The sequence below is a fragment of the Rhea pennata genome, chromosome 16 (assembly GCF_028389875.1).
Source record: "Rhea pennata isolate bPtePen1 chromosome 16, bPtePen1.pri, whole genome shotgun sequence".
Classification (NCBI taxonomy): Eukaryota; Metazoa; Chordata; class Aves; order Rheiformes; family Rheidae; genus Rhea; species Rhea pennata.
Genome location: NC_084678.1, coordinates 11,779,738 through 11,840,793, shown reverse-complemented (window position 1 = coordinate 11,840,793; position 61,056 = coordinate 11,779,738). Strand labels below are relative to the sequence as shown.

General features: G+C 38.2%; 3 protein-coding genes across 4 annotated transcripts; 1 reads left to right on the top strand and 2 right to left on the bottom strand.

Annotated features, from left to right (window-relative positions):
* Nucleotides 1–3,244: 3,244 nt before the first annotated feature.
* RTF2 (replication termination factor 2) lies at nt 3,245–35,622 on the bottom strand. 2 transcript variants are annotated; one of them, XM_062589105.1, is made up of 9 exons: nt 35,499–35,622; nt 34,639–34,733; nt 34,442–34,535; nt 33,527–33,666; nt 31,415–31,493; nt 11,221–11,334; nt 9,624–9,678; nt 9,454–9,546; nt 3,245–6,800 (listed from the first exon to the last, which is right to left on the bottom strand). In XM_062589105.1, exons 1-9 carry the CDS (start codon nt 35,565–35,567, stop codon nt 6,613–6,615), a joined length of 927 nt encoding a protein of 308 aa, XP_062445089.1. In that variant the 5' UTR covers nt 35,568–35,622; the 3' UTR covers nt 3,245–6,612. The 2 variants fall into 2 exon arrangements, with proteins under 2 accessions (XP_062445089.1, XP_062445090.1); XM_062589106.1 differs by having other exon boundaries at nt 3,245–6,797.
* Nucleotides 19,070–23,145, top strand: LOC134147683 (beta-1,3-galactosyl-O-glycosyl-glycoprotein beta-1,6-N-acetylglucosaminyltransferase 7-like). The gene is made up of 4 exons (XM_062589104.1): nt 19,070–19,154; nt 20,545–21,576; nt 22,047–22,142; nt 22,655–23,145. Exons 2-4 carry the CDS (start codon nt 20,601–20,603, stop codon nt 22,879–22,881), a joined length of 1,299 nt encoding a protein of 432 aa, XP_062445088.1. The 5' UTR covers nt 19,070–19,154; nt 20,545–20,600; the 3' UTR covers nt 22,882–23,145.
* A 3,697-nt stretch (nt 35,623–39,319) lies between the features above and the next one.
* On the bottom strand, nt 39,320–58,841 carry CASS4 (Cas scaffold protein family member 4). The gene is made up of 7 exons (XM_062589291.1): nt 58,760–58,841; nt 49,668–50,096; nt 46,306–46,410; nt 45,077–45,226; nt 41,614–42,945; nt 40,711–40,770; nt 39,320–40,043 (listed from the first exon to the last, which is right to left on the bottom strand). The coding sequence occupies exons 1-7, from the start codon at nt 58,769–58,771 to the stop codon at nt 39,630–39,632; spliced, it is 2,502 nt and encodes an 833-aa protein (XP_062445275.1). The 5' UTR covers nt 58,772–58,841; the 3' UTR covers nt 39,320–39,629.
* Nucleotides 58,842–61,056: the final 2,215 nt, after the last annotated feature.

Below are 61,056 nucleotides of genomic sequence, written 5' to 3'. Positions count from 1 at the left end.
GGCCTCAATCAGCGCTAATAATCATTTCCATTCATAAGCATAAAAGACTCAAGTATTCCCACCCACCCCCCACTGCCATTTAAAAAGTATCTGACCTAATTATTACTATCCCTGTTGTGTAAATTCAGCACTTTGTCAGTCTGAATAAATGTACATTAGCCTTAACATGAGTTAAACAAGTTTAAACAACGAAGCGAGCTTTATAAAGCTCCCTTGCTTTTTAACTTATTTGACACCACACAAAAGAATCCATTTAGACTACAGAGTTCAGCACATTTTGGGACCCATTAAATATCCAGGCTGAGACTAGATATTCTCTTTTTCTTTTTTTTTTTTTTTAATTTGTCCTATAGAGTTTGCTAAAGTCAGCACAATTGAGCAATACGCTGCTTTGCATTTCTTTAGCTTTGTAGGCAAGTTGAAGAAAGCTACACCCATCCCGTTCAATGCAGCCTTTTCACGGCTAATGACAAAACCCACTTATCTCTGCAAACTGGTATTAAGCGATTCCACAGAATTACTTCTAATTAAAAAAAAAGGAAACTCATGGCATAAAAAAGTGACATTTATGCTTATTAGGAAAGCTTATACCATTAAACTGTTTCTATTTTAGGCTTAATCTAACAGCATATTCCTTTCCAGAGTCAAGCCAACCTTCAACAGACCACAGAAAAACATTCCTCCTGGTCTTCTGCTTACAAATTATCCTGTACTCCAATATGGTCATCTTGTGTCCATCAGACACTGTAAGTCCTCAAACAGTGGGGAAATATCCACTTGGGAGAGAAGGGACTGAAAGACTGAACCATCTGTGCAAAGTCACAGAAGGAAGAAGGAAACAAGTTCTTAACAGTAACATGGAAACAAAACATGGAAAAGCCTTGAGTGCCTTATGATCTCCGCTGTGGATAAGGCCACTCTCTTTAAAAACTGTCCCACCAGTAGTAAAATAGCAGTCCACCCACTGAAAAGCTGAGGCTCCCGAGTCCATCCTGACTCACACTGCTACCAGATCCAGGACTTGGCCTGCAGGAGAAGGAAGGGTCAGTTGGGCGAGCCGGCCTGACGTAACCCATGCAGATCAGCTCAAAAACAGCACAGAGCAAGCAGGACTGCAAAACCAGAGCATCGGTCACCCCGCTCATTCGATACTCTCTGCTGTCCTGGTAATCGTTCAGGAATGTACTGACAGATTTTCATAAGCAGCAGAAATGAAGGAGGCAAATGAGAGGGAACAAAGGGAAAAATTGGGTGAAAAAGAAGTAGCAAAGTCCGACAGATGCTTCAACATGGAGAGGGGTTGTTTTTCACTAACTTGTGCCCTTAATTTTTCAGAAAAGCCCCTTAGAGAGGTAACGCTGACAATCACACAAAGGTTGGACGGATGCTGAATCTGCTATAAAGAGCTGAATAGAAATGCTAGGGCAAAACTTTAAAGAGAATTTTATTTTATGCAATGTCATGGTGAAATTGGTTCTTCCCCGAAAAAAGTCTGTGGTCAATTTGTACATTGAATTCCATCCACTGACCTGTAAGAGATATTTTAATCCAGATGAAGTTAAATGCTTGACAAAACCACAGCTATGAAGTTGTTAGCAGTAACTGGGCAGTTGGATGGGTATTTTAAAACCTGGTTTACAGACAACATTCCCATCAACTACAGATGGATGAGGACTCACCCAACCCAACCCTAATTTCTAGCTGTCAGGAAGAAATTTATCAGTTCCATCTTACAGAAGGAAATCGGCGCTGTCTAGCAGTAATCAGTTCCATATTTGCGAAGCCTTCCAACAAAACACTTTTTGTCTACGATTTGTATTCATCTTAGGACATACTGATTTCAGACCCTCTGTGGATTGTAATGTATAAACAGCCCTCTTATTTTTAAATGCAACTAAGAAACTATTTGGCAGGGTCACCACAGTTCTGAATTTCGAGCAAAATATACCAACTGGCGTCTAGGCTGCAAAGCAAGCAAGACAAGACAGGACACTTGAAGACAATTGTATTTGTTCAATTTTGCTAAGAATAGGACATTAATGAGAAGTATTTTAATCTAACAAAGATCATTTTTTTAAAGGGAAAAACACTTTAAGCTTTTTTGATCAATTTGATAGGCATGTGATGATCTCATGGCATGAAAATGGGAGACTGAAGCAGAAAAGTTGGGAATTTCCAATAAAATCTCCCAACCTTTTCAGCAACAGGATGTATTTTCCCACTGTATGCTTCTTGAACCTTATTCCCAATAGAGAGAAGTTAATTCTATGATCACCACTGAAAAGGCTGTGGGAAATAAAACCTAAAATACCCTTACAGAATGAATTGTGTCCCTTGAAGTTTTTTATTCACTATCTACAGTTTTAGGAGCAGGATGTTGCTAAATTCTAACCTCTCTAAAACAGAAATTGGCTCCTCGTCTTCACCTCTGCCTTTCCCCTGGATGTTGGGAGTGCTTCATCTTCTCTAGAAGATTTAACTCTCATATGCTTGAAAATAAAATAAAATAAAATCAGCGCCACTACACCCCTACTTATCTCAGCAACATTACAAGCCATTGCCTAATTTCAACTAAGATCACAGAGATGTAAAATTCTTGAAGATATGACATTTTTAGGGAATTTGTGGAAAAAAAATGGCTAGAAACAAGACCTCCAACAGTAATGCTATTATAGAAGGACATATTGCCTCCTGAGCTCTGCAGCTACCTGCCAGCTGGCCGATCAGCACATACCTGCAGCTCAGCTACTAGTTAAAAGACTCAGGAAGGTGCTGACGGTACTGGGAACGTGGTGAGTCAGGAGATGTGTAAGGAATGGAGATACTGGGAGGGACTAGGCAGTAAAGGAGAGAGGTCACCCTTACTGCAATACGTGGGAAACAAGAGAGAAATCTACCCCAAACTCACCTTAGAGGGCTCCAGGACTCCTGGTGTCTGGTTTGTGAGGTTCATTCCTCTCCCAGAAGGGGAAAGCCACACAGCGTCAGTATCTCCAATCATCTTCGAGGCCACCGCACGGCACAGGCTACTGGAGATTGGTTTATCAGCTGCAGCAGTGCATCGTAGCTGCTCCACAAGGCTGGAGGCTACGCAGCCTTACCAGGTCACATGCTGTTATGTATCACCACAGGGCACAAGGAGAAAGCTGTTGCTTCTCACAGGATCTCCCGTGTGGTTGTAGGAAATACCGCATGTCTGTTTTGCTGTGATCAGGGAATAAAACTACAGTACTGACAACCAATATCAGGCTCACATCCACGGAGTTTTAATGTATGGACACCCTCAATTTTTCAGTTTTACAGGTACAAATACTGTAAGTACAGAGAGCTGTGCAAGGATGCAAACAGATAATCTGCAGGACTGTAAAATGAAGCATATGGCTTTACAGTCCCTTTTCACTGGTGCATATCTGGGCTAGGTTTCATGACCAGCATCTGATTATTGGGTTATGTGAAGGAAGCTGTTGAATTTCAGTCCAGTTCCCAGTAGGCAGGTTCCACATCAGAAAAAAATCCCACTATTATACAACTGGCATTAGCTGGATCCTTTTTAAACTCCTCAGAAGAGAGGCCAAGGCTTGAACTTAATGGAAACAGAACTAACTGTTCTGTGAACAGACACATGGACACAATGCTGTAGAGCCTTATGTGGCATCTCAGAAACATAGAAGGTTTCAGATTCTAAAACTTCTGTAGTCTTCAACTTTCACCAACATTCAAATTCACCTACATTAAAAGAAAATTAAATTGCCCTCCCTTACAAAAAGAAAACCACAACAAAGCAAACATTCTCAAGCAAACTATTTGCTTGAATCTATTAAAACTTGCCAAGTCAACGTTCCAGTCTCAACTGCCTAGCCCAGCCTGCCAACAACAGAAGTGTCAGTTTTTTGCTCTTCTATTTTACAATAACAAAAGCCAATTGTGGCAATGAATTGCATCACATGCCAACAATATATCACATTCCTTCACATCTGTTTTTTGTAAAGGGAAGGAGAAGACCTCATCTGTCACTGACAACACTTTTATAAACCATAAACATTTTAAGAAATCCATCTACAAAGTCAGGATGCGAAACTACCAAACAAAAGCTTTCCTAACGAAGTGCCATAACACAAACTATCAATTCCAGATAAAAACCTCTACGTGTATATGAAGAATCAGTTCACTAACAAAATCATAATAATCATGAACTTATTTTAATAGATGCTCTAAGAAGGTTAAAAAAAAAAAAAAGTCATGACAGTACCCCAATGACCAGGAAAAACTGTTATCAAGTGAGTAAACTGGATAACTGGATTTTACTTAACATTATCATGGAAAAGGAAGCAGCACTGTGTATTATATTTTCTCATATTCTTTAGCAAAGTAATAACCAAGTCAAGAGCATTAATTTCCCCTTAAGATTTATAACCGATCTAAATAAAAGAAAAATGGACACCTATAAAATACTAATAGGAATTTAACATGTGCTGTCAAAACAGAATTACATTGCAAATAAAGGGACTGCCACTGTGTATCTTTTAGTGCAGTAATTTCAACTATCTGTAACTAACAAATAATAAAGGATAATAGGAAAGAAAAAAAGAAGTAAGACATAGAGAACAAAACTGATTACTAGACATGCATATAAAACGTGGCTAAGTGCTTCCTGGAAACTCAAGTAAACCTCAAACTGTTTGATGTGATGTATAGATACATTCACATCTTTGGAAAACAAAAATGCTTACCACCATATAAATTCTACAAGCCAGTTTTTAATTATACCTATCAAAATAATAATAAAATCTGAGCAGTTTCATTTGATGCACTTGAACCATGAAGACCACCTACGCAGGTATAAACACAACATTTGAATTTCCAATTAACTATTGCCAATTATAAAGGGGGACACTTGAAAATAAATTATGAGGATAATTAATCATTTTCACACCAAAAAAGTAACAACATAACATCATGCTGTGGTTTTAAAAGCCTCCTTTTTTGCACTTCTATTCTGGTTAGTTTGAACCACAATTATAGAAGCAGATTTTAATTTAAAAAGAGGAAGAAAGGAAGGTCAGAAGTTTCCAGTTTCCCCTCCGATCATGTCATGTAAATATTACTGGATTCAATATCACTCAGCCACAAAATCACTGCAAGGGAACACTAACACTTTAAAAATATTTTTGTGTTTGAAAAATTCTAAAAATAAAAAGGCCTTTTCAAAAGCCTATGAAAATACATGATGACTAAAATTAGTAAGTTATTATGTTCTAAAGCTGGCAAAATGAACATCTGTTTATCTGTTCAGCTTAACATGAAGTGTTATGGTCATATGAGAGCTGCAAATTTTACTGAAATCAAAGTCACAGGGATAATATGCATTAATACAGAAGCAAAACTCGTACAATAGCAAAAACATATCATACTTTGCATCTTTGTATAACAAGAAATTAAGATAAATATTTGTTTGCTGTTAAGAATTTTATGCCAGGAAATAAAACAATGTGTACCACAGATGTTCTGAAAGCAGCACATTTCAGTTGCCTGCAGAAGGAGAGAAATGTTCAAAACAGCTAACTTCAGCCTTAAAGGGCTCCCTCCATCAGCTACCAATAGGTTTCTTAAACGTGTGATACTCATGCAAAATTTTTTCTCCTTAAAAAGCCACTTCAGATCAGCCTGCCATTCTATTCTGTTTCCAGACATAATTTTCCCTCTCCCTATGCAAATGTTCATATTCTTCATTTAAGCTAAAAACCCTGAGCTCAGGTCAGAATGGCAAATTCCTCCTCAGAGATGTACACAGAACCTCACTGTTTCAGCAGAAGAGGAAGAAAGGTCACACTTTTGTTCCACTCTGTTATGAGCCTCTAACAAAAGAAGAGAAACTTAGACCTGATACTTCAAGCTTTAAAACAAACACCGCTAACAACAAAATCCCTAAGTCTTTTTGGGAAAAATAACCATACAACCACAGGTCTATATTTATATACAATGACATACAAGTATATATCCTGTTATTAGAAGCAGACAATAATATATATAATGAAAATATTGTACAAATATTTTCAAGATGGCTATGCTTACATATATTCTATCAAAACGTACATTACTTGAAAGGTATAAATACCTACAGAACCTTTAAGAAATGTGTTGTTCTGTTGAGGCTAGTGAAACAAAGTATTATTGCTGCTCTTACTATCAAAAATTTTAGGCTTCTGGACTACGATAATGAAAACTTCAATTATAGTTTCAGCAAATATCAATAGCAGGGAACATTAAGCAGATCCTCCTACCCTTTCTTCCCACTACTGAGGACATTACCTAGGGTGACTAAGAATGATGGCATCCACCTAGGGAAAAAAAAATCTATTTTGTGTAAATAATCCCTCATTTTAAAATGAGCTCTGCTGATAGAACATGGATTTTGGTGATTATTTCTTCTTATTTAGTAGAATTTGCAACTAACACAAGTTCATTAGCTATTCACAGGTTTATAAACAACTTGCAAACTGAGTAATTCCAGATAACATCAGATTACAACAAAGGTTCTGTATCAGAGTTGCACAGCAAAAGCCTTAGGGAAGGAAAGCAGTAATGAATGTTACAATCAGGCACATCATTGTTTCAGAAACAGTATGCTGTGTGAGTAATCCAATTGGAACACTCTTCCTTCGAGCGTTTTGCTGAGCTGTGTGATGTAAAAATAGATTTGTACGCCTCAGATTTTTCCTCACTGTCTGCAATTGATCTCTTCGTAGTACTGGAAGAGCCTTTATTGACTTTTCCTGGTACAGATGAGCTTCCATTATCTGCTAGAGAAAAAGCAATAAAATGAAGCATGCATAACAACCTATACTTCACAAAGCATTTAAATTAAAATTTGATTTATCAAAGTATTTAAAAAACGTGTACAGAAATGAAGTATATAAATTTATTCAAGACTGACTCTCACAAACATATCTGATAACTGAACTGAAAAGAAAACACATTCCTAGTTTATAGAACTTTTTCTCAAAATGAATTTAGAAAAATTGGAGAGAGAGTAATTCTTTCCTGCTTGTGGAAATTCCTTGCACTGTAATTCAGTACTTACAACATTTATTCTTCTATGTGAGAAATGGCTCTAACTCTAGTTTTAAGAAAGAAATATGAAAGTATTCCATCACCATGAACTATTGTTTGAAAATTAGCTATCAAATGACAAAAGCTAAACTTGTGACATTCTATCCCCAGGGAATCTATCTACTCCCTTTATTCTTTGCAAATTCATTTATAAGCAGTAACAATGGTCTCCATCATTTTATATTTGGGACAGGAAAATGTCTATCCTACTCTTTCTGATGCCCTTTCTCTTGCTGTTTTCATTTACCACTATAAAAAACCCTGTTTCTTACCAACTATTTGATCTTCTCCAAAGTACAAGGACAGTATTTTTAAAAAGTGCATACCATGTCTCTTGAGCAAAGAAAGTAGAAACTCTATACATTTAGTATAATTTAGGCACAACTACATGGAAACAGCTAGTGAGAGGCCTATCTGAAAATGTATTTAACTGATTCGTGCACACAGTTATGAGAACTACACGTATAATTGTAAATCATCATGGATCATAACTTTTTTTTTCTTTGGAGAATGCTGCTCTTAACGCCACTAATAGCTGTCTGGAAAGAATTACCAAACACTGAATAAGAAAGAATGAATATGTATTCTGGAAGTCCAGAAATATTAGGGTGCCATGTTCACAAATTAATTCTTATGCTACAGGCATTCCATTGCCCATTTCCTCCCCACTCCATGGATTTTTCTCTATTTCCCGTCTCTCCTCCTGTTCTCCTGCCAGTTTAGCAATACAACTGCTGTCAGAAACATAAACCAACAACTTGACATTTCAAAAGGGATATTTTTCCTTCACGTAACACCCTTGGATAAGAAAAAATATGTCAAACATTATTAGAATTACTATGTTCCTATGCACTTAAAAACAATTAAAATAATCTGGAATTAAATATTTTTTAAAAGTCTATCCTAAATAAGAACTGACAGTAGGTAGCAAGTAAGACATTTCTAATGAAAATTCTCTTAGCTTCTTATATAGTTTATCTGAAGCTCATCATTTAACTATTCTTAGACTCTTCAAACAAATTATATAGTCTTCTTCTGTTCTTGTAGCACACACAATTCAATATTCCATCATGAAACTCTGACTGACCTCAAAAATGTGCCCATTCTTTCTGCCCTGGATGAAAGCATCAGTAGGAATTGGCAACACCTACACATTATGTAATACAAATTACCTAAAGAGATGACACCATCATTGGACTAAAAAGACAGCCAAGTTTAACCAGAGCTGTACGACTACTGTAGATATATCAGTACATCCTGCCGTTACATTCCACTGCTAACAGTGACATACAGCAGATTAGTAGCTAAAATGGTGGACTGCAAATAAAGTCATTAGCTTGGGACATTTTAATGTACTTCACTAAAATGGACTGCTAATAAATTTTTTTTTGTCCATCCTCACTTGTACTTAAGGGAAGCAACTACTAATTCTCCTTACACTATTTCCTTGTCAGTGAAACAAACATACCAAATCCTTGACCTGCAGCAGTTAGAATCTCTTTTCCCACCAACTTAATGCACAACAATATTGGAATGATAAACAAACAAGTCTGCCTTTTCTCACAGTGGAAGAAAATGTGAATGTGAATGAAGTGTGTTGAGAAGTGTCTAATATTTTATTGGTTCTCTCTGATACTGCAGCATTTGCAAGTCGTAAACATGAGCAAAGATGCCATTTTAGGTATTCCACAAAAAGAAATCCAAAAGGCCTTCCCTATTCTATGGAGCATTTATTCAAAGTATAGGACAAAGAATAGCAGATGGGACACAGGCAAAGGGGCAGAATAAGGAAAATATGACAAAAAGTAGTCCTTGTATACTTTCAGCATAGTCAACTTTGTAGATTTTGCAAATATTAAAACACAGATCCGTTTTAAGAGAAAGTTAAAGCTGAAAGAATATATTAAAAGCAAAAGGAATGGTAATATGGTTAAAGTGACACACAGTTTTTTAATTATTTGATTTCAGGAATTAAAGAAAGTTAAATGTAAGTCTTCAAAAGTTCCAACTCACAGTCTTTAATCAATTTCAGAACGAAGTTATGTAATTCAGTAGGGAAGAATCAAAAAGAAAATTTCTGCTATGTTCTCACACCTGTTTTTACGTGTACAAAGATCATGCACCAAACACAGCTATGCATTTGTAAAGTTCTAGCCTGAGAAGTTCTTCATGCAAATTGTAGTACTGTAACAAAATTTTGGTCAAAAAGAGAGGGAGTGATAGGGTAACTTCCAGAAAATTCTGGTTTAAAATAGCCAGAAAAAGATCTCTCCTACAATATTTTTCCAAGTAGAACCATTTGTTCACTTTGTTTCACAGTTAGATCAAAGCATAAACACTAACCTGAACTTTTGGTGAATATAATCTGCCTCTTTTCTCTAGAAGTAGAATTGATACAACCTTTTCCATTCTTAACCTTTGATGGACCTGGAAAATCTATGAAAGAAAAAATGAAATCATGAATCTGTTTAATGACTCAGAAGGGTACACATAATTGGTAGCTGTGACATTACCTTCATTAGTATCTTGCTGAGAAGCAGACTCTGCTGACTTGCACTTCTTTGATTTCTGAAACAATACAAGCAGAAACCTAATAATATACTGAAAAGATATACAATGCCAAAATTGGAGCTGTGCCATGGAAATGTATCAAATACATTTGCTACTTTGTTTTTTATGCAGTGGAACTATTCCTTCCATAATATTGCTCCATACTTTTGAAATTATTTCTGTATGGGAAGATAATAAACTTGGAACACATGAGGGCACCTTAAGGATAAGCACACAGGCCAAAATTAAGCTGTCTCAATGTGATATTTTGGTTTGTACACCTTTTTTATCATTAAGCTAATCTGAAATTCTGAGCCCACGTGGAATGACATTAAACTGTAAGACATTGAACAGTACACGGTTACCTGTAAACAATAAAGGCCTTTTAAAATAAAAATTTCAAAATAATCACGCATCTCATATCTACTTTATTTTATTTAGCTAATAGAGTATCCCCCTCCTGGGTATACTTCAGTAACCAGACCACTTGTTGCTTGGGAAAAAAAAGGTGCATAGAATAGTTGATATGGATTTTTTAAAAGCATTTGTGGACCAGATTTTCCAAGCCTGTTTATGTGTACACAAATGGGGGGGGGGGGGGGAATAACCACCCAGCAGCAGCAAGAATTCCACATAAAAAGCCATATTGAAAAAAGAGATGTATTAAAACAGCCACTGGCATTATTATCACAAAAATTTATTCAGTACACATACAGAATAGTGTACAAGTTTCAGAAAGCCTGCACAGATTCAATGCAAATAAATATCTTAAATATGCTATATGAACTAGGAGAACTCATGCTGCCAAGAGTATAGCTAATCCTTGTGGAAACAAATCTTTGTATCGCGTTACTGCAAAGCTTAGCCAGAAGGTGGTGCTGGAGGGTTACTATTCTAAAAGAAGACCGGGCTCTCCTGGTGTTCTTAAGTGCATATGGAAAACCTCTTGGTATAACAGACAGGTTTATTAAGAAAAATTACCTTTTAGTGTCTAAGATCTGAATTATCAGGCATTTGCAGACATACATATGTGTGCGTGTGTGTATTATCTATATTTAATTACATAGAACACACAACACACTTGAGCTTGAATGATTTTTTTATGCTGGATACAATGGTAGCTGTGTCATCTTTATGCTTTGTCTCATGGTCATAAAGAAAAGGAATTTCCATTTCCTGCTCCAACTATAGCAGGACTTATGCACTTATGTAGCTGAAAAAGGAAAATGACAAAGAGATATAAACAGCAGCATCAGCAGCATCAACGGAGCCAAAACAAGACACTTGTCCTCTGGTGCTGCAGCTGATAAATCTCAGATACGAACAAATCATGCCAATAGTTTAGAAAAAATAGCAATGCTGAAAAAGGCCCCATGTACAGAACTGTCAATTTTCTGCAAGTGAGTTTTACTTTTAAAACTAGCACCAAAGTACAGTGCAGGTTACCGAGTAAATCCTGAAGTCCATATAAAGTTAGCAGAAAAAGCTATGAGAATTAATAGAAGATTCATTACAGACAAGAACTATTTCCATTTTAAAAAAATAATATAAAAATATTACCTTTTCTAGTTTACTTTTAAGTCTTCTGTCCTCCATCCTTTTCTTCAGTATGTCCACATCTTCTTTATTACCATTAAGGATAATCACATCTTCCTCTTGAAAAGGAACACCACACTTCAAGGAAAAAAAAGGACAAACCCAGTAATTTTTCAAGATCCTTATATTAATGAATCTTTGTTAAAAGTAATCCTACATTTAAAATCTGCAAGGAATTCTCCATCCCTTCACTTTGCAATTTTCTTTGTCTTTTCCTACAGTTCTTTGCTTTTAATACAATCTAATACCACAGCTCACTTAAAATACCAGAGGAAAAATCTCAGTAGTTTTTATCACTGAGCACAATCATACCAAACAGCCGCATTCTTTCTGCTGGAAAGGATAAACACTTATCTCAGTAGTGAATTGTGAGCTTTTGGTAACCACATTTACAAGTAGCTCACATATCAATCTGCATACCAAATTCTAAAAGAAGTTCAGAAGTATTCTGTGCAAAAGGGCTATGGAAATTGCATATTTATTTCACACAGTTATTTGTGAATAACATTCTTAACTGATTTTTTTTTTTCTTTAGATTCTTCAGGTTCCATTTTGTATTTTCTGCTCAGGAGTTCTTCATTCTTCTAGCATAAGTAATACAGTGACTAGATGAAAGTAGTCTAAGCAAGATCCACTCAAGTCTCTGAATCCTATAGCTGAAAACTGAAACTAAACTAAGCTATTTTTTAATTAAATTTATGAATGCACTTGAATAAAATGTAAGCATTAGGCCACTCTGCTCTAGAATTTGTCTTTCAGCTTGGTAACAGTCATACAAGAAACAACACCTGAGAGCATCAATTCCTTTATACTGACTATGATAAAGTCTAAAGATTAAACAGTTAAACAGTCAAGCTTAAATTTTTTTTTAGAAGATGACTATGGGGACAAAAACAAGTCATAAAAATAGTATTCAGAGAGCCTTAATCAAGCCTCACTATCTCACTCTCCTTCATCTGGTTTGTTAAACACTATACACAATTTTAAAATTTCAAAGTACATTCATTAATGAATCTAAATTATATATGTACTCTCTTCATGTAATTTCATGTTTGTTTTTTGGTTGAATACACAGAGGCTTCACTGCACACATTTTCAATCTCTGTTGAATCCAGCAAATTGAATATGATGTTTTCTAATCTAAGATCTCAAATTCCCTTTTTCCAGTTTTTTAAGTAAATCCAAAAACTTTCTGTTAATTTGCAAAATGAGATTATCCTATCTGTGTTACTACTCTTCTGTTTTCTAAACAAAGGTTCAGAAAGGTTGTAGTTTGTTTATTTGTACATTTATTTGTAGCAGGAATTAAATAAATAAAAGGACACATGTATGATACTTTGATTACAGTCTGCTCAAGTAACAAACTGGTTACAGAATGAATCTGAATACAAGTGATCAGAGAAGTTGTGAGGGAAAAGTAATGGTTATAGAGATAAATACTAAATAAGTCAGGTAGAATAATAAATCTCACACACAAAACAGGTGAGTAGACCAAATTTATTCCATTACTACTCAATACGCTACTATTAGAAATATCAGCTTGGTATGATCTCAGACACGTGTGAGCAAGAAGTCTAGAAAATCAAGAAAATTAGTCTTCCTGCAGAGGTAGGACTGACTGACAGTCACCTTGATTCTAAAGAAGCCCTAAGCTTTCATTTCTTCAAGCTTTCATCCAAAACATTTGGATGTTTTCCAAATACAGATTCAAACATAGGTAGCCTTCTAAGGGCTACTGATTTAAAGTTAGTATTTGCAATAATTTTAAAAAGCTGTTCTGTTAGGCACATGAAAATAAGTGAACATTTCCTGCAAGTAAAGGTTTATGTAAAATGACTTTAACAAATATTACATATAAAACAAACAAACAATCTGCCTTAATTTATGCTTTTAGATCAAACCCACCCAGGGTTGCCATCTGGAAAACACAGGTGGAACAGTTCTGAAACGAAAAGTATTTACAAAAAAGGAGGAAATGAAGAGAGTGTCCTGTTTTCATTCACTGGAACAGATAATTTCTTGCCATGACAACAGCCAAATTATGTTACAGCAAGTGACCAAACCATTCCAAACATATTTTAATTACAGGAAGTTATACACACAGAACCCACTCCACTTTCCCATGTTTCACTAACGCCAGTAGGTACTATTTATTATTTGGATGAACATCAAACATTTTTTAATCGTCAGCACTGCTAAATGCAAAGTTTTCATTCTGATTAAAAAAAAATCAACTTTCCATTAATACAAAAAGAGGATTTTATCTCAACATTTTGGAATGCTGAGATAAAAAGCAAAAAGTAATTTAAGTTTCAAAAACTTAAAGGTTTTCAGAATATGTTCTTCTGGAGCAGATATTTGTCTTAAGATATCACAAGGTCTTCTTTCATGTACTTTGTTTATACTGTGCTGTAGTTCTTGTCTTCGCATCATTTTGACCAGAAGACATCTCTACATCTAATTAAATTTGAATACTATTTGCAATGGATAAAAGCACTAGAAGAGCAGCTGGCTAATCTTTATGCAAGATTCAAGCTGTAATTGTAGAAAAGTGGGATATTGACTGAAGCAGACAACACACAAGCTGTGTAATTTCAATCATAAAAAGTATGTTCAAAATGGCTTAATGTTATTTGCATCAAGGAGTTAAAGATCATGCATGTACAGGAGGATTAATCAAAAAATCTTCAAAATTTGATAATCATACACCTACGTATCCTACATACATACATCTACTTTACAAACAAACAAACAACCCTTAAAAACTTACTATCTTTACTGTTCTAATGACTAAGAGCTGTAAAAGACATATTAGCTTAGGCACAAATGACACCTTTTGCACTTAAACTAGGAAAAGTAATAGAAAAACTACTTTCTAGAACGACTTGAAATTTTTAAAATTTCAAGTCAACTTTAATGTAGGGAAGAACTTTTTGTCTTCCTTAGAGGATAAAATACAAGAGCTTTTTAATAATAATGAAATCTTGCTTTATTAAAGTTTTCCTTGATTCTAAAACTTTTAACTCTAAATTTCAGCAACATAAGACGAAGTTTGTACCTTATTTCTTAATACAAACTACTTTTGACAGACAAATGTTTGTACAGCATCTAAGATGATGCAGGCTCATCCATGACTTTTCCAGTTCTTATACAAATAAATAACAGGTAAATTATGCTTTCATATCTAATTTTTACATCCTTAGTGTTTAATGTCCACCCCTTACTGTTTAATGTCCTGCAAGAAACCTGAAATTGTCATAAATAGTAAGCCAATTCCTCCAGTCCTAAATACGAGCATTACTAGGAAATGCATAAAAACATGAATACTTTCCCAAAACAATTCCCATCAGACTACGGAACATACATCACGACAAACCGATTGTCCCTCTTTAAACAGGGCAGTATTTAGAAAGGCAGATTGAACAGATGCCCTGTTCAATCATGGACCAAATCACTGTTCGCTTGGCATCTCATCCACCACAAGCCTACATATGAACAGGCAGTTACAGAACACAATAATTTTTAACTAAAAACACATTCCGAGAGAGATGCTTTTCCAGAAGTTTTTTCATCAGAAGCTCAGTAGTGTAGGCTTTGATGGGCACCATTTTCTCTGAGTAGGGTGGCAATGGGGCAAAGGGGACATAACTTGGGAAGAGGAGAAAAGGTCTTGTACATATTAGTTCGCAGAACATTAAACTTTCACAAGAAGTTATAGCTTCTTTAAAAAAATATTGTTAAAAATGATGAATGATTTATAGAATTTCCTTTAAAGTCAGTGATAATTTTGTAGAGACAATACCTGCAGCTGTGCTTTAATTCACTTCCAGGTTTTCCCTATATTTATTTCTGACAAGCTTCCTATTTTTGTCCATAAAGGATAAATCATATCAACATTTTTACTCATTTCTAGAACTCCAAAGCTTCATAAATCTTGTATATTTAAACTGTTAACTTTTCACATACTAAACCTCTCCACAAACCTTGATAAAAGTAGTAACGCAGTAAATGGTCAGTCTAAGAAGACAGTTTGTTTATCATCTTTTTAGCTTCAGATATGAGAAAGGACCTGAGGCAATTCCTTGCTAAGTGTATTTGCTGCACTTGGAAAGTTTCAGCAGGTAAAGAGTTAAGAAAATTAGGGGGAGGAGGAGGAGGAGGAGAGAGGGTTAGTTTCCTTTCCAGTTATCATCTAGCATGCTCTGTTAGCAGTGCGGAGGTTAAGGTCTCTGAGGTAGAGCAATACTATTTATAATCATCAGCAATGTACTCTCTACATATTTGAAAGACTGATTTCAGTCCTTTAAATGCTGTCTCAGAAGCGTGGCAACAAAAATTTGGAGAAGATCAAGTTCTCTCTCATTATTGTGAAGCAGAGGACATTTCTTCTGAGGCTAAACAGCACTGCTGCAGAATAAATATGCTAAGCATTGCGGGAAGCCAGAGGAAGCCTTAAATGAAAACATTCATGTTAATATTTAACCCCCTTCCCTTATGCGAGACCTCTACACAAGCAACAGAATGAAGAATGTTGCCTGAATTTTGCTGAAGGACAATGGGGCTTTTTATTTATTAAATTATGCTGCCTTCTCCTGCCTAATTTTGTGCAAGGTAAGATTGAATAGATTTGATCTTAGAACTTCAAATTTAAGGGATTTGCTTTCTCTTTATTAAAGCCCAGTGTTTTAACTTTTGTAGAGCAACAAATATTTTCACTTCAAATATTTCTACTTTCCCCTTTTGAAAGTATTTGAATCTGTAATAAGGCTAGTAATCTTTTTTTATCCCCCTCTGTAGATCTACAGTAGTCATATTACTACAAATGTTATTAGTATCAGAAGAATCACAGTACTTACAAATACCTATTATGTTCTTTTGCAAGGAAATTTTTTTTGTAACACTGTAACTTAATATAACTTACATAACTGTTTACATAGCTATCATTGTATTCGTTTTAAATTGTTATGAGGTTAATATACCGTATAGCAAAGAAAAAAGCACAAAGAGAAACAAAAACAGCGGTAAGCACATGAAAAGCTACACCTTCATAAATTTGTTTCACATTTATGAGTAAATGCTGATCCAGTATTTTAAAGTAAGAATGATTTCACGCTTCTAAAGTAGTATTAATTGGATTTGACGAAGATTTTTTTTTTATTTTCCTTGATGGTCGTCATAACACAGAGGAGACTCAGTAGACTTACCCAGGCGGAAGGGAAGAGCATATCAAAGTAAAAAGCAGCAAAAGGCACTGATTTTAACACTTAAGTTTTTAGAGGACTGAATTAGCATTCACTTACTTATAAAATGTCTACACTAAGACCTATGCGAATATTTTTTCATCCTTCAGGCAAAAACAGACTTCAAAAAAATTTGGAAATGCAAGAGCTAGTATCTTTTAACTATTTAATTATTAGAAAAGGAAGTATTCTATAGCCATTTGTTTCACTGAATTAGGAAGTCATTTGAACTGACTATCTAAATATTAAAAAATACAAAAAGTATAGACAAAAGATTCAGAGATGCAATGATGTATTACAAAATTCTATAATAAGAACAAACATTGAATTGTAAAATGATTTGCTACAAATTATGAAATGCACTGGTAGTTAATGAGGTCTTGAGGAACTAAGACGATATATTACGGGCATATTTTTAGGCACAAACATAATTCCACTTTTCTTTTGAGTTCATCTTTTTAACTGAGGTGAAGCAGCTTAGGTTTAAGCCAACAATTTTCCACGGCTTTCCAAATCCCTACAAACGGGCCATTTTTTGAAGAATGTGTAACACTAATGCTATCTGTAAATTCAGTCAACTTTCTACTCCAGATTTAGAACAGCTATCCATACCACAAAAAAAGTTCTTTGATTTTCAAAGAGATATTTTGCTATCAATAAATACCGATAGTGGCATTCTAGCATTTCTAATAATAATTAGAAAAGGTAATATAGTCATAGACTAGGTTATGCCTGGACAGACAATTGTCTTTAACAGTTAAGATCCTGAAGATACTCTTCAAGGGCAAGAGAAAATATGGCAGCATGGTCCTCAACAGCAGAAAATTTGTGGGGGCTAGAGAATTCTTACAAGTGACAAATTGCATGCCCAGTGAGAATGACAGCTACAATTCTAGCTCTAAATCTGAAAAAAACACTAGCAGAAAGTCAACATCTTCATTCTATTATATACACTCAGATTGAAAGCTGCGTAATTCTGTTCTTGAAGGCAAGTCTTCATCATTCAGTCATTTCCCCCAAATATTTTAACACTGAGGAAAGACTTGTTTCTTCTTACCTGATAGCGGACTGCTTATGTACAAGACAGTACACTGCTGGGGAGACACAGCATCTAGATGCTATGGAGTTCAAGAGGAAAAATCCACAGCAAATAATTAACCTGAAACATCCCTGGAAGCTATTATTTGATAGATAATAAAAATGCAATTGTAGGACACAAACAGATTATAGCTGGGTTCCCCAGGGAACTATCCTTATATCCTTATCAAGTTATCCACAGACATGTATTTAATGAAAAAAAAAAAAAAAAAAAAAAAAAAAAAGAAGTACACATCCTGCACAGGTGCAGGATTTTCCAAGCAGTCTAAAGCCCCATTTATTTATTTTTATAACTGCTTACTGTCTTCAGTGCAATTTGTGTGCCAAGAATAAACTTTCCACGTGATACGGACCATAAAGATCCCATCACGTTCACTAATTCAGAGTAACCTCAATGCCTCTTCTGTAATTATTCACTCACAGCAAAATAGTTTCTCTGGCTCCAGCTCCACAAAAAATCAGTGCTTCCCTAACAGACACTCCCTCTCCCTAACCTCTGCTATTGGGCACCTAACAGCCATTATGTTAATCTATTCTTGGCACTGTTAGCCAGCTGGCGGCAGGCTACGGCACCCACGTCTCATTTTTACTGTGAAAAATCCTTACTTCTACCTTTAGAAGGCATTTTTTTTCCTACTTTCTTTTTGAAAGGTTGATGTGGACACCAGTGCTCAAGTTTTTACTTTAAATGGATGAAAGACTCACAATCAAGCTTGTTTACAAAGTAAATATATCCCTTAGGAGCTGCTAAGAAAAAAAAAATTCTTCTGGGACCTGATTTCATAATGTTTTTCTTTGGCCCATGCATTCAATACACACTGAAGAGCACTGCTGACAGAACACAGAAGCAAGATGGATGAATCTTCCACCTAACATACAAATTTACCTTCTGGAATGCCAAGTGGAAAAGAGGTGTTCTTCCAGCATGAAATCCAGTGCATACCAGTAAGGAGAATAAGATAAATACATTCTTTTCTGAAAGCCTAGTAAGTTCTTAAAATTTTAGTATTACAGAATATCTGGTTTGCTGGTTCAAATTTTCTACTTTTAAAGCTTTTTAAATTGTGTCTCATTTCTACTTTAACTGCAATTCCTTCTTTATTTTCAACCTTCTAAAACAGGCATATACTGAATTTTCATTAAAAGAAAGAAAAAAAAATCTTTGCTTTTTTCTAGCCTTCAAGCCACAACAGCATTCATATAAAGAAACAACCTTTATAAAAATTTGCTTCTTTTCTGTTCCTAGCCAACACCAAATGCGTTGTGATGTTGCTAGCTGCAAAGCATAAAGTATTTACAGGTGAAGTACAAATTTATTCAAGTAAATTGTTTGTAGAAAAAAGTACAAGAGAACATGAATATTCTCTAAAACTGCAAATAAGAGCTTTCTTGATCTAACTACGAAGTATACTGACAGCTGACAGAATCTTTTTTTCCTCCCTTTCCAGGAATTTTGTCTACGCAGTTCTAAATCAAATGCTTCAAAGAAAAGACTTCATTTAATAGCTGCAGGATTCAGAACTTCTGTGTCGTCATGCTTCTGATTTTTCAGCAAGGAAGGTATTTGTAAGAAAAAGATAATCATGAAAATACACAGTGGAAATCTCCTATGCTGATACCAATATAAATGATACACTTCTTTATGAATCTTAATACTGGCAGTAGTATACTTTATCTCAGGATATGCAAGTCTGCTAAAAATAAGGAATGAATGTTGTCCATGTTTTGTTTTCAAAATCATTAATATAAAGATGTTGGAGACAAAAAGAGATCTGAAGTGAGTTAGAACACCTTGCTAACTTTACAAGGAGAACAAAGGATGAATTTTGTGAATTACAATTTAGACTTTTCACTTTGTTTATTTAATAATTTTTCTGCTACTGAGTACCAGCTGGTCATAGTGAACTGGAACATAATGTTGCCAAACAGAACTGGCAAGTCCCCTCGATTCGCGACAAAGCAGCACCCATTTCAGAATATTTTGCGATAACAACTGAAAAAAAAAATCACAAACTATGCAAATATTTACCATTCGTGAAATAACACTAGAGAGTAAGGATAAAATAACATGCATGTACTCTTCTGAAACTGTGGATGCTATAGTTGCAGCTGACAGCAGTAAGGTTGAGGCTAGCAAAAATAACCCTTATTGGGGAACATTATTGGAATCTGTTCCTTCCCCAGGTATCTGCTTTTGTGGAACCCCTTTGTGCTTGCAAGCTGCTAGGGAAGTATACTGGCTCTGAATACAAACAAAGCACAACATATACACTCAGTATATGGCTAACAGAGCAAAACAAAATACTTTTTTAAAAAAATGTATAGACAGATATACAATGTACTTGAAATATAGATATACATATACATACACCTCACATATCCAGAAACCAGATACAGTCCACAGTCCAATTCAAGGACTGTGGAATGTACGGATCCAACTACATTCTTCAGATGACTATCCTAAAAAGGGAGATTTAGTTTACTAAAATTTGCTCTGGCAGGATCTTATGATCTCCAGGCCTCAAGAAAGTCTCAGCAATGGCTGTTCTTTAGCTGTGCATTGCTCACACATCTTCCCTATTCGGAGGACATGGACTAACCTACTACACAAGACTGACTTACCGACTCAAGATAGAATAAGCTTTTATTCAATCAGCTAGGCTCCACTTGCTCAAGCAATGAAGTGGACAAGGCCATGCCTGGTTATTTGGCCAATTAGTTCATCTTACAAAAGTTGCTTCATGGTCCTGCAAGTACCATTTGCAGTGGCAGAGTATAATGCAGCATGGGCATGCATATGGGCACACAAAGAGCCCCTCCTAGTAACTGGAAAGAGGGTAACTGCAACATATTTATAAATGAATCACTATCACATCATCCTTTTTCTTTTCTGTTTTAAAAATGTTGGGAAGTTCTCCTCTTCCTCTCTTTATCTCACTTTTCCTTTCAGATATTCTAAATGCTTAATTAAACTATGACCAGAGGACAGCATCTGGAAAATAAAAAATGAACCCACTTGAAGCAACAAAATCAGGATTTTTAGTGTGCATTGCTATATGCATGTTCATTTACACTTTTATTTACCTAAAGAACACACTTTCTGAAGAGCCAAATGAACAAAAGTTTACTACAGATACAGCAGAGTGTGGTTTTTACCCAGATGAACTTTGTTCAGCTCTTTTTGTGGGGAAAAGTGTTGCCTCTCAAATCGGAAGCTTTTGTCAGAACACCTACCAACCGGAAACACTTAGCTGCATTCACGCTTCTTGCAATTGCTCCGTGGTTTTGAAGAGTCTGCATTTTATAACAAGACCACTATCTGAAGAAGAAGGAAATTTCTCATTGGCATATATTATCACAATTCACAAGGAGTTGCAAATGTTTGTAAAGCTACTAAGAGCTATTTATATGCCTCAGAATATTTATTGCATACACGTTGATGAAAAGTCCCCGAAAGATTATAAAGCTGCTGTACAAAACATTGTTAACTGCTTTGAAAATATTTTTATTTCCTCAAAAAGAGAAAACGTTGTTTATGCAGGATTTTCAAGATTACAAGCTGATATTAATTGCATGAGAGATCTGATTCATTCCAAAATTCAGTGGAATTATGTTATTAATTTATGTGGTCAAGATTATCCCATCAAAACAAACAAAGACATTATACAATACATCAAAAGCAAATGGAATGGTAAAAATATGACTCCTGGGGTTGTCCAACCACTTCATATGAAACACAGGACACGGGTTAGTTATAGAGAATACGTACATTCTGGAATATCATACGTGTATCCAACAAAAAATATAAAAGCTAAACCTCCATACAATTTGACAATATATTTTGGTAGTGCCTATTACATACTTACTAAAGAATTTGTGGAGTTTACATTGACTGATGCACGTGCAAAAGAATTGCTTGAATGGTCAAGAGACACATACAGTCCGGATGAACACTACTGGGTCACACTGAATCGTTTAAACGGTAAGATGCATCTTATTTTTACTATAAATAACCCCCCAGAACAACAATATTATAAGGCCTGTGATATGGAGATCTAGTGACTTCTGTTTTAGAACCTAACAACACCCTTAAGAGGATGCATTGCACAGACATGGTTGTTTCTTCAGCCTTGATGCCAACCCTTCAACAGTCGCATCTCCCGACAGTTTGAGAAACAAGGCTTGATTCCAAAGAAGTAATATTACAGTGAAGGTGATTAGCTAAAAGGCTACAAAAATGGTGATTAAACAGAATAAACACTTAGCAACATAAAAGCTCATGCTCTCAAAAGTAATAATAAAGAGCAGCTGAGAACTACGTCTGCTCCTATGATTCATATATCTGAACAAATACTTAACGTGGCCACACACACACAAAAAAAGCTTTCCATACTGAAAATTATACCTATAATAAATATAAACAAATCTTATCAGAATCTTGTGTTTTTAAAGATGCTCCAGGTGCTACACCACATGCAGACTGGGAAGGAAACATACGAGCCATTAAATGGAAAGATCAAGAAGGAACCACACACAAAGGCTGCAAAGGTAAGGTAAATTTTCACCATGAAACTAGAATTTGATTAACCGGCTAGCATTCACTGCAAATTACATATTATACTTTAAATCACCCATTAAGTGTGCCTCAGAAGTCATGCATATTTTATTTTGAAAATACGAAATAAAACAGCAAGCAATTCTACTAAATTACTCCACTGTATCCAATCCAAAAATCTTCTGATATATTCTTGCAAAGATCATCACAGTATCCACACACTAAATGTTCTTTCAACCTCCAATTATGATGCTTCTATAATTTAAAAGGTTAATGACAGAGCTGCATATATGTTTATTTTCAGGGACTTTAGGTTTTGCAAGCCTCAGTACATTTGCTTACCTTCCTCAATTACATTAACCAATACATTAACTTGACTAGTCAGATTTCAATGAAAAGTAGGGGGTTTACTTGACAAGCATGTTTGTCAGATCCTTAGATCTATTTTAAAATGATTAAATTAAGCTTTCTGCTGCTGTTATATACCATCAATTTGTCTTTGCAGGCCATTACATCAGAGACATTTGCATCTATGGACTAGGAGATTTACAGTGGATCATTGAATCACCTCATTTATTTGCCAACAAATTTGAACCTGCAACATATCCACTTGTTATGGACTGCCTAGAGAGACGATACAGGCTTAAAGTACTGCAGCAAGCAGAAGTCCCAATTGAAGATCACTGGCGTTTTCAAGAAAATAACTACTTTAACATGAAATTGAATGTTTGAGCTTAAGTAACATTTAAGCAGTGCTTAAAATATTGAAAGAAACCATCAAAATTTTTAGTAATAGTCTTCACTGTGCATCACGTCATAAAGATATGCACAATACTGTACTACTGTTGATCAGTAAAATAAGCTGATAAGTTTACTTACAGTAAAATAAAGAGCAACAACTGCTAATAGGTTAATTCTAAAAAGAAAAATGACACAGTCTATATGTCAATAGTCCAACAGGTCTATAACCTAATAAAGACAAGGGGACAGTTCTTACTCCTTCTTTAAGTGAGTTACTTAACTGGAAAAAAATATGTTCCTTATGTCTGTGGCTGCAGAAAGAACTAACTGGTATGAGAGAAATAAAGCAGAAGCACAGACTGGACAAAGGTGAAACATTAAAAGCACAAGTTAAAGTGGTGTCCACTGTATGCCTTATCACGTAGCTTATTTGAATAATGAAATTTACACTAAAACTTCAGAGCTGGTAGAGAAGCAAGTAACAGCCGGTTTCAGACATAGTCCATTTTGCTGTTTTGCTCATGGCCAGTTGCACCTCTAATTTCATTGTGTAGCACGGTAACATGACTGTCGCACTACATCTGCTCTGCTCCTGATGAAAAGGGTGTCTGTATCAGTAACAGTAATACAAATCTTGCTATGCAGTTTTAGTCAAGACCTCCATTTTCTGGGTCTCTGCATAAGTTTAGGACAATAAAACATGGGAAATCTGGACCTGGGAAACAAATTGTAACAGGAAATAAACTGTGACTGCGTGAAAAGCTACTTTTCAAGTCCAGGGTACCTGACCCGAGGAAAATGAAACTTTCCTGAACCTTGCAACCATTTGCATGGATCACAATAGCCAGGACAAGGATCTCAGATTCAAGACGTTTTGTAAACCGAATGCAGCACTAGTCTGCAGTAAGAAAGTGGCTTTCCCATACATTACAGAAGCAGAAAACAGGGAACAGCAGTAGAAAAAGAACTAGGATTCTAGGCAAGAGTTGGTCTTTTCAGCACTCATAATTTAATCTCCCCGGTTGTACTACTGAAAAGACTGCGGCAACATGCGTCAATAAAGAGGATATAGGTAGTTATATTTTATATGGCATGGCAACTCTTTCACTGTCACTGGATTAAAAGTTCACAAGACCATTCCTACACCCTTTCCTCAAAAGTCCTTAGTTACATGCTGCTGATGGAAAAGGTCTAGGAGAAACCTGAATTTTGAGAAGTCATTTCAAGTTGTTGGTCCTCCTCTATTAACTTTTTGGCAGGACCACAGGCAAAAATTTTCAATCCAATAAATCCCCACAAACTCTCATTTTTGGGAAGAACTTTGATGGGACTTAATAAAACACATGTTGTTACATGATTAGAAACTACAAATTATATAGAAATGTGTATAAGTGGTTTAGATATAAACTTCAATAAGCACCAATTCATTTTCTACAGGAAAATTGACTTAGAGATTAAGCAAAAAATCAAAACAAATCAATGAATGAACCAGCAGTAGAACACCAAAAGCCTAGTTTCTTATTCCAAACTTATTCCCAGGTTCTTCAAACTATAGTGCATATTTTCCCACACAAGTTTCTTGGAAGCATAGTTTCTTTTGGATGAACTTCCACCTAAGGAAAGACCATCTGGTCCCTATTTATTTACAGAAATTCACAAGCTCAGTCCAAAGCCTGTACTCAGCCTCGTGTATATTCCATGGCTTACTTTGTGACCAATTATTGCTGAATATGCTTTTTCACAGAGGCGGGGGAAAAAAAAATCATGCAGCATGTTCACACTGGGCTTGTTGAGAGTTCCTTTGGAAAACACTACTGAAGCTAATGTGTTTCTAGCAGGTATCAATCATGGCAATATTAGTAATGAAAATTTCACTAAGCCACATTCAGTCCACTGTAAGGAACTGCCAGCTTCCACTCTATGTTGTTTTTACATTCATTATCTTATTGCCCTTGTAGCAAATCCTGTATCTAGCTTACGCCTCTTGTTGCTATCTTACAGAACAATTGTTGCACGTCTTCCTTCTGAACTGAATCAAAAGGATAAATCTGATAGTATCGCACAATAAAACATGGGGTTGGTTTGAAGAATCAGAACTAGTCAAATGAGAAAAAAACTCCGCTTGAAATATAACTATGCCTGTCAATCCAGAAAATTCATTGGACTGTGATCATGCTTCCTTAAATAATTTTACATATTAACAGAAAATGCCACCTATATAAAAACTCCCCCAAAATCCTAATTAAACCATCTTTCCCTCAAACATTAAGAAACAATTTCACTCAATCTAATTGTCATAATCTCATTAAATTCTTAAGTGTTATTTCCTTCCAACAGCAGTTAGAAAAAGTCATAATGCAAATGTGATAGCTGACCAGAGCATTTAATATACTTACAGAACTTTAAAGATTTTTTTTAATAAGTATATCATTCAAAGCTTTTAGATCTCAGCAATATATTTACTAACTTTTGATAACTGTTGATCTAAGAGAACATAGTGTCAATGTGACCTTGTCCAAGGAAACAGTATGTCTTATAAGCTACTGTAAACACACCAACTCTATATCTGAAAGATGTATGCATAGTTTCTGTTTTCAAAAAACCCAAGGCACATGTACAACAGTTCTACATCTAAGTTAAACATTTGGGTATATGTATGTAGTATTAGTCTGTTGAATCTGAAAATATTTCAAGAATAAATTAAAGATATGCAGGAGATCACATTTTTAAAAGTAGGCAAAAAAGGTAGGTTTCTATGATGATCATAAACAAGGTATTAATTACATGAACTACAGGGAATAATATACTTGGATTAGAAAAGAACCATAACTGGCTTGGAAATGAAATTTGCAAATCACTACTGTTTAAAGCACCAAATCAATGAAACCAGAGTACTGTCTAATGGATATATGAATTACCACAGCAACATTGAGTATACTTTCTTTATTATGTCTATTGATAATACTCAGCTGCATCATCAGCTGCTGATTGTAGACTCTAAGCACTTGTAGCTAGAGGAAAAAAAGCAAAATAAACACTCACCACTCCCAAACTGCATATGAACAGCACGCCCAATCTGAACAGGCTGAAATTTTCTACTGAACCACACTCCCTGCTAGAAACAATGCATTCACGCTTCTCCTCCCACCTTCCATCCCTCTCCTCCTTATACAGAGAATTTAATAAAACTCAGAAACTGGATGTTTTAGATTACGCCAGATCCATGCCGTTTTCCAACACTAAGCATACAGTAAGAAAGTTCTTTCTCATTTATCCAGTCTTCAGCCTAATCTTTGAATCATACTACAGACAGCAACAGGCAATCTCAATGACCAATCTTGTAGCTGTTCCATCAGGAATGCCATGAAGAGCCCAGAGTATTGTAAAACACGTGTTTGGCAACTTGATTACATACTGCCTGCCCTTGTTTCTAAGATGGGCTTCCAAATGCCACGTCTTCACAAGTTCTATTATCAAAATATTCAGAATAGTTGTATTACTTCATCTACACAATATTTAAACTGTAAAGTTATCATTTAAATTCTAAAGTGACCACCTGAACTCCCAGAAGGGATTCCACTATAAATACAGTAACCAGTATCCTGACAAAAAACTATCTTAGTATAGTGCCTACTCTAACTTCTCAGACAGGAGAGTCAACATAAAAATTGGTAAAAACTCCTTTTTCAACCCTCCCAAAAAACAAGTTAAATATATCAGACACTATATGCTGTTAAACATAATTGTTTTATTCCACCTTCTCTAAAAACTCACCTATTGTCAAATAACAGACTTGCAAACAGATAGTAAAGACTAATGGGTCATGCAAGAATTAGGGAGCCAATTAGAAAGTGGAAGAACCAAAATACTTAATCATTTTAGCCCTATCTACAGACCAATACAGACTACCACTTGCTGACAATCTTGGTCAAGATATCATCACACACAAAAGAGATTAGAAACTTCCTTGCTGTCCTTTTTAACATTACTAGTCTATTGGAAAATTAGAAACAAGAGTAGATAAAACTTCTCCATTTAAAAGTGTAAATTTTAAAAGGATAATCTCCATTTCACATATAATTCTTCCCGAAGATCAGCAAACAAGAAGCAGGGGATGGCAGAAAGCTGGCAGTTCTTTAGGGCTTCCGGCTATGGAATTATCTTGTGACACAATCCAAAGTTGTTTCTCTTCCTGCCTATTAAAGACATGTCCTGCACATTTTAGCTTGCAGCTTCCTCTTGATAGTTTAAATTTTCTCCCCTACTGTAGAAAACGTCAAACATATAGTTCAAACAAAACACACTTCCATGTACAAGGTTACTATAAGTTTTATTTGTATTCTTAAGTTGCTCTTTTTTAGATGAAGCCACTTTTCAACACTTTTTAGTTGAAATAGCTAGAATCTTCAAAATTTGCACCCAACTCTTCAACTAATGAGCTCTCTCCTTGCTATAAACCGCAACAAACAAATGCTCATTGCTCTTCCAAAAATTTTTGGCCAGGAAGAGTTATATTTTATCAAAATAGTTCAAAATATTTACTACCGAGGTGATAAAAGGCAATCTTACTCTCTGAATACCCAGATTCTGACCAACCATTTGCCCTTGAGTTTTCATATTTTTATACTATTTTTAATTTGAATGCTCCAGAATATTGCTACTTAGGTCTGAAATCTTCATGTATCAGAGTTTCTTCACTAGAAGTCTTCCGACCATGACAATTTCATCCTTTTTGCATCTTTACCTTACACCAATACAGTTTTTTTAACATTTCCAGTAAAAGCAGATAAATATATACATTTAATATTGCCAGCTATTCACATAAACTTTCTCTTGAGACAAAATAAATGTCTTTTTTTTCAGAGAATCCAGGGAAACTTCTACATCATTCATATACTAAAACTCTAAAGCCTTTCAAATCTAACACAACAGTAAGCATGACTGAGATAAGTTGAGGGAGGCTGAATTCTTATGTTAGGTTTTTCCCATTTGCTTGAGTTAGTCAGAATCTGTGCATGTATTCCATTTTTCTGAACACTTATTTCACCATGCAAGTGGATTGCTTTATTCCTTTTATGAGCTGCTCAAGGAAAAAAGAAAAAATGAGCAGTGAGACAACTGTCTGTGGAACTTTCCACAGAATGGTGAGCATTTCTACAAGCCAAGCCAGGAAGCCTGGAAAAGAGGAAACCTTCTCTTGCTCCTCCCAGAGGAAAATTATTTTCTATAATTTTATGAAGCACAGTGCCTTGTGGTGTATATCTTCTAGCATGTAAATATATGTTGATTATCTAGTTCAGTTGAACTAGTTCAAGTATATGAGTACAAAGGTGAGGAATGCAGAATTATTGCTTGGGCTTCTGGATCTCTATGGTCTGTGGTGAATGTTTTTACTGCATTGTAAAAGTATTTGTTCAACAAAGTCCTTTGAGCAACCATCCCTGTTTACAAATTAGCAGACTATCAGCACTGCTTTGCTCTCTAGGCACACAGATTAATGCACAAAATAGTTCGTTTTGAATGCTTTTTTGGGGATATTACTGTAGTGGGGAAAAAAATGCCAAATAGTTCCCAGATTGACTTTCCTCCAGTTTATATTCATGCAATATACCTTGTCCCCTGGGATAAAGGCAAAACACAGATTCCACTAAGTGAAAAAGAGAAATTGGATACTAAGAAAACACAAGTGAAAACAAGATTATTCTTCTTGAACTATTTTCACCTGTCACTCTCCAAAGCTACATTGTGACGAATCCTTCTCACATGCAGATGCGGCAGGGGCTTTCAAAGTAAAGCATCTAGGTGAATACTGACAGACCAAAAGGTGGCAAGGCCATGAAAGAAAATGTTGTGGCCCACATTGATTCCATAGGTTGGATTTTGGTTCAGAAGGCATCTCTCTTAAAATAATAGCAGTTAGCACAAGCTAACTGCGTAGATAACTGCCTAGCACAAGCCTAGATAACGTATATACCGATCTGTAACATTCAGGACTTCAGAAAACTTTTGCCCTTTGAAAGAACATGTACCAAAAAAAAAAGGGGGGGATTTTATTTGTTAATAAGAAATTGCTATTCACAGAATATATATATAGGACATAAAATTTCATTTTTTTGCATAAAGATAGAAAGTGCTGGGGGAATGTGTTTAAGTAGTGCTTTGGATAAAAAAGTTAGCTACTAGAAAAGACAGAAACCAGTTCCCCATGATCCTGTTTTGAAAACTTCTATTCCCCTTCTCAATTATGAATACAGAATGAGAATTTTATCAGTATATATTCAAAAAGCTACTGAATTATTCTTCAACCTTAATCAAAGGAAATGCAGACTACAACACATATGCTCACACAGCAATAATCCCCAACACGCTCAGGTCACCAGCACAGATTTTCTTGAAAATTAAAAATACATGTTATTTACAAGATACAGAAAAATAACACTTTTTAAAAGTTTGATTCTGTAGAGCTAGTTAATATAATCTTTTTCTTAATCTTGAGTTTTTGAAATCTTGGCTATACACATCTATATTGCTTATCACTGATCTCACCAAACATTGTACTGTAGAATGTATAATTCTAGACGTCGAAAATGCTTCAAAAACCTTAATGTATCCACTACACAGAATGTATATAAAAACAGTGATGTCCAGGAAATATAGATAGTCATATAACTCCCTGAATTAAAAAAAAAAAAAAAAAAAAAAAAAAAAAAAAAAGAAGAAGAAGAAAAAGTAACAAAAACATACTAAAGCACAATATTGCTCTCCATGCTGACAACAGTAACTTATGTTTTAACTAAAGGGAAAAGTACAAAGGGCAGAGTCAAGATTTTGTCTCAGAGTTGTCTAGTGCTGATTTTGAACAGAACAAACAGAAAACTTATTAACTGCTAACAGAAGTTAAAATATATTCATAAGATACTCGGCATGATACTGAAATGGGCAGAAGTTCTTTTTAAGCCATAAGGTATACTGCTGACACAGCTGAAGTAGCTGTGACTCAGATACTGCACTAACAGGTATAACTAACAGCTGTCACACTTGGTTTCCTAGTACTTCTACCCTAAAGAGAGTATGAAGTCCTAGCCTCACTTTACTGTAGCCCAGCAAGATTTTAAGATACAGATATTTCTGTGCACTAACAAAGGCAGTGTGAAAACCCCACAAGAGTTCATTTTCTAGAACAGGTCCCTGCAATCCCGCTGCACATAGAAAATTATCTGCTGCTGGAAGCAGTATTCCAGAAAGAATGTTCTTCCAGAGAGATACTTGTCTTTGCGCAATGTCCGATAATAAAAGACAGAATAGATACTATCTACATTTAAATATTTCTAGAAGCATCTCTGAATATCGCCAAGAATTCATATCCTCATATAAATGCTTGCATTCAAACATTAGATTGTGATCAATCTAATTACTTACTAAAAGAAAAACAGAAAACAAAATAGATTCATTTTTTCTTTTCTTTTCTTTTCTTTCTTTCTTTCTTTTTTTTTTTTTTTTAAGACTACTACACTGGACAAATTGTGACTAAAACATCTCATTTCTCTATTTACTAATCACACAACATCCACCTATCAACAGCAAATTTAGAAACAAACAAAAACAAAAACCCCCCTAAAAATATTTATCCAAAATAAAGATATCCAACAACAGGAAAGTAGAGAACCATTACCAAGATTAAACTAACCTTGAATGTAATATGAGACTAAACTTAATTAATAATATTCCATGTCACCTGCAACAATTTACCAAGAAAGCATTTGGTTCACAGCTCTTTTCTTGCTTAGTACAAGTGTACTGTACATTGTGTCATATCAAATAACAGGGTGTATCCCGAATAGTAACTCCTCTTACAAGGGGCAGCTATATTCACCACAAATATCACTGATTACAAAAGAAGTGATAAAGAGAAGACTATTTGCAACGTACATCACGGCCCGTAGCTAAAGAAGTCTATGTAATGAGATCCCACCAGTGCTATAAAAGGAAATTAAGTCAATATTTTCTACAGTAATCCATATAACTGCCAAAAATGCGAAGAATTGCCCCCCAAAACGCAATGGCAAACTTCCGTTAAAAATATATAAATCAAAACATATCTTGAAAATGTAATCAGTTCAAACACATAAAGCAGATAGTGATCAGCACAAACTAGAAGCATTCAATAATAAGAACTGCCAAATTGAAATTAATGATTAAATCTTTGAAAGACAAAACAAAAAATGTTAATTTGACAGTAGTTATTGTAAAACCAAATTCTCTTGAGAACAAAAATACTTATTGTGACAATTATTTATTATTTATTTATTCATTTATTACCATTATTATTAATTACTTGGAAACATATTTCCATTACAAAAGGCCATACAGAATTATTTCAGGTCACCAGAAAATAAGTTCCACTTTAATCTGGATACTCAGATCAAGAAAAAAAAAAACTGCAATAGATATGAATGCAATTGTATGTATATATCACTTAGGGTCATATATAACCCTACAGTTATTAAATCTGAAGAAAACTCACCCTATGGCAAACTTCCGTTTTAATTTCTTTGAGAGCACGTTCAGAGAACACACAGCCACAGTTTCGCAAGAAGCAAAACCTTTGAAGAAAAGACAAGTCATACAGCCACCTTAAGAAATTCTGTGCATCGAAAATACAGATCTGCAGTGCTGATTTAACATGAAACTATTATTACAACAGGCTAATAGTAAACACCTAACTATCACTTTACAAATTCTTAGAGCTAACCAAGATATCAACACATTAGATCACAATATGGATTTTGTTATTTTGTTCTCTCTATATATGACAATCTCGCAAAGCGATCTTAAAAAATGAATTCTCTCAAGATGTTTTTGTGCATTTGCTATTGAACTATGTAGGTTTCTCTTGAATCATCATAGCACAGTTACCCACTGCTTACTGTCATAATGAGTGACAGATCCTCTCCACTACGGCTCTTACTGTGTCTGTTTACTGAACTTCATTGAATATTCATTTTTGGAAGTTGAAATTTGATAAACAGATTAAAAACTGCATTAAAAGATCAAAATATCAAATCTAGAGATTCAGCTAAAACTAGTTCTGTATAAACCAATAACCTGCTTGATATAGAAATAAGTAGGTGATTAATATTTTGTTTCTATAAATTTATACCATTTAAATTGTTCCATCATTTAAATATATAGCATAACTGTAAATGCTACTAATTACTAAATGAGCAAGATAGAGAAAGGGAGCTCTCTTTTTAACACAGTTGTGGTGGCCTAAATGGTAGTGTACATCCTTACGTCTAGATCAGGACAGTAAATTAAATGTCCCAAGAAAAGATAGGGAAAGAGGTATGTGGTGAAACGATTCACAATTCCAAGAACCATTTACAAGCTTGGGGATACAACGAGCTCTTCAAGTACAAAGTTCAGCAAAATATTCTTCTAGAGTTTTTAAGCATTTCCTTTCATCCCCTTTAGTGCAACATTTACCACTATTAAAAAAAAAAAAAAAAGCTGCTAGAGGAAAGCTGAACACATAAGCATTCTCATCTGATAATTTTGAAAAGTAAAATGATACTTTGTTCATTCCCTTGGAGTCCATGGACGAGGAGACTTCATGCCTGAGCTGGAATATTTCAAGAGTTACTTCCCAAATTTGCCAATACCCTTCTTTCCTGGAATCAGTCATGCTACCATGCAGCACTCCTGGTGCATTCTGCAACACTAAGCCTGTTGCTTTCACTTGCTCTCAGACTCCAGCCCTCTAGTGAAGTGCAACAAGTGACCCTAGCCAAGGATCTGCTCTCCCAGGTGTGTCCTGTCTACATAAAAGATTCATTCAAGACAATCTAAAGCAATTAGGCATGTGGTTTATATCATCTTCCTTTCCTTCTCACACCAAATTATTTGGTGAGATGATACTCCTCTTCTCTTCAACATCATTTCAGTCTGTCACCCTCATCTGATTAAAAAAAAATTAAGAGAGATCTGGTGAAAGCAGTTTTACTTTTCAGGGTGTCTCTTTAATCCCCTTTGAATATCTGCAGACTAATTTACCACTGAAGAAAGAAATGCTTGTCAACAATCAAACTGTAAACCTGACTTTCCTCACACATTAGGCTTAACAAGAAATTGCTTATTTGCCCAAACCAGGATGAAGGGAAGCATCCTTCCTTAGCCTAACAATAATAAAAAAGGATACTGGCACAATGTTATAATAAACATATAGTCCATCACCATTCTGATCTCAACATAAGTGTAGGTGGGAATGCTTCATGGGAAGTCTCATTCGACCTTCCTCCCCTTGTTCACAAAAACCTTATATGGCTTGTCCTTCAAACAACTGTACATCACTTTTTCTTTGCAAACATGGCGCTCTGCTCCTTTCATTTATATATATAATTTGATTTGTGAAAAGGAGCATGTTTCATCTCTCCTCTCAATCTGGAAATGAAAAAAAGGACAGACACCTTTTCTTGATCTTCAGAACTCCTTTCTAACAGGAAGGCCAAGATTCTCCAAAAAGCCTGCGATAAGTATATGAGTTTCTACACTATTGATTTAAACTACTCTACCTGCTATATATTCAGTTTTGAATAACTCATTTTTGAAAACTAAATCCAGAAACATAAATACTGACCTATGCCTTCCGTTCATTTCCAAGCCCACCACAGGGCATATAAAGCGTGCACACTGGATATCATCATACTTATCACCTTTTATACTCTCTTTATCACCACTCCAAGCTGGATTATCGGCAAGGTTTAGTTCTGTAACACTCTGAAAAATACAAATGCAAGCCTTAAGTTGTTTACTGATGATTTTTCAACCATAACAACATTCCTGAAGTTATTTTTTTCTTGGTGGTTTACTATATTACAGCTTCTTTTTTGATATTAGACTTATAACAACATTGCTTCTAGAAAAAAATTCTTTTCTTTTAGTTCTGTTAAAAGATTTAGCACAAGTCTAACAACAGAGAATTTTTGTGTATTTATAAATACATAATTGCATGTGTGAAAGACATTTGAAAATACACACTGGTGTTCTGCTTTTGACTTCTGCTCTGGGAAATGATAAGCTTTCAGCAGCATTTAGAAAGAAAATTTATTAGTATGTTCAACATTAATCAGACTCCTTCCTAATTCAAACAATCATGCCTCACTTTTATTTACTCACAAAAAGTCCTCATGTCCATGACATGGTGTATTTTCCATGCTTGTGTCTTTAGAGCAAAATCAAATGACTAAAATCTACCAGCACAGACTTTGCTATCCAGAAAATTAAAAATTTTATGCCAAGCTATTAAGTCTATGGTCACTGCAGCCACACAACATATGCAGCAGACAGCTTTTAGCCTATCACATTTGCCCCTCTAGCCCTGGAAAGCAAACACACCCTGCACATTAATCAAAAAAACAGATACTGGATTTAATATGCAATTACAGTTGTATTTTTAAAATTTTAGTAAAAAATGAGAACATTAGCAAATTAAGCTATCATAGGCTGTTTTAACTTTTATGGTGCTCTTTAAAATTAGACATAACCTTTTTACCTTAATGCTCCTGATATGTGATGCAGCTTCCACAATAGCTTTATCAGATGACTTGTCCAACAAGAATTCAATGACAGCATCTTTATTATACAACCTACAACAATAAATTCGTAGAAATAATATTTGATTCTTGTAACGTCCTTTTGTTTAGAAATTACTACCTTTTAATAAGGAACTCTAAATGAAAACATTCATACCTGCCTAGCTCACAGGCCACAATTGGTCGACATAATTTCTCTTGACTCAGAGTACAGTAGTACCATCGTGCCACCAATTCAGCATTTTTGTCAACCTGAAAGAAAATAAGACTTTTGGTTTTGAAATAATTTTTCAGTATGAAAATTATTTTAATGTAAATTCAAATCAAGTCCCCAGGCATCTTACCAATTCTACTTTCTGCATTCAAAGCTATTCCCTAAAATATTTAGCAAAAACCTTTTCAGTGAAAGTCAAGCTCAGTTTTGAGGATCCACCTATATCACTATACCAAATATGTTTCTGCATCTGACTTGGGGCATATCTTCCAAACGCTGATTCAGTTTTCTTACTTTTTGACACTTCCACCTCTTCTCTTCTCTTTTCCTTTTTGCCCTTCGTACGTTTTCCACTACTCTCTTCTCCTTTGTCTTACTCTTAATTCTGCATCTCCCATCTGCTAGGCCTAGCTACCAGTACCGCTCACAGTAAGGAATAAAAATAACAAATCAAGCAGTTCTGGGGATATCAACGTGCTACCTGAAGTTCCAGTTTGAAAATGTAAACTTTATGGCACATTCGACCATAAATGAATAGTAAAAAAAAGCTACCTGAATTGTCATGAGTGGAAGTATAGCCACAGAGTGGTGTGAGGATGAAACAGATCATATTTATTTATTTAACAACAACGAACATTAACTCGCACAAGTTTTTCTCGTTTGCTCAGGGACTTTTTTTCCTTATTTTCACCTCCTACAGGGAGCTCTGCCGGGGCGGGCAGGCCCCGCGCCGGGCAGCTCCGCCGGGGCCCGGCCTCCCAGCCCCAGCGCGCCCCGCCGCCCCTCCCGCGGCCCCCTCCGACCTTCTCGACCTTCCGCGGCCCCTTCACCAGCTCGTGCCGCTTGGGGATGGTGCCACCATCGCAACCCATCGCTACCGCCGCGCTTCCGCCTTCGCCCTCCCACAGGCAACCCACTTCCGCGCAGGTCGCAACACTTCCGGCGGGCCCTGATTGCGTCATCGCCGTGCCATAGCAACTGCGCGGCTGGGGGCGGGACAGCAGCACGGCGACGGGCCGAGGGGCGGAGCTGCGGGCCCTGCGGGAGAGCCCATCCGGGGGCGTCGGGGAGGGGGGTGCGGGGTGGGACGTGCCGCGGTGCCCAGCGAGGGTCGCAGCCTTTCCCCGCCGATCACTGGCGAGCGCCATCTCCAAAGCAGTAGAACGCATTTACCCTTTTTTTTACTGTGAGAAACTGCTCAAAGAAACTGCGGTTTTGGACCTCTGAGGTGCCTGAGCTCCCCCCACTGAAAGACTGGGGGTGGGGCCTCCCGCTCCCTCCCACGCCCCAGACCGCGGCGGGCCCGTGAGGAGAGTCGGTCACGGCCGTGGGGACGTTTAATGTAGAACGTACAAAGACAGCGAAAAACGCACCTGCTGCACTGAACTGTTCAGCCGCAGTAGTGTTTACATGTGTCTGCATTTACCTATATATAACATGGTGACTGCAAATTAAAACAAAACTGATACGAGGATAAAATTAATCCAAATATCCCCTTCCCCCCCCGAACTGCGTGTGTACACGTTTGCATTACAAATCAGCAGTAGCTGCAAACAGCAAAACTGCCCATTTTTAGAGGAAAAAAAAATAAAACAGATACAACTTTGCCGAGAAAATTCAGAATTTAAAATTTCAGATACAACTTTTAAATAAATGAGAAAAATACAAACAACACGCACATACCACCTATCCCAATGTTTACAGGGGCTTCAACGTTGTAGCTCAGATTCAGAAAATTTCAGGATAAATTTAACGATTGATGAAGATTAGCCGACCAAATACGCACTTACGAACCCCGCAGGAGCAGTGTCTGCCTACCCATGCTGGCGCTGTTGCTATAGGGGTCAAGGGAGAAATATTGTCATGTTTGCAGTTTGTAGAATACCTTTCCCGAAGCCTCTGTATTTTTAGTAACTGCATTTTTTTTCTTTTTTTTTTTTCCAGTTGGAGTGCTATGTTAAAATGCTTCAGCAGATAAATGAATCACAGAATAGTTGAGGCTGGAAGGGACCTCTGGAGATCGTGTAGTCCACCCCACCCCCCCCCCCAGGCAGCCTCACCTAGAGGATGCTGCACAGGATCATGTCCAGGACAGTTTTGAATATCTCCAGAGGAGACTCCACAACCTTTCTCAGCAACCCGTTCTCTGTCACTCTCACAAGAAAGAAGTTTTTCCTCATATTCAGGCAGAACTTCCTGTGTTTCAGTTTCTGCCCATTGTCTCTTGTCCTGTTGTTTGGTGCCACTGAAAAGAGTCCATCCCCATCCTCTCTACAACCTCCCTTAAGGTATTTGCAGACATTGGTAAGATCTCCTCTCAGTCTTCTCTTCTCCAGGCTAAGCAGGCCCAGCTCTTGCAGCTTTTCCTCGTAACAGAGATGCTCCAGTCCCCTCATCATCTCTGTAGCCCTATGCTGGTCACTCTCCCCAGTAGCTCCATGTCTCTCTTGTACTGGGGAGCCCAGAACTGAACACAGTACTTGAGATGTGGCCTCACCAGGGCTGGGTAGAACAGCAGGATAATCTCCCTCAACCTGCTGGCAACATTTTCCCTAATGCAGTCTGGGATACAATACTATTGGCCTTCCTGGCCACAAGGGCACATTCCTGGCTCATGGTTAAGTTGTTGTCCACTAGAACTCCCATGTCCTTCTCTGCAGAGCTACTTTCCAGCAAGTCACCCCCCCAACCTGTACTGGTGCTTGGGGTTATTCCTCCCCAGGTGCAGGACCCTTCACTTGCCTTTGTTGAACTTCATGAGGTTCCTCTCCACCCAACTCTCCAACCTGTCCAGTTCTCTGAATGTCAGCACAGCATTCTAGGGTATCAGCCACTCCTCCTAGCCTGGTATCATCAGCAAACTTGCTGAGGAGGCACTCTGTCCCTTCCTCCAGGTCATTAATGAAGTTGAACAAGAATGGACGACTACTGACCCCTGGGGGACACAACGAGCTACAGGCCACCAACTAGACTGCATCACTGATCACAGCCCTCTGAGCTCTGCCTTTCAGGCAGTTCTCAATCCACCTCACTGTCTACTCTTATAAGATGATGAGCTTACCTATGAGGATGTCATGGGAGACAGTGTCGAAAGCCTTGCTGAAGTCAAGGTAGACAACATCTGCTGCTCTCCCCTCATCTATCCAGCCAGTCATTCCATTATGGAAGGCTATCATACATGGCTAAGCATGATTTCCCCTTGGTGAATCCATGTTGACTACTACTGATCATCTTCTTTTCCTCCACATGCTTGGAGATGACATCCAGGATGAGTTGTTCCATCACCTTTCCAGGGATGGAGGAGAGGCTGACTGGCCTGTAATTTCCTTCTTGCCCTTTTTGATGACTAGAGTGACGCTGGCTTTCTTCCTGTCCTCAGGCACCTCTGCTGTTCTCCATGACCTTTCAAACATGATGGAGATGGCCTAGCAATAACATCTGCCAGCTACCTCAGCACTTGTAGGTGCATTTCATCAGGGCCCATGGCTTTGTGGGTATCAAGTTTGCCTAAATGATCTCTAACTCGATTCTCCTCTACCATGGAGACCCTCTCTTTTCTCCAGGGTCTGAGATTTCTGAGGGCTGGCCCTAGCAGTAAAGACTGAAACAAAGAAGGCATTTGGTAACTCTGCCTTCTCTGTATCCCTCATCACCAGGGCACCCACCTCATTCAGCAGCGGGCCTACATTTTTCCTAGTCTTCCTTTTGCTACTGATGTATTTGAAGAAGCCCTTCTTGTTGTCCTTGACATCCTTTGTCAGATTTAATTCTAAATGATCCTTAGCCTTCCTCATTGCATCCCTGCATACTCTGACAACATACTCATCTTTTTTCCCAAGTGGCCTGTCCCCTTTTCCATATTCTATGTACTTTCTTCTTCTGTTAGAGTTTTGCCAGGAGGTCCTTGCTCATCCATGCACGTCTCCTGCCTCCTTTGCTTGACTTCCAACTCATAGGGATGCACCACTCTTGAGCTTGGAGGAAGTGATACTTGAATATTAAGCAGCTCTCTTGGGCTCTGCTTCCTTCTATGACCCTAACCCTTGGGATTCCTCCAATTAGGTCCCTGAAGAGGCCAAAGTTTGCTTTCCTAAAGTCCAGGATTGTAATCCTGCTTGTTGCCTTGCTTCCTCCTTGCAGGATCCTGAACTCCACTATCTCAGTGGAGATCACTGAGGCAGTTTCCCCCTATATTTGAAGGACAGAACTCCTCCAAGTCACTTTTCCTTCTGTTGGTCCCCTGCTCAACTAGAGCGTTTCTGATTGATATCCCTGAATCAAAAATGCTTGAGCATTCCTGACTGATATCTCTGCTTTGACTAGTATCTGCCAGAACTTGTCCTGTCATACACTCATTGCATTTATACTTTAAACAATACAAAATGGATTAAAAAAAAAAGTGATTACAGAATTTGAGTACAGTCCTCTAGAAATAGTTGATGATAGTTTCACATAGCAATGTGTCATAATTTATGGATGAATATGCTGCAAAATTTGAAGAGACCTTACATACCCAAATGGAAAAAAATATATATATTTTTTTTAATCTGTTTTTTTATCTGTTTATTTATCTGTTATTTTTGGAATTTTTAAAGAATCAGATACTAAAATAATTTTGCTCTAATATGCAGCAGACATTCTTGCCAGGACACTAGGAAGAAGAGGTTTCCAGCCATGGAACAGTGGAAAAGAAAGTACAGATTTAATTATACAAATCCTTTTCTGGGGCACAGAGTCTGCTGTTGTGGGGTCTGAAAATGCATCAGTACCCAAGGGAGCTGCCCAGCAGGACTTCTTAGTACTGACTGGAAGCTGGCCTTCTGGAGCTGCTTTTGCTCTCCTTGACTGCCAAATGCCAAAGGACTGAAGAAAGAATCATAACAACAGAGAAATTCAAGTTTTCACCAGTATTTCTAAAAATAATGAAGTTTCCTTCATTCCATCATTGCTCTGAACTGTTGTGTGTATTTAGACAGCTCATCAGTCTTGTTCTGAAGTTCCCTCATAGCGTCTGCATTTGGATATTGTATTGCAGCATTTTTGGTGGCAAGGGCCAGATTTTTCAACAGGCTACAAAATCGACTGCTGCTGTGGAGAATGTCATTACGGGCATCTTTTTCTTGAGTTTCCTGGCAGAGAGAATCCACTAACTTCTGTCCCACCATAATGATCAGTTTGCTGTGTGATATGAAGATTTCAGGCGGTTGGTTATTGCTGAGACTATTTGTAAAGACACCAATTGCCTTGTGAAGTGCTCCAAAACACAGCATACAGTGTTCCGAAGGATTCATTTTCTTTGCAGAGTCCTGCTTGCTTTGAAAAATATTCCTTTTTGCAGATGGCAAAACCTAGAAAAAGGTTAAAAAAAAAAAAGAAAAAAAGACTCAGCATGGTAGCACACTGATAGTTAATTTGCTCTACCCTGTATTCTTTATGTTTCTTCACTTCAATGGAGTTTTGTTTGTTAGGAAACCCCAAAGTGTCACAGCCTAGAGGTCTTTTGCAGTTATTTCTCTTTCCTTTAAGTACTCGACTTCAAAACAGTATTTTCTCCCAATCACCTTTTCCCCAAACAGCTTTCACTGATAACACAATTTTGATAATGGATAGCACACAAAGTGCTGTAGTTAAAAATCAATCCTTTATACAGTCTGGACTTCCAACTTGCAGGTTATATAAAACATGTAGACTTGACTTTTAATGGTACTGAATTCATGATGGTTATGGATGATTAAAAATGTAGAAAAACAAGATAGTCAATCCTTAAACCAATACATTATAAGAAATTTTAAAATAATAACTCACATTCTTATGTTCATTACATATGAGGAAAATAAATGTTTTGCACAGTTTTTCAGCAGTAAAGAACAAACTGGGAGAATGATCAAAGAGAAAACAAATAGCTCTCCATGTATCAATATACATGTCCAAGCCCAAGTTATTTTGAATTTTAGCAAGCACAGAAATCAGAGACAAGAAGTCCTTGTAAGTAATAATTTTCAAAATCAAGAATACCTTTGTGTTTGAATCTGTGTTCTTCTTTGCTACCTCGGTAGCTGAATGGATTTTCTGTGCCTGTTATAAATCAAAATGAAAACAAAGTTGAAATGGTTTACATAAAATCTTTCAACGTAGATTTGGTTTTCTCTTATTTCAGGCAAAATGCTTCCTTTGGAGCCTTTATGTGCTATAGTGATATGAAACCTAAAGGGACTACAATGATACTTTTGTTAGAAGCAACGGTAATTCTTTTCTACTAAAAATGTAGTGTCTGATCCTGCAAGATCTAAGGCTGAAACCAACATCAACAAAACATAACTTATCCTAAATTCTAAAGACAAGTCACCATTTCTTTGTGAAATCAGTTAGAAGAGTTAGATTCTTAGCAGGCATTTTGGTACCTGGCAGAAACTTTCTAACAAATAAATTTGATAATTCACATTAAGAGTTTAATTTGTAAATTTTTTTTTCTGTAAAACTGGTTTTCTAATACATCCCATGTTAGAAAGTTAACATTTCCTATATCATGGTGTCATATTTATACAGGCAAGAAAAGAACTAATAGTCTAAAGAGAGGAAATGTATGTCTTAACCCCCAGCTAAAAGCTATGTATCAAATGAATTTAAAAAGCTAAGCTAAAATGTATTCTCAGTGCTATCTTGCTGCTTAGGTAAATTTTTTGACTCCAGTTCTTTCTATAATTACTGATCATTGTACCTGCACCCCCTAGCACTCTAATGAAATCCTGAGTTCATACTGAGTCTGAAAAAAGACCTTTGTACTAATGCAAAGTTAAAACAATGATAATAACTTAATATCTGTAAACAATCAAGAAGACTATAGCTAGTACAGGTAGTACTGTATAGGCAGTATAGGTAGTACAGGAAGTACTATAACCTAGTATAGGTTATACTAACCTGTAGCTGAACATAATCACAGTCCTCAACGGCATTTTCTTTTGGTTTGTCAGAAGAGACTTGACTTTGGTTTGGTTTATCAGGAACATTTCTTTGAAGTGAATCGAATTCTATTCTTCTGGGCAATGTAATCTGTTTTGCTATTTTATATTCTGTGTTCAATTTTGATTGCTTCATTTCTTGTTCCTTGTCATTCTTTCTGAAGAGAAGCTTTCCATTGGCAATGATGATGGATACAAATCTCTTAATATCATCTGGAATTGTACGAGCTACCATAACAAAGCGATCGAGATCATCTGGGTTATTCTGAGGTTTCTTGATAACCAACACCTCTGGCAACCATTTGCAGTTGTTTAATGCTTCTCTTGTTTCTGTTAAGATTTGGAATGAGTTCACAAGAATTTCTAGCTGTTTTTTAATTCTGATCTGAAGGTTATTATCAGTGAGGTAAGAGGCATTTACCTTTATGGCTTGAGCAAAGGCCAAGAATTCTCCCATTGACACTTTTATGTGATCAATTGCTCTATGGATTTCTTCAATGTTTTTCTCTAGGTGTTCTTGTAATCTCCATTTACTGCTCACAAAGATCATTAAACTCGCGACTGAGCTAGATACACTGTGCTGCAATCTAGTCAGTGTCTCTATGGCTACCTCAAGGTCTAGTTTGATTTCGTTGATAGGCTCTTCTGATGATGACACCGAAAAGGACTCAGCAGAAGAGTTTGAGGATGTAGAGGTAGTGCTTGTTCTGCTATCCACGCTAGAAAGAGATACTCTGTCCTGTTCTAATTTTACATCTTTTGAGAGCTGTGGAGGAACATGGTATGCCTGGTCTCCAGAACTGTTGTTTTCTCCCATCTCCTTCCTGCATTGTGAAACAGTGGGCATAGCTTTTGGAATATCATAAACATTCACTTCAGAAATCTGATTCTCAACCTTTGGAGCCAGGAGACTTTGAGGCACATCGTGGCTACCGTTTTGTTGAAAAAGGAACGTGTCCCGTGAAGATGGAACGTCATAAAGAGGGACATCTGGAACTATTGCTTTGTTTTGTGTTGGTGGAATATCATATAACTGTGGATTTACAACTTTGGCTTCTGTGTTTGTTGTCAGTGCCCTGTACCTGGCTGGTGGTATATCATACAACACCTGACTCTCCAAGGAATGGCCAGGAGGGCTTTGTTTAAATCCTTTTTTTTCTGGTGATACTGGAATATCATAAATCCATTCTGACTTTCGAGGATTTGGCAAGGTATTGTAATGGCCCCAGCACTTTTTCTGAGATCCATTTTCTGAAACATCAGGTTCTCTTTTGGGAGGAACATCATATAACTACAACAGAGCACACAGGATTTATAAGCAGTGTTTATAAACAAGAGAAATAAGAAACAAGACTGAGTTCTCAGAGGATGTAAATGTATGCAAGTCCAGTAATATCAATGGAACTACACCACTGAAAAGTATAGCCAATAATTCTTACTGCTTATTAAGTAAGATTTTATCAGACTCTCAGTGAGAGGAAAACACTTGATTTTCCATTATCCCCCACCACATTCATATGCATACACTGAGAGGAATAAATCATAAAAAGGCACAACAGACCATTTTCAAATAGCTGCAATGAGTTTACATTTTTACTTGACAGAGGTCTCCTAAGATTAATACAGATCTTACTTAGTGCCTTACAATACATGCTTATGCACAGCTGAAATCTGTAAGCTGGAAAATGTGTATGCAAGAATACTTCTTGTGTAAGAAAATCTAGAGTAATAATAATAGGCACATTGGGACAGATCACACCTGGATGCCTCACAAGCATGAGCAGGAGGGAGTGCGAGGAGCTATAGGAATGTGCAGCCATAAGAAACTATTGAAGTGACTGCTGCCTAACAAATATTTTAAAGAGAATTGGTAAAGTCAAGCTGCACAATTTGCAGAAAATGTGATGAGAAGGGGAGTGCAGACAGGACTGTTTCAGACCACAGCCAGAATTTTTTGAATTTCCCATGAATGAAGAATTCTAACAAAATTTGATTCTGGAAACAACAATAGACCATGTCTCCAAAAGCAAATCTGCTCCCAGGCTGTTGCAGCTGCTCAGTAAAATTGTTAACAGCCGTGAAGCTGCCAAGAATGCTGGCTTCAACGAGCTATTGCCTAATATGCCAGGTCTCAGGCTGGGGGCAGAAGCAGTCCTCCCGGCACCTCTGAAGCTACACACTAGGCACAAATGGCTTCTGCAATCATGGGGCAGCTGCCAACCTGTGGAAGTTCTCTTCAAAGCCGCAAAACCGGGAAGCAGCAGACTCCCTGTGCAGGATGGTCAGCCCTGGAATCAAGGACCCCCACTTGTGAAGGAGGCTGTCAAAATCCCCTTGGATCCTAAAACTGTTCAGGAAAGCTGAGATATTTCACACTCAGCTAATCAAGAGTTCCCATCTAGACATTTGCTTTGTTATGAAATTTCAGACCAGCCCTTTCTTCAAGGATGAGGCTTCTCACACAGTGGGAAAGAGTTGGGAAGGCTGATTCCTCCCTCATGGTCATTGCACAGAGCCAGGCATGCTGCACTTCCAAAGGAGGCCTGTGCACAGCAATGGAGAGACAGACCCCTTTCCTCCCCTCACGCTTTATGCTGGGATGGTGCAGCTTCACGTTGCACTTCTAGGTCTATGAGCCTTGCTGCTCTGTGCTTCACAAATCCAAATGCACTTTCACAAATAGTAATGGGAAAGGAGAGCATTCATCTCAGGACAGCTAATACCTCAGTGTTTGGGAAACCACTGTGGCATGGAGGATGGCAAATTGATGCAAGCAAAGCAAGGATTTAAGCCTGAATCATATCTTCCAGGTATTCTAGTGTGAGTCTTTACTTCGTTATATCCTAACATGGAACAGTAATACATTTCAAATCTTGGAAAGGATTAATGAGAAAGGAGACCTGTTTACAGCCAAGCTACATGTTGAGTACACATCTTTTGTTCTATGGTTATAATAATAATATTGCTATTTTAAGCTGGTAAACTGGAACTGAGTTTCTCATCCAAATTTTTGCAGTGATCCAGTGGCAGATCATGGTATACTTGAGTTATATCTCACTGTTAGAATGTAAACAGTTTGTTTCTGTCTGCTTAGACATTATAAACAGTCAGCCATTCAAGAATGTAGGGCATTGAATTTACTTCTCACATTGTCCTAAAAAGATAATCTAAAAAATCTTTTTTTTTCCTAAAAAGCAAATACAAATACAGTAGTAGTCCTAGTCCTGCTACGTACCCTGATTACCAGAACCCAGTAGTATTTGTTCTTTAAATATTAAGTACACAGTACTGTGCTGAAGATGTGCTGGTACTATCACTGTCATCCTCACCTGTGATACACCTCAAAGGAGGTTCCACACATATGAGCAACATCACAGTAGTAAAGAGATATTACTTGCTTATGTCCAGTGATTCTTACATACATTGCTCACTGAGGCATCTTTCTGGACAACGGTCCCTGCCTTTTCTGGGCTGGATGGGATGTCATAAAGCTGGTTCGGCTCTTCCCAGAAACATTCAGTGGATCCAAAGAGTGCAGATCCCTTTCTTCTTGTGGGTGGAGTGGCACCGCTCTAGTCAAAGGAAAATACGCAGTCTGGATTCAATTCTTTTTAGAGCCCACTGAAGACTTTGGTGTTATCAAAGGCGTTCAGGTCATATGCTGCATAGTTCTTGGTTCCTGCAGCTTGGGTCAGGACATCATCTGTTGGAGGATGGCTAAAGTGCTTTGGCACACTGCTGTATGGGAGGGAGGCGGGCGCTAGGTGGTGCAAGGAGGCTGTCACCAGCACTCCCAGCTATCAGTCTGAACAGGGATCACCCCATTTAGAGAAAGTGGGCAAAACAAGATGTCTATTGATAACCTGACAATAAGTCAACTACACCGGTCTGAATCCTGTGCTGCTGGGTGCTCTCAGGGAGCATAAGGTGTCCTAGGAGGCTCTGCAGACTTGCTCTACTGCAGCATGCCCATCTTTCCATCATAGCAGGAGATCCTAGCTCCTCTCCCAGCCTTGTGACCCTGACACACTGCAGAGAGGAGGTGAGGGAAATGTGGTGACATTCAGTCTCCCCTAGGAAGCACAGCATCAAGAAAAAGATCGTATGACAGGTTGCTTCAAGAGGTATATCCAAAAAGGCAGGGTTACATGATCTAATCCCTTGCATTTTGTTGCCCAGAGGGAGGGTGGTGTGGATGACCTTTTAGTTTCCATTTGTATATGCACTAATACCTCTTCTGTAAACATTTCACTTCAGTTTATAGAAAACACTTTAATCTTCTCAGTCAACAAAGGAGACAAAGAGACAAATCTCATTTCCTCACCGTAAAGCAAGAGCTTGGCTGCTCTGTCTGACTTTGGGAATTCATCTGTAAAAAACTGTCTCATAACTGAATCAAGGTAAAACTTAAAGTGTTCATTAGAAATATAACTGGATTTAAGACATATTTCTCTAAATATCTAACAAGTTCAAAAGAGAATTGCTTTAGGTTTTTAACTTCCCTAAAAAAGCACGAGTTTCGGCCGGATTTTACAGAAGAATTCAAAACAAACAGAAAACGGTAGTTTCCTTTGAAATGTATTCTAAGGTCTCCTGTGAGGGACAGGAAGCAGGGCTCCCACTGCACTAGGGGTACCGTGATAGGACTCACCTGCGTGAATAAGAACTCTCGGTGCTGTGATGATGGAACATCATATACCTCAGGTCTGATATTTGGGACTGAAGCCCGGCATGCTCTCGGAAGAGTAAGTAGGTGCTTAGAGGGGAAAAAAAATGTGAAAAAGCTGCAGTGAACTCAGGACCTCTTTTAAAACTTGATTAGTTAAATAGACCATATATAGAGAAAACACTCCTAAGTGATTAAAAACCTTTCAAATATTCACTGATGCTAGTAGACAAAATCTGACTTTAAAAGCAGGCCTGGTATTTTTTCTTGTAATGGTAATTCCCCTTTGCCAGCATTTCTACTTTATTTCAGATAGGAATTGACACATACAGATTAAAGACAATCTGCCTTATTAACAAAGGGAGAGGAAAGACTAGGAGAGAACATAGCTTCAGATATCTAAGTCTTTTGACTACCCAAAAGCAGAACCACCAAAAAAAGAAGTTAGGGGAATTTCTACTTCGCATGCTCACAGAGCCATTAGGTCAAGCCACATTTAGTGGGACCAGGAGCAGCAAGAAGGTCCAGGTAGAGATGCATTAGTTTGTAGTAATGAAAGATTTAATCTCTCCGAAGAAATAAACCTGGTTACTTCAGTGTCCTGTCCACCTCCATAAACAGACAAACCTGATCTAGAAACCCCCTTATCTAGGTCAGTTACAGATTAATTTTCTTGTTTGCTTTATACCTCATTTTAAGAGCTACAATCAGATCTGTAGGACAATTAGTTAAGATGCCAAGTATTGGAAAAGTACTTTTTATCAACCCCAAAATCATTATGAGTTATGTTTATTCCCCATGGGTTCAGCCTGGCTCTCGACAGCCAGTTTATAGGTGGGCTGTAGCAACACCAAACTACTGACCCATGGGAATACCATTGGAGGAGAGACGTTATAGTTATAGTTATTTAAACTACATATATATATATATATATGTATATATATATATATGTTTAAAACTTATTATATCTGGTTATCGGAGATAGTGTTCTCCATCATGTAAGAGTTGTAGCCACTAAATTTAGGGGAAATGTGGTAGAGGAACAGGACTCTGGCTTACATCTGCTTGCTTCTTGTTTGTGAAAGCACTCAGCTTTTCTCTGAAGAAAGGAAATGAAAAATTAACACAAATCCCCCTTGTGCTCTGAAGTAGGAGCTATCTTGTTTGCAAAACAGCACTAACAGGCATAAAAGAGAATTTCCAGAGAAGATAGGATAAAAGATAAGTGATATCCCTAGCCCAAGCCTGTTTTCAGATGGGCAAGTCTTATTTAGTACGTAACTAAAAGGAAACTCACTAAATATCACATCTGAGGAGAGTAAATTATTTTTAAGTACTTTCAGTCACAGTAGAGCAAGAAACTGTACTACGCATTAGACACCAAGTAAAGAAGTGACAATGCTTTTATGTAGGCTGAAAGCACACAGGCTCTGGGGGATTCTGTTTTGTTTTATTGCTTTCAGTCAGCTCCCTCAAAGACTTCCAGGGACTTTAGGCAGCTGCTCGGAGAACAGCTGAGTATGTCAGGAGCTTTGCCAGTTGTTCCATAGGATCTACACGGAGCGATCCAGAGTGCCTCCGTGCGTGTCCTGCACTCGCGTAGGCTGGTCACCTCTTATGCCTTCGCCTGCATCTGTGTGTGGCTGGGGACCACGCTGATACAGTTGCTGAAGAAACAGCTGTGATGCTGTGCAAGGGGTAGCTCAGGCAAATTTGAACTTATAAATAGTAAAAGTAGACCAGAATATTATTTTTTGTTCTTTGTTAAAGAAAGCAAGGCTTTGGTATCAGAGGGCAGCAGTATAAGTTCATGAAATGACAGACACAAAAAGCCAATGAACTCTTACCTTTTGCCACTCATTCAAATAAAAAATAAATAGATGTCTATTTCAGAGCTTGATTTGCTGACATAACATGGAAAATGTGCATCAATATTATACACTATTTGAAAATGCCTTCTTTAGGGTTGGAATGAGGAGAAATCAGATCACACCAAGTGCAAAAGGTTTTTTTGCAGATGTTACCCAATTTAAGCTTGCAGTTACAGTAACTGCACAAGGTATTTGGATGTGTAACTGAGATGTTGAAAATGCAGATTTCAGTCACCATACTACATTGAGTTTCTTTGTTTTCTAGCACCCATTTGCCACTTAAGCATGGAACCAGCACCTCAGCTGCTGTAAGCTGCCTTTTGACGCTGCGGAAGGAAAGCTGGCTGAATGTGTTCTGCAAATACAATGATCATTAAATTAGCCCAGAAAACTGTAGTTCAGGGCTGAAATTCTTTTCTTTGCCCTACTGTCAACCAACATTTATAACATGATTTTCATACAGGGAATAGTTTGTTTAAAAGAGCGACCAAGGGCTGAAGAGCTCATGGAACTGAGCATGAGTCTCCCTCTCCACCTGCCATATTATTCTTTCATTATAAAAGATTTCCCATGATTTTTTTGCCGAATAAAGTACAAGTTTTTAATGTTAAAATACTTGATGCTCTGTTTAATCAAATTATATTTTCCACCTACATGTTTCATTTGAATGCCGAATGCAGGGAGCAGGACGAAAAAAAGGGCCAGGCCAGGAAGCTGTATTGAAACCCCAGAGAATGGGGCTTGCAACCTCCCCTGCAGCTGCAGGGGCTGATGGCTATTGGTGACTGCTCTTATCCCACACAAACACAGACTGGCAGAGCAACTTGCACTTGCTATTGAGCAGTGAATCCCTGTCTCCTCCGGCATGCCTAAAGCAGGTAGCTGTCTATTTTGTGCAAGTCTAACAACAAGCTTGAAGAGCAGGAGAAGAGAGAGCTGGCAGCAGCACTATGAGCTTGCTGAGAAGCTGGAAACAGAAGAAACTAGAGCAAAGACAGTCATCTCAGCAAAGGTGATTTATTTATTACAAACCACACACAGGATTACAAAGACTCTACATACACCTAGAGGACTCTGTTATAGATGCATGCTGTAGACCATCAGAGAAGAAAGTTCTGTATCTTGCTACTTTAAATTTGGGAATGGACTTGTAAATAATTTCTAGATCACCCCAAACAAATGGTATATTTTTCACTTACTGTCCTATTCTACAGATGCCCTAAACTGTCAAAAAATGTGAGGGACACAATAATAGAGAATAATGGAGAATATAATATTTTGCCCAGAACAGCACTTCTTGCCTAACATCATACGCTATAATAGAATTTATAGAAGTTTCCTAAACATCATTTATTTGAATAGCTTTGCTGCAAATTCAGCTGAAATGTTCAGTCCTATAGCCTTTATTATTTCCCACCCCCCAATAATTGTTTTAATTATAAAATTTGTTACTGTATTATCTGCTCATATTCTTACCTGATTTCTTGAGCTTCGGGTCTTTTCACTGAGTAGCTGTGCAGCCAAGGCTGGGACCTGATATATTCCTTGGGAAGGTAGAGGAGAGATCCTAGCTGGTGATTTAACCCACCCATCCATCTTTTCATACGTAGACGACAATGTGGTAGACTTAGGAGTGGAAGGAACCTGGTAAATGTTTTGTTGGCCAACTGGCTGTTCGGCAGCATCACTCTCAGTGGAAGGAGGTGGCAGGTCTGCCTGAGAGCCAGCAAGGAGCTGGAGGCGATTAGCAGGAGCTAGGCCCTGTCTCCCATGGAGGGAACATTTCCACCAACCTTCACTGCCGACGACATTTTGGTCGAGAACTGTCAGGATGTCTCCTTTGCGGAAGGCCAGCTCATCAGAGCACTCTGCTTTGTTGTCATATAGTGCTTTCGCCAGAGTATTCTGGAGAGAAAAAAACAAAATGTGGGCTTTGCATTGTTTGTACCAGTGCAAATGTTACACTAGTTGCCTGTTCAGCATTTATCTCCACCTTAATTTCAATCTAATTCAAACCCACCAATTTTTATACTGAAGAATGTCTCTCTGAAGATGTTCTTATACTGAAGAGCATTGGTTTCAGTGTTAAGCATTTTCAGCATGCATGTACTATGTTCAGTGCAATAAATAATAAAATACTGTTATATATTTCTTCCTCATCTTTCCCTGTGAGATTCTTGAAGAACATTGCTAACATTCATTACTCTGACCTCATTAAAATCCCTCTGTGAAAAATGGTTGCTTTTTTCCCCAATGATATTCTAAAAATTCTTTGTCAGAAGTCACACAGGAAATGTATCACCAAACCAAAAAAACCCCTCATACCTTCCTGACTGCTAACTAATTTATCTGAGGACTTCAGCCACACATAAACAAGGCTAATTGTTTCTTACCTGAAAAAAAAATGCTTATTTTCCTTTAAGCTTTTTTCTTTTCTCAAAACCTTATGAAGACAGACTTCTCAGTAAGGCCAACCCTAAAGATTTTAATAAGTGTCCAGTGCTAATTCCAGTGGCAGAAATACTAGCAAAGAGCAGCATTTGGATGTTGAATGCTGCACCTTCTAACCCTGAGAATATGTTTCGAATTACCTGCAGAAGCATTTGCATTATTCCTAGCACTGGCAGACTAACAGAGCTCAGAGTAGTGTTTACTTCCCTGACACCTTCACTAGAGCATCACATTCTGCAGATGACACAGCCAAAGTGCTTGTGATCAGTGGTGTTGCACAAGGCATCTTCAAGTTGCCGCAGGACTGGTGAAGACAAACACTTCAGCAGGCTGTTGTCATGCAGCCCTGAACAAGAAAGCTGCATACTACCTAACGCAGAGAATCCCGCACTGATGGGATTCTTACGTGACTCATCAGTTAGAGGACAAAATTATGTATGTTTGTGTACTGTGATATCAAACCAATTAGCTCGGTAATCTTCTTGGCATGGCAGTGCATTTGCTGGCTTATCTTCAAGCAAGCACACCTGAGGCGGTGTCTGTGTTTCTCTCCACAATGCAGACACCAGCAGTATCCAAATACTGTAACCTTCAATAGATCTTTCAGCATCCTCGTGCAGTGCTCTTATTGTCATTTTTTAGACAGGAAACCAGGGAAAAGAGAGTGAGTGACTTTGCTAAGATCACAGAAAATCTGTGAGATAAAAGAATATGCATATTTCCCAGGGCTCTGAATTGCTCCTTGACCACAGAGTAGCCCTATTTGCCTTAGTTGAAGCCTGTACATTTGTGGCAATTATAAGTGCGTGGATAACTGTTTTATTTTTAGTATATTTAGGATCTTGATATTTGATTAATCATTACAAGATGACAGTTAATGAAAAGTAGTAGCAGAAGGTAGGTTTGTAGAAAGAATTGTGGACATAGAGTTTTCAGTACAACAACATCACATTTGCCTTCAGCTTTAAAATGAGGCTGACTGTCCCCACAGGATGTGTTCTAGCATCAACTTCTTATCAGAAAGAGCAAGTAATGTCCAAAGAGATAGTGCCCAAATAGGAAACATGACGCCTTATATTTTTGTCCAGAGCATTTGCTGTAAAGCAACAGCTGGTCTGAAGTAACAGCAGAAGAAAATGAGTTTGTCAGCTGAGCTGATGAAAGTGGCCTGTTGTTACTAGCATACATTTCTTCGTAAGGATGACCATGAACAACGGCCTTTTTATGATACACGGGTTTGCCCATCAGCAGCTGTTCGAGGTAGACAACAGTCCCATTTTCCTTATGTCATAGTGTGGTTAAAACAGTCTTCTTGCCTTGGACATGGTGGCCAACTCTCTGTCTGGACAATGGCAAATGCTCTGAACCACCTGTGTTTAAGTTAGACCTTAAGGAATCTCATCACAGGGTGCAGCCTGCGGTGGGTTTGGGCTTCACACATTGTTGCGCTTGTAATTAAAATCATTAACTGTAATTAAAATAAAAAGAGAGAGTAAACTTTTCCTATTATTTGTTAGTGACACTTCTAGATTTGGCTTACGTTTGGAGACCTTTTTATTGAGCACTGTAAAAAACACATTAGAAGAGAGTCTCTCTTGTTAAGAGCTGAAGAGGACAGGCAGGCGAGGGGAGGAGTACTCTCCTCCTCTTGCAAACAGGCGAGTGAAATATTAAGGGCCTTATCCAAGCTCACACAGGAAACCAGTGGTAGAGCCAGGAAGTCTGAACACGGAGGAACCGAGGCCCTGTTTAGTGCCTTAGACAAGACCGTCCTTCCTAGCTGCACCAATAAAATAAGAGGAAATTTTGGTTCACAGTATAGTTTTAAAAGACATCTGGTTGTCAACATTTTCCCAACTAATCCTCTCTTGTGGAAATAGCAAACTGGACACATTATAGGGCCGAATCCTTCAGTTAATCACCACATAAAAGTACACAAGTCTAATTTCAAACCTCAGCTGTTTTAGAGTAAATATGCCAATTTTTGCCAAGATAAATTGTGGCATGTATACATAACTCTACACTACAGCCTAAGTTATAGAAAGTGAGGAGGTGTTGTTCTCATCAGCAGCATTCAAATGTGACTGCAGCAAATATTAGAAGGAGAAAATATTTCAGCTATTCTCACATCTCTTTTCCTAGACAAACTAGATCTGTTTCCATTGCAAAACAAATAAAGTGAGAGAACAGCCAGGTCAGCGTAAGCAACAGAGAAGTCCATACTTAATTCAATAGCAAAGGTATTCCACACAGATGTTGTCAAAACTCAGCTGACCAGCATTTCATTTGGTAATGTCAGATGAGTATATTCAGGGGTGCCCACAGTGAACAAAATGTGAAATTTTAAGCTTACAACATGAAAGTCACCAGCTTCTCCAGTATAGAGGTCATTTCTTTGCATGAAGCACAGCACATTTCCCTTTGGTCTTGTCAATAAAAGCTGTGCAAACATCTGAGGGCAAGTAGCCCACAGTGGGACACCACTTTAAAGCATTTGACAGTGGTTCAGTTTTTTAAAGGTGATCTCTAATTGCTGGAGCTCAAATTAGGGTATCTGGGCTCACATCAGTAGGCAAAATGTATACCCAGGAACCTTTGAAATCATCTCAATTGCAAGCTGAACAAGAGGTGTCAAAATCATTGGGCACTTTGGGAGATCTGAGCTTGCTGGAACAACAAATTAATTATTCTTATAGATCAACTTCCATCCATGCAAAGAAAAAAAAAAAGCTAAAGACCAACTTCTTTCCTTGAAAAGACACTTCTATATATTTTTTTCAGTGCACACAACCCAGCAGAAAGTTGCATCAATATGTTGTAAAAACAGTACGAGCAATGCCACATAGCTCAAGTAACTTACCTTCTGCTGAATTCTGATCCTCCCCCAAAAACACAGAAGGAGGAACATTTTCACAAGATATAAGAAATAAGATGTTGAACAACTCTGCCTTTGTATTTTGCTCTTTATTCTCCTTTGCTCCTCTATTTATTGCTCTGGTAAGCCCTCTTTTTCTCTTATTTCCTTCCTGAGTGTTGTGGTTACTTTCTCACCTGGCCTCTCCAGCCTCGATAGTAGTAGGGGCTGGCATGAAGGAGATCTGTGGAGCATTTCTTTTATGCAGTGTTATCTAGGCAGTTTGGAAACCATTAGCAAAAGCTCCAGCAGTTTTTAGGAGTTGCAGCTGTGGAACCAGTCCGCCTTAGCCAAGGGTGCTACAGCACACTGTGAAGATCAGCCTGGTGCTGGTAAAACACACACTGTCACAGGCTAACAGTAACGCCTAACATCAGGCAGTGCTACTGTATTTAACTATTTTACAGGAGCTCCACACCAGCAGGTAGTGACCTAGCTAGCCTAGGTCCTGGGAAGCCACGTGGCTTTGGCAGCAAAGGACTTGTTGCTTTTCTAGTGGAGTTTGGGGTAGCAGTGACCTCCTCCCGGCGCTACACGATCCAGCAACAGCAGCAGAGTTAGATCGGTTATTAAAGCTAGGCTGGTTACATCTCCATTTCACTGAAATCAAACCCTTAGCAATACTTTCAGGGTATGAGCAATACTCATCCTAACCACTAGATTTTGGGATCACAGTAACATTGGGAGCAGTCTTGTGGATAAAAATTACAGGATGTTTATGACATGTGAGTGCTGGATCTGACAAAACAGACACATAGCTAAGGTCTACTGGTTATGTCTACAATTATGTGGAATGAGGATAGTTGTAGTACAGGATCTGGCTTGTCTAATTTGAGGCTATTAGTCAGAAATCAGGCCCTATCTACACTTTCAACCGCCTAGGACATATGTAAAGAATCACAGTGGCAGCCCCTTTCTATCATGTAAGCAGAAGCATCTTGACCTGCCATTAAATGTAAACAGGTCCTGCATTCCCAGGATCGCAGAGACCTTATGGGATGCTTGGATGGGAGGAAGCTGTGCTTTGGGGCCAATGGGATCTGCATTTTTTCTTTATTACCAGAGAAGCGGAAACTGGCTGTCTAACACTGTCATCCACAAAATGCCATCTAGGCCAGCTGCGGATGTGCGGATAGTTCTTTGTTATTGTATGCGATCCCTTTAATGTGTCCTTACAATAACCAACATAAGTACTAAAGCAACATAGAGGAGATCAAAGCGTTTTTCTGCTTTGGCATTTGTTGCTGCTTCCCCGTTAGCCCTTCGGCGGCCCTGAAAAATTCTTCTAAGACGAAGAACATCTTAAAGCCGGTCGACCACCGCTTGAGAAAGCACCTCCGTGGGCAGCGCGCTGCTCTTCTCCCTCACCGAGCAGATTTTGACGAGACGGTGACAGAGCGCAGAGCCGGAAGGCAGCGCCCGCGGCCTCTTCTCGAGACGTTATTCTCCCCCACGCCGGGGTCCGTGGCCTCCACCCAGCAATTCGATCGCTTCACGGCGTTAAGACCTCTGGTGATGTGGGTTCAATCAACTCAGGCCTGAAAAGTCCGTGTGTACCTAGAAGTGGGTCTCCTTTTTTATTGGACTTTGGATCGGTTGATCTAAATCACAAGATTTAGATAAACAAGATAAAAGCTCTCCCTACAAACCTGCCTTTTTTACATCTTTCTTGCCTGCATATCCTTATTCAGCAACACACCCACTACAAAACTTAAGCAGCACTTGGGAGTCTTCAGAATGAAAGCTGCTAACTTGTGAGAGTAAATGAAGAGAAGAAAAATTTTAGTTAAGAGTCAATAAGGCTGATAATTTTACCTTTTTGTATAAATCTGTAAAATACCATTCTATATCCTCAAGAAGGGAATACTTACATAGACTGACATCTGTGTTCTATATACATGTTTATGCTGTTGCAAAACAAAAATACCTTAAAACTTCATCATACAGTATTTAATATTACTAAGAATTCCTGATCCCTTTCCTATCCTGATCCTTATCCTTACCGTATAATACTATTCACAGAAAATAAAATGTAATCTGAAATATATGCAAATGTGGCTAGAAAAATTATCCATGTGATGATCATCTGAGCAGCTTCCCTGTAAGTCTGCCAAAATCATTTCGGTATTCCCACAATTTGTGTTTGGAAACTCCAAATCGCTGTTATGTACTATTTCATCAGATCTGTAGGGGTGCTAATACTTCACAACATCCTCGTTTCCAAACTAAAAAAAGCAAATATTTTGTTTTCCATTGCCTTATCTTTGCTTCTTTAAAAACCTATTGCAATAATCTAAAGAAGAGAGTTTTAATCATGGGAGTTTCTTTTGTGGATGAAGCACTTTTATTGCAGGAAAATGAGACTTAAAATATTTGAGGAGAAGGCAAAGATACAATTAAGAGCAGTGGGCTGTGTTTGCAAACCAGTTATGCTGATGCACAGTGATACCCTTTGACATGTTTACATAACTGTTTCCAGTTAATCTCTTCACCTCTGAGCAAAGCTGAAGAAATAAGCGTTCTCCATTGCCCTAATAGCTGGCAACAAGTTTCCCAAAGAAGTCCCTTTTAAATAGAAGCCCAGATTCAGTCAATTTAACTTTTGCCCAATTCGATTAATTGTAGAAAGAGCCAACATCTTCCAACACATGCAGAAGAAAGAAGAATTTACCTTAAATGCTCCGACTTTCTCCACACGCGTGTGACCTCGTTCTAGCTGTGCGCTGCTGTATGTCCCGTTTGCTGTGCTACCTTTTCTGTGAATTGCAGAAGCTCCTTACACTATGTTTATTGTTTTGTTGGTGTATTTTTTTATGGTTAGACAAAAGCTCCATATCTTTTTCTATGGGCATTTTAAAGAGCTGCGTTTAAACAAGGATTGAATGTCAGGACTTGCTTTTATTTCCCATTCAAAGGCTTAATTAATTTTTGGAGGATGGAACCAGGTTCTAATCATCAGGTTTTGAGTTCTGAAAGGTCCAATCAGTCTTTGATAAAATAAAGAACAACTAGTTTTCAAGCTTCAGGTAGATCCAGTTAAAGGAGAACTTGTGTGGAATCACATTTTGCCAGTGATACAGTGATGGGAGTTATAAATCAATTTTGTTAATTTTCCTCAGTTCCATTTTCTCCATAAATGGTGTTAATCAAATTCTAGATGTACTAAAACCAGCAGAAAAAATCCCTGTTTTCAGTGCCACCCAGTTTTTGTTCCCATTCCTCATATTTACAAGTGCTGTTTCATGCCTGAGTTCCAGGAATACTGAAACAAACTGCTATTTGTTGATTAAAAAAAAAATACATATATGTGTATTTCTGGGTTTGGGCTCCTCCTGCCATAGCAAGCTTCTTTAACCATATACTTCAAATTAATTTATTTTTCTGATTTTTCTGAACCTTTTTAGTATCTTCTTTGTGTTTGACCACAAAATTTATATCCAAACATGGACTTAAAAATTTAGAAAGAAAGTTCAGATGAGGATTAATTTTCTCTTTCTGGCTTCTAAGTAGTAGATGCTTAACACAGAGTCTTTAGAACTGGGCCCTTGCTCGTCTTCCTCTGCCTGCCCAGGGAATTGCCAAGAAATTCCTCGAACAGGTCGTGGGAGCCAAACACGTAAGCTGACCGTCTTGCCTTTGCTCATACAATAGGTTTTGTTCTGAAGCAAACTATTTCCTAGGTTCCTCCTCCATTCCTCCATCCGAGAAGTACAGAGAAATTTAGCAGAGAACAGAGCTAATCAACCTTGCTCCAATTCTATTTCCTGCACTTCTTCAGCAGACAAGAAAATAGGCTTTGCTCGTGACTGCTGAAATCACTGTTCCAAGAATAAATAGCATGTGGCCGTGTCCCTCATTACAAATTTTTTCGTTTGCGGCGACTGCTGTGCACTCTTCCACCTCGGTGCATAGGCGTGACAGGACACTGCCCCTTGGCCTCATATTGCTTGCAGTAGAGATGCTACAGACTGTGTGAACACCATAGGAATAACTAAATAACTGAATAATACCTGACCAATAACTGAAGGAGCAGATGGTCGAGAGAGGCTGCTCCCTCTGACTTGTAATGAACCAGGGCCGATGCTGCAACTCCTAGTGCCCCAGCTTCCCCCATCTGCCTCATTTCCATCAGCTGCCCCTAGATGTTATTTTTTTAAGACAATTTGTTAGAGCAAGGCTTCATTTATCTGAAATTTCTGCTTTTTTTCTGGGAAAAGAAGTTGAAGGTTTTCACCTGCCCTAATCACTAACGTGCGCAGCTGCTCCGCCGTCATTAACACAGCGCACAGGGGAACCGCGGCGCTCCCGGCCCTGCGTCACAGCCGCCGGAGCTCGGCTGTGATGTTAGCCTGAAAGACCTGCTTGCTTTCGGAGCCGCAGAAAGCCTAGCTCCTACCTACCGCAAAGCAAACTGATGCTAGGCGTCCGTGTGCGCGCTGCCCGGGAAGTCTGGGAGCCAAGCATTAACAAATACTTATAGAATGGGCTCGGTCCACCCCAGAAAGGTACCCCTCTGCTCCCAGGACACCGCAGTATTTTCTAAAAATGAACAGTATTACCGGTCCTTTCCTCTTCTGAGCATCAGCTCTCTTTGCAGGGGAGCACTCGCTGTAGATGGGGTCAGTCATTACCCTGGAGTGCAAAAGCTTTCCCAGCCTCACATAACTCATTTTCAAATAACTTGACATTTCTATACGAAAGCGTGACTCCAGTTCTTAACACATTTGCGTTAGCTATTTCCTAGTAATTGGTGGCAAAAATACACATATGTGGTTCCTCTTTAGGATGATGTATAAACTCAAGACAAGTTTTAATCATTTATGCTCATTAGTCCTAAGAAAACGAAAAAGGCAAGAGATATCTGAGGGCCAGCCAGTAGCATTCAGTGTATTTTTCTAGTAAAGTGTATTATTGCCTAGTATTAATGGTATACAACTTCACCCTTTCTAGTCAGGCTATTGTTCTTCTTGATAAAGCTTTTTTTTTTTTTTTTTTTTTTTTTTAAAAAAAAAAAAAACTAAGCATGGATTGTGTTTTAAAAGTTAAGACCATGTGTTCTGTTAGTAACTTGTAAAGAGGATCAAGAGCACTCTTTGAAAAGCGATCCTGACAGACACAAATATTTACACTGTATAAATTTTCATTAGAAATGAGATAAACAAAGTAGTTCATTGCAAGAGAAATACAATTATCTCATACTTACATTGACCTTCATCTTGCTGCCTTCTGCTTCCCCGTTACTCCATCCCCTAACCCAGGCGAGCGCGGTCTCCCCCTGCGCTGCCTCCCCCAGCCCAGCTCTTCAGAGCAGGCTCGAGGGTCTGGCTGGACGCCTGCAGAGCAAACGTCCAGCCTCCTTCCCCCCCCCGCCGCGTTTGCGGGGAGCCCCAGAGCAGAGCAGCTATGGGGACCGAATGGAGCTAATTACGCAGTGAAATCACCCCGGCGCTGCAATTGGCCTGCAGCTGCTGATGCAACGGGGGCCTGGCGCAGGGAGGCTCGGATGTGCCCCGTGCTGAGCCCCGCCGGGGATGCCGTCTACCCGTCTACGTTTTGCAGCTACATCTCAACAGGAAAAATACGAGGCCAAGAATACGATTTTCTTGGATTTTGAAGCATATTCATGGTCTTTGCAGCATCGTTCTTTTGCTCCTTGTTTTTCATACCTAAAAGGGGTTTGGCCTTATGCTTTGAAATTTTCATATTCAGTTCTCTAGAAAATAACACATCTCCTTTGTAATTGTGTAAATCACTGCAAAATAATCCTCTTATTAAAAAGCACAGAACCCGAGAGGAAAGCTAAACATTAACTGCAGGCCAGTTTTGTTACGAGTTTTGTTTTTAAATCATTTAATTTTAAAAAAATGTTTAATACTATCAAACAATATAATAATGTTTAATACTATCATTATTGTTGTTGCTATCTGCTCAACAACAGCTCTGCCAAAGTTATGCTTATGCAAGTGAGCAGGTTATACTGCTTCTTCACATTTTAATATCTTTAGTTTTGCACACTGTCACCGTTACTGCCTTTACACACACTGCCTTTTTTCTAGCTACAGTGTTTTCCTTCCTCTTTCTGTGGTAGCTTCGAGATGAAATTAGTCACTTCCAAGCCCACAATCCAGTAAGCAGAAAATAAGTGTACCTTGAATAGAAAATGTTGAATTGAAAATGCTTTCTCAACAAAATCTGGAGAACTGCTCAGGGGCTAGGAACAGGCAAACAGCTAATACATCTGTCCAAATGCAGAAAACTACCTGGCACAAAGCAATCCATCCGAATGCCTTCCGGTTTTCTTTTCTTTTCCTTATGATTACAACCAGCACTTTTACTGGTGTGAATACTCAACATCATGCAATGGGTAAAGAACAACCGTTAATTTATTACCCTGAAATTTGTAAGGTGCTACCAGCATTTGTAACCTTCCAGAAACACGAGTGGCAAGGCTGCAACTAGAGGCCATGAAGCTGCTTTTGGGTGATCTACCGAACTGGTGGCAGCTAGGCATTGCAGCGCGGTGAAGCGGATGCCTCTCACCGCCTCATTTGGCCTGGTACCCGTCCTCGCAGCCGTGGAGCCACCCAACCTGTGGCCAGGGCACCACAGCCATAGCTCAGAGATGTTGCACCGCAGGGGCTGGAGAGCATTTGGAGATGAAGGTGAGCAGGTAACAGCCCAAATTCTAAATAAAACAGCCCAAACCCCTACCACTCTCTTCCCCAGATTTAGGCAGAGTTTAGGCACCTAGTCCAAGAGCATAACCCTCAAAGTCTTTGGAGCTCATATTGGGTATAAATCTCAGGACTTACTGCACCTGTCCATGAGTGCCTCATTAGTTCATGCTGAGCACCCAATTAATTTAAGCATGAGCACCCAAGCCGTACCTGCACGGGTGCAGAGCTAGGCACACACGGCAGGGCTCGGCAGCCGGGGGCTGCAGCGGTGCTTGCTCGGAGGAGGCTGTGAGCTGCCACAGGCTGGGTCCAGCCAGCTCTGAGACCCATGCCATGCGCCACTGCGCACCAAAACATCAGCCAGGCAGCACAGGGCACCTCTGCCCGAACATACTTATGAAAGAGCAGCAGGCACAGAGGAAGGAAACACATGAGGAAATGTGCAGAGAGACATGCGGGGAGATGCTGAAGGAGACATGCTGAGGGAGAGGTGGTTGGGGACATGTGTGGCTGGAGACACTTTCATGCCAGGAGGCACTCTGTGCCCAAGCGATGCATGGCCCCAGGGGGACTGCAGCCCACAGGTGACCCTCACAAGGATGGGGACACTCTGAGGAACTGTGGGCAACCCTCGCTGGGATGGGACACCCCCTGCGACTGTGGGTGATCCTCATCAGGATGAGGACACTTAGAGGGACCATGGGCAACCATCACTGGGATGGGGACACCTGCAGCAATACTGCAGCCCATGGAGGAACCATACAGGAGCAGTAACAGTAGGAAGCATGAAGGAAGGGAGAAAAAAGCAGCATGAATCCCAGCA

What these genes read in the sequence shown, in the direction of transcription:
- LOC134147683 (XM_062589104.1), top strand. Translation starts at nt 20,601, where the DNA reads ATGAACCCACTTGAAGCAACAAAATCAGGATTTTTAGTGTGCATTGCT. An exon ending in CACACTGAATCGTTTAAACG is followed by an intron (nt 21,577 to 22,046) that starts GTAAGATGCATC and finishes GTGTTTTTAAAG; the next exon opens with ATGCTCCAGGTGCTACACCA. An exon ending in CACACACAAAGGCTGCAAAG is followed by an intron (nt 22,143 to 22,654) that starts GTAAGGTAAATT and finishes TTGTCTTTGCAG; the next exon opens with GCCATTACATCAGAGACATT.
- RTF2 (XM_062589105.1), bottom strand. Translation starts at nt 35,567, where the DNA reads ATGGGTTGCGATGGTGGCACCATCCCCAAGCGGCACGAGCTGGTGAAG. An exon ending in GAAATGAACGGAAGGCATAG is followed by an intron (nt 31,494 to 33,526) that starts GTCAGTATTTAT and finishes TTTTCTTCAAAG; the next exon opens with GTTTTGCTTCTTGCGAAACT. An exon ending in TCAGCAAGATACTAATGAAG is followed by an intron (nt 9,547 to 9,623) that starts GTAATGTCACAG and finishes TTTCTTTCATAG; the next exon opens with ATTTTCCAGGTCCATCAAAG.
- CASS4 (XM_062589291.1), bottom strand. An exon ending in AAGATGCCTCAGTGAGCAAT is followed by an intron (nt 42,946 to 45,076) that starts GTATGTAAGAAT and finishes GCTCTGTTGTAG; the next exon opens with TTATATGATGTTCCTCCCAA. An exon ending in ACACAGATTCAAACACAAAG is followed by an intron (nt 40,044 to 40,710) that starts GTATTCTTGATT and finishes ACCTTTTTCTAG; the next exon opens with GTTTTGCCATCTGCAAAAAG.